Source organism: Phalangium opilio, unplaced genomic scaffold, assembly GCF_054372755.1.
Source record: "Phalangium opilio isolate 3A_F unplaced genomic scaffold, DU_Popi_V2 ptg000026l_1, whole genome shotgun sequence".
In the NCBI taxonomy this organism is placed as follows: domain Eukaryota; kingdom Metazoa; phylum Arthropoda; class Arachnida; order Opiliones; family Phalangiidae; genus Phalangium; species Phalangium opilio.
The window spans coordinates 3,107,904-3,179,992 of record NW_028324157.1 but is presented as its reverse complement, the minus strand read 5'-3'; the positions used below and the strand labels follow the sequence as shown (position 1 = coordinate 3,179,992).

At 36.7% G+C, this 72,089-nt stretch overlaps 2 protein-coding genes and 3 long non-coding RNA genes across 5 annotated transcripts; 2 read left to right on the top strand and 3 right to left on the bottom strand.

Moving 5' to 3' along the window:
- Nucleotides 1-3,063: 3,063 nt before the first annotated feature.
- Nucleotides 3,064-5,743, top strand: LOC149691219 (neurexin 1-like). Its single transcript, XM_089869470.1, has 2 exons — nucleotides 3,064-3,128; nucleotides 5,199-5,743. The coding sequence occupies exon 2, from the start codon at nucleotides 5,258-5,260 to the stop codon at nucleotides 5,516-5,518; it is 261 nt and encodes an 86-aa protein (XP_089725596.1). The 5' UTR covers nucleotides 3,064-3,128; nucleotides 5,199-5,257; the 3' UTR covers nucleotides 5,519-5,743.
- A 1,419-nt stretch (nucleotides 5,744-7,162) lies between these two features.
- Nucleotides 7,163-8,683, bottom strand: LOC149691218 (uncharacterized). Its single transcript, XM_089869501.1, has 4 exons — nucleotides 8,612-8,683; nucleotides 8,202-8,537; nucleotides 7,535-7,915; nucleotides 7,163-7,450 (listed from the first exon to the last, which is right to left on the bottom strand). The coding sequence occupies exons 1-4, from the start codon at nucleotides 8,681-8,683 to the stop codon at nucleotides 7,163-7,165; spliced, it is 1,077 nt and encodes a 358-aa protein (XP_089725627.1).
- A 44,186-nt stretch (nucleotides 8,684-52,869) lies between these two features.
- Nucleotides 52,870-54,543, top strand: LOC149691217 (uncharacterized). Its single transcript, XR_016383564.1, has 5 exons — nucleotides 52,870-53,329; nucleotides 53,402-53,446; nucleotides 53,538-53,682; nucleotides 53,765-53,814; nucleotides 53,879-54,543. It is a non-coding gene; the product is annotated as an uncharacterized LOC149691217 (long non-coding RNA).
- LOC149691216 (uncharacterized) lies at nucleotides 54,442-55,999 on the bottom strand. Its single transcript, XR_016383565.1, has 2 exons — nucleotides 55,382-55,999; nucleotides 54,442-55,307 (listed from the first exon to the last, which is right to left on the bottom strand). It is a non-coding gene; the product is annotated as an uncharacterized LOC149691216 (long non-coding RNA).
- A 5,443-nt stretch (nucleotides 56,000-61,442) lies between these two features.
- On the bottom strand, nucleotides 61,443-61,880 carry LOC149691215 (uncharacterized). Its single transcript, XR_016383590.1, has 2 exons — nucleotides 61,750-61,880; nucleotides 61,443-61,692 (listed from the first exon to the last, which is right to left on the bottom strand). It is a non-coding gene; the product is annotated as an uncharacterized LOC149691215 (long non-coding RNA).
- Between the last annotated feature and the right edge of the window lie 10,209 nt (nucleotides 61,881-72,089).

Genomic DNA, 72,089 nt, shown 5'->3' with positions numbered 1-72,089 from the left:
TGAAAAACACATATTTTACAGTCCACTGACTCTAGCCAGTGTCCAGCAGCTGCACAATTCTTAACTGCCTCTAATTTTAGCAGACCACGGGCGCCGTGCAAAGGCCAAAAGCCTAAGTTTTTTTATTCCAGTGCATTGGGGACGGGGTTGACAGCCGCCCACCACTGGTGACGGAATTCACTCGAAAATCGTATAATAGAAATTGGCTTCAGCTATCCCCAGGCAACCCAACCAGACAGCAACCTGCTGGAACGAACTAGGCTGAAATATAAGATGTGGAAATGACGCAGAGATTTCATCTGACCACAAAACTTAAGCGAAATCTTTAAGGAGCGACGACATAAGCTAATAGTCTTGGTGACCTGCCTACAAAAACGTAACTTAGCGTCGAATATAGTACCCAAATCTTTAGTTTGAGTTGCTGTGCGGATGGGTTTGGAGTCAATTAAGTAGAAGTTCAGCAACATTCAAACGAATTGGTTATTAGAAAACTATTATTCTTTCATTGATAAAACAAGACATTACCATGCAAAAACGGAAGTGCCGGTACTTTCATTTTAAGGCATCATTGCTCGGTCCACTGATAAATTTCCTAACGTTGGGATTATTTGGGAAATATACATTCACTTCTGTGTTTCTGAAACTCGAAAATGTGCAGTTACAACCCATATTTATTTAAGAAATAATAAATTTAAATCCGAAAGACAAACTACTCCCATAATTATACATTTAATATTGCAAAACTCATGAACTTAAACATATTTACTTTTATTGTTTAGTAATAAACAATTTGTATGTTGTGTTTAAATCATGGTGGGAAATACATTTTTTTATTTTAAAATCTATATTTTAACACAAATATTCACCTTTTTATTAAGATTTGGACTAACATTATTTATATTTACACCAATGTTGTAAAACGAGGCATTTTAAATTTCGCGCCAAAGTGTAGAATTTCCCGCCATCTACGTGTTGCTGTTGGAAGTAAAACATCCAGTGGTTACCGCGCATGTCAATGGGCGGGGCTTTACCTTTCCCCACTCGGTCTATATCCCACTCTACTATTGACGAAATTCGAATATCACATGCTGCGTAAAACCCAATGAGATAGAATATATGTATTAAACCTAGAGTCACAACGTGAGATCTCGAGATCGACGTTTCGCGATACACTTTTTGTCGAGCATGAATCTTTATCAAATACGGGTGGCGCCACCTATTAATCGCTTGAACTTTTTATTACCGCCTGCTGCTATAATCTGTGTAAAAAGCTGTCAAGATAGTTTTTTAAACGTGTTAAATAAAATACGCGAGTTACTAATAAAAACTCTAGTCCTTTTTAATCTAATAAATAGATAGACGTGCTTGATTAAAACAATGTGTTTCGCGGTAAGCCGATTTGAATTTTCACTCTAGATTTAATACATATATTCCTATCTCATTGGTAAAACATCAAATCTGGAAAAACAAATTAATGTCGAATCCATTAATTTTACAATGATTTGAATCGAACCCATTAATTTTACAATAATTCGAATTGAACCCATTACATTTACAATAATTCGAATTCAACCCATTACATTCCTGTATTTACAATAATTCGAATTGAACCCATTACATTTACAATAATTCGAATTGAACCCATTACATTTACAATAATTCGAATTGAACCCATTACATTTACAATAGTTCGAATGAACCCCATTGCTTTTACAATAATTCGAATGAAACCCATTACTGTTACAATAATTCGAATGAAACCCAATTACATAAGGTGGATTAGATATTTATCTCATTTTTGTAGCGTTGGTTCCTGGTGGGTTGCTTCTCCCTGAACGTGAGAGTAAGGCAGTGTAAACATTTCTACAGGGGCAATAGGGATTAACGTGAAACTCAAAAACCCTGAATGTTGGCTTTCCCCGAAATCATTTAATCCTTTAAATTTATTTTCTAATGTTTTATTTTCATTTCAAGACTTAACTTTAAAACCGAATGGAGAAATCGGCTGAAAATGGATTTTCAATGTTTCCATTTCAAGAACATTTCAACAAACTATTATGCCTACTTAAAAAGCTTTTAAGTATTGCGATAAACCTATTTTAAGTTATTTGAAAAATAGCCTCGTAAGGAGTGTATCAAAATATTGTGTGGCAAAATTGTAACCAATTAATTGTAATTTAATTCAGAGTAATGTCGGTCATTGAACAGGGTTGCCACGGGTCAAGGAACACCTGGAAAAGTCAGGGAATTTAAAAATGGACTGAAAACGTCAGGGAAAAGTCAGGGAATTTTAAAAATTACAGCATAGTCAGGGAAAAGTCGGGGAATTTGATTTTAGTGGGTAAAATTTCTGGGGATGAGTCTTTATTGGAGAGTAATGAAAGTTACTCCTCATCATCTCGTATCTTAAGACAGAGTGAACTCTGGAGCAATCCTACACTCTCAAAGGCAGGCCCAATTTTCGTAGCAGACGAAATTTTTCCCCCACTGAAATAGCTCTATAGGACAAAATGTTGATCATCGTGCACTCAACATGGTACTTTCGCATAAACTCTGGTTTCAAATGTCGGGTGTAGAGAGAGTCTGTGTTGTTGTTGAGTACCTTGTTGTCTTAAGAGGGAATAATGATAGGGTATGTGGTCAACAAAGACAGACGCAAAGGAAGATATGGCTTCGAGCAATAAGGACTTTTGGTAACTGTCGAAGCCCTATATCATACTGCGGCCCCTTATTTTGCGCAGTTTCATTTCGAATTTAAGCTTGAAGATTTCCAGTTTCCTCGTACTCGCAAATTAGCATCTTTGATCCCCACCAACGTCGGTTGGGTTCTCGGTTTTTGGTCACCAATCTCTCTTCCCTTATCGGGCCAGCGGTTGTTGGTGGGTGCGGGTTTTTTTAGGCGCGAGTTTAAAGTTATCCCGCCAAGAATACCACCATTTCAAATCCGCAAACAGAGCGCGGTGGGATTTAGCACCAGCACCACCGTTCAAACGTTTTTGGGGATCGTTAGACTACAGTCTTGATTCGTATACTAGATTTGTCCCCGCGTCCATTTCAAACTGAAAGCGATTAAGGATGAAACCGCCAAAACTCCGGAGAAGCCAAAACCAAAAGCGAGACGTTCTATTGTAAGTACCAGAGAGGATTCATCCGAATTTTCTTAATGTTTGAACTTAAGTTTAACAGTATGTTACTTAACCCCAAAATTGTTAAATAACATAATACGAGTCACAAATTTTCTATCTACGCTTATACCAGTTTTGATTTTTGCGGAACTTTCTCTTAAGAAACCATTGATTTGCATGTTAGTTTTGAAACGGTAGTTATTTAGCCTTGTTTTTTATAAGACTAACGCTGGTGTCGTTTTGATATATTCCCGTTTAATTAATCATTATGTATATTTATGTTTTCGACTCAATATGTTTTTGTCTCGCAAATTTGGTTTGTAAAATGATCGCAATGTTAACTATCAATCAGTAGCAAATTGTTTAAATTGTAGTATTTAAATTGCTTCCAATGTTACTAATTATTTTGACTGATTAAAAAAAGGTGCCAAGGTCGACTGATATATATATATATGATTATTAAATATGATCCCTATTTTTCGAGAAAAGTAATTAAATTCAAGTTTTTTAAAAATTTTATAGCAAAAACAAATTCAATTTTGATAGAGTAATTAACGTTTTAGGACTGATTACAATTTGTAAAATGAAAATGTTGCTTTAGTAGGAAACTGATGTGGTAGGTAAAAGATTCGTGTGTTTAAATATTATTACGTATAGGCCTAAATTTAATGTATATACTTGAACTTTGCGTTCAATTATTTTGATCTCTTAACTATTTAAGTATTTTTGTCATGGGTTTATAATTTTGAAATTTATAATTCAGTTCTTGCGTAATTATTTCAAAGTCGCATCTTCGAATTTTTTTTTCATTTTTTTTTGAAAAAGTTACAATTTGTAATAATTTTTAGGCAATATATCTACTATCAGTGATGGTTTTATAACGTTATATTTATCAGTGAAACCTCATGAGAAAGAAAACAAGAATTAATAAAAACCAATCTTTTGTGGAATTAAATTTATGTATAAACCAAAAAAAACCAAAAGGAAAAAGAAGAAAATAAACGTTTCTAACAAAGAAGTTTATTTTTGACATAAACATTGCACAAGATATTTAAAATTGTGTATTCATCCGCACTAGCCTCCTCAAGCGTTCTTTAAGTTGAATTTAAGTATGGATTCATAAAAAATCGAGATATTATAATTGATTTGTTTAATTTAAAATCTTCTTTAAGCGAATTAAAATAATTATTTTAATTTTATATTTCCTATAAAATGAATTAAATTATTTTTATTTAAGTTCTCTATTAAGTTAACAAAACTAATTATTTTAAATATTTATTACATACGAAATGGATTTAATTAATTCTCTTAACTGATGATGCAGTTAATTAAAATATGGAATAATTTGAAATTATTTAGTTGAAACTTTATCCTCCATCGCCATTCGATCTATTTTGCTAATTTACATAAATAATATAACCAGGGATAGATTTAATTTTAGTAGTAGGAATGGAGAACAGAGTAATGGAATGTGGGCGCGCGTCAAAGTCCCGGACCCCCCTTCCACGGGACGGAGAGGGGGGTATGAAGGAAGAGGCGGGTCATGGCGACAGAGGTAAAAAGGAGTAACGTATTTTTCGCCGTCCCCGTCAGCAACGTCATCAAAACGTAGTTTAAAACTGAGCCAATAAGATCATTTAAACTTTTCGTTACGTATTGGAGGGAGCCCCCCCCTTTTAACTCCAAGATTTATAGGACATTGTCCACTGGAGTGCGCAAAAATAGTGTCGCATCTTCATAGTCAAGTTATCAAAAATTCTGAAAAAATGTATTGGTCAACTGTCCAGTGACCCCCTTTGTTTTTAAAAATTATGGGACATTATAAAATTGTATTGGACAATGTCCAGTGTCTTGCGCTTATTTCCGACCCTAGTAACGATATTACAGCGATAAACCTCTTTTTCGTGAGTATAGTTGATTCATGAAGTTGTCCGGGCACCGACCACCTCTTTACGGTGTCTTTATTGTTGTTGTTGACGTCACAAAGGCCTGCCGTTTGTGTAGATTTTGTACAGGGGTAGTACAAAGTAGTACGTATTCAAAGTCTAATCATTCTGTTGATGTGTCTTACAGAGAAACCTTCGGCGGAAGCGACATTTCGTGGCTCGGAGTATTTATCATACGATCCTTTGATGAAAGCTCCGATCATCGGTTCGAGCGATCAGGTGTCGTTGTACTTCAAGAGGCGGCAACCGAGCGGCATGTTGTTCTACACGGGCGACAACGAAGATTACATGATGCTCAGTTTGAGAGACGGCGTCATCGTCCTGACCGTCAGGGTCAGCCTCGGTTCCGGCTCCGTCGAGAAGGCCGTCAGACCCGCCAAGGTCCGCTTCGACGACAATCAGTGGCACAAGGTTCTCGTTCAACGAAAAGTTAGAGAGGTAAGATAGTAACACCCCCTGCGGACAAACATTGTTTGTGGAAAAAATAAATACAATTGGGTTTCATAAACGTTAGCTCCGTAGGATTAACATGGTTCAAGAGATACGAGGAAATTATTTGAGTTGATTATAGCATGAGTTTATAAGATACGTTTCAGAAGTACGTCACTTCCTATACTTTGTAATTCTACTGAGAGACTTACAGCTCGAGCTAGTTCGAGAACGACGGAAGCGAGAATTATACAGGAAACTCTTCCCGGTTTTCAGTCAATAAAAAGATTGAAAAACACCCGAGCAAGTAGTATAATAATAATCATAATAATTTGAAATTGGATTGTGTTCCGCATTCCGGGGTTCTAAAGGAAAATGGTCATTTTCGAACGTTGCTGCAGATTTTTGTAAATTTATGTTCAAAAGTTGGATAAAAATCAAGAGTTCAATCATATAGATGGTTGTAACTTGCAAGGTCTCGGTCTAATATTTTAACAATTAAATATTGTCGTACCCGGACATGTATTTCATTGCACCCTATGTAAATCTAAATAGTGACGCAACATTGTCACGTAAGATAGTGTACATATGTCACAGAAAATTGCCCAACCAAAAGTTATCTTTAGAGATGGTTAAAAAATTATTTATTATTAACAAACCCAAAATGAATGCAATCCTCATTATAGCCGTTATTGAAACAATGGAAGTGAAGTTACAGGCATCTTTAGCCGCGCAAAAATTAGCATCAACTCCCAAGTCCTGAGAAAAGATTTCAAAAACCATCACATTATAAAACTAAATGCTCTAATTATTTGCCTTTTTTTAATCCATGCTGTAACTATGTGTAAACACCCCTAGGCCTAATTATACTTACATTAGCGTGGCTCACTTCATTTGCTGTACTTGAGATGAGCAAGGTCAACTGTAACATTTTGTTATTAAATAATTTCTTGTAAAATTTGTTTTTGACTAAGTAAAATAATTAATCTTAGAGTTTATTTTCTTTTTACCAATTTTATTTCATAATCAAATTCAGAGTTAAAATGGATCAGAAATTCATCTTTCTTTCTTTTAGTTTTCAGAAAATAATATGCTCCTGAAGGGATAAAAATCAACTTGACATCATTTTGGAATTTTCAATAGCCAAATTCCACCAATAGCCAGCGTGTAAATCAAATATTCCCATAATTTTCCTATATAAAAAACTTGCATTATTGCTGGGGACAATAGATTAATATAAAAATTTATTCTTGTATGATTAACTTACATATCTAAAAAGCGTGACATTTTCCAGCCACTAGTCTTACTTAGTTAATTTACAAATAGCCTCTTTGCCATAAACCGGTACTAGTCCTAAATTTAAATCCAAAAGGCTAATCAGCAATGAATTTCGTGAAAGTCCCAGTTCGAGATTAATTTACTTATTTTATTAATTCATTTGGCTTTACAAAGTATACATCCGACAAATTAAGCAATATTTTGATCCTGGCGGAATTTCATGTTGACCCTTAAACACATACATACTTAGCGAACTTAATTGACCTCTTGTCATACTTCTAAAATTGATTTTCCCATAAAATCCGAGATGAGGAGAAATAAAATTAATGAACATACTATTAAAGAAATATATTAAAATAAAATAAAATGTCACATAATTGGGAATCAATTCGAATCAACACGATCTGCGTTCTCTTTCGTATGCGTCAACACGTGACGCTTCAACGAAGATTTGATGGCGAATCTCTTCAGACACGTGGGACATTGATGAGGCTTTTCGCCGGAATGCGAAACCGAATGACGATAGAGATCTCCCCTTCGAGAAAAAGCTTTGCCACATTCCTGGCATTGAAATGGCTTTATCTTTTCATGCACTCCACGAATGTGCATTTGAAGACGGGCTTCGATGTTGAACACCTTTCCGCAATCTTCGCATTCGAATCCATTTTGACCCTGAAAGATTAATTATAGAAATCCCCGATCAAATATATCAAGGACTCATGGAGTAGCGAGTTCGTTTGCTGACAATTCACTCACGGTGTGGACAAACAAATGGGCTTTCAATCCACCCGCTTGAATGAATTCTTTTCCACAATATTCACATTTATGCGGTCGAACTCCAGTGTGAATTCTCACGTGACGGTTAAGGGTTTCTTTTAGGGAGAAGCTGGCGCCGCAATCGATACAGACGTATGGTTTTTCACCGGTATGTATTCTCCCATGCTTAGTGAGCGCCCCCGTGGAAGGGAAGGCCTTGGAACAAATGTCGCATTCGAATGGACGCTCGCCAGTATGAGTGCGTTCGTGAATTTTAAGCAGAGATAGTCCATGGAAATGTTTGGTACAAAAATTGCACTTGTACTTTTTGGGTCTCAGGACTTCCCCAGCATGAGTACGAAGATGTTCGTGAAGATTGTCCTAAAATGTCAACAGAAATTACAATATTTAATTTTATTTAAAAATGAAGAAAGCTAAAAAATATTGTACTTAAATAAAAACATAAACTATAGTGTACAACGTAAATATACTAAACCATAGTAAAAGCACGGAAAATTATCTAAACATTTTTGGTTTAACTAATTAAAACTGCAAGCTACCAAGTAAATTATAATGATAATTATAAGTCAAGTTTCGTTATTCACCATTCCATTTACCCAAAACATCCTTTATCATTTAAAGTAATGTATGCAGCAGAAAACAGTACAATGTTAATTAAGTTAGAGTTTCGCATATTATTTTTGTCAAATCTACTCGTTATCACAGCAGAATAACTGTAGATAATACTGTTACCTTTCGAGTATAAGCTTTGCACAAACTTGGCCACGTGAGACGGAGGTGGTTGTCCACACAAAGTCATCTTATGACGATCCAATCCGAAAATGTGGATTTTCTCCATGTCCTTCAATGTTTTCTTGCAAATTCCACACGTCAGGATTTTCTCCATGGGTCCTGTATGAGTAGCAACATGTTCAAGGAGTTCCGCTTCGCTGTTAAATTTGTCTCCGCATGTTGCGCATTCTTTGTTGCCTTCATTCAGTTTCTGAAGGAATAAAAAAAAAACACAAATTTGTTCAAACACACTATATAAAAAACGGTTTAAACTGTCCTCCATACTTCGGGGGAAGCGTAACCATCCTCGCTTTCAAGATTGTCTTCTTTGTTTTTGAGAATGACATCGCAGGTCATTTGATTTTGCCATTGAAAATAAACGAAAGGAGTAGCAGACCAGCAGCGCAGAGAGACCAACTTCAAGTTCGGGTTCGTTTAAGCTGTTAGCTGTTATTTTCGGTTGTGATCATTCTTACCGGCATTCATTTTTTTTATTTAATATTTAGGCTTTTCCATCGGTAGCTTTGAACGTCAGTTGTGCAATACGCCTTTGCTTATGCTTTGGTTGCGGTCGGCTTTATTAATAAGCCTCAACAGAGATAGATTTAATTTTAGAGGTAGGAATAGAGAACGGTTAGCGTCTAATTCAGTCCGACTCAGAGCCCAGTATAGAGCCCCTCCCTCCAACACGTAATAAAAAACTTCAGATTGGCTCACTTAAACTAGGTTTTTATGACGTTGTTGACTGGGACAGTGAAAAATACGTAATTCCTTTTTACCTCTGTCGCTATGACCCGCCTCTTCTTTCATATCCCACCGTCCCGAGGAAGGGGTCCGGGACTTCGACGCGCGCCCAGATTACTCTGTTCCCTATTTCTGCTTCTAAAATAAAAATCTTTCAATGGCCTGAGATTTGCGCTAAACGCGGGAGGCTAAAGGAGAACGTTCCTAGCATAGAAGCCATCTCCTCTGAAGTTATTTCTTAATCGAACTTGTCTCTTTGAAGGGATCTCGTGAAGCGCATATGCTATCATGAATGAGATTTTCACTAGGCTGCAATGAGTCGGGCTGAAGACCTAGACGTAATTAATATGAGTTCTAAATATTATGATATCATCGCCCAAATAAAAATATTTTCAAACCGCTTCTCCTCTTCAAAAGACGCGAGTTTACTCTTAAAGGGAGCGAGAAGTGGAAATTAAAGTGTTTTTTATCGATTCTTCTACTAATCATGAGACCAGTATGCATAATGAAAAATTCGACGTGGATATAACGTATCTTGTTAGTTGACGTAGGCGCTGCCAGTGTGTATAACCTGGATTGGAATTATATTGCGATAGAGCGATGACTGTGAACAAAATGTCCGGTCTTGTACGTTGCGCGATGATTAGCAAGCAGCCAATTAGCTGTCTATAAGGGATATCCTGCATTCTGTCTTTATCTTCACTAGTGATAGGGCAATCTTTCCTACTTAATACGATTCCATAACTGATCGGTAAGCTAACTGGCTCGTCCGCAACTATACCGTTACCAATGTTCTCTATATACCTCTGTTGAGCTAACTTGACTGAACCATCCTTTTTCAGCTCAAATTGTACCCCGAGTAAGCTGCTAATCGGACCCAACATTTTTTGATCATATTTTTTAGATGACAATTTGAATACCTTGTCTCACATATCATTGTTTACCGCGAGAACAATTAAATCATCTACATAAACTAATCCTACTGCTTTATAGGGTATGTAGTAAATACAATTTGCCCCAATGAATTTCATAAAAGCTAATTCTTTAAATGTATTGTCCAAAGTCATGTACCAATGTCTACCACTCTGTTGAAGTCCGTGCAGTGCCTTTATTAGCCGTAAGCAATGCGTTGTCGTACTGCCACGTTCATAGCCCGGAATTTGCTTATGAAGATATCTCGGTCCAATGTACCGTATAAATAAGCATTTTTTACATCCATGTGCGCGTGGACCCAGTTGAGCGTCATAACGAAAATAGCGAAGAATAGTCTTATTAATGAAAAGTTGACCACTGGAGAGAAGGTTTCATCGTAATCAATTCCATCTTGTTGACTAAAACCCTGTGCCACTACTTGGGCCCTGTACCGACTGATTTCGCCTTCGTGATTTCGTTTAATAGCGTACACCCATCTGCACCCTACTATGTTCTTATTCTTGGGTTTATCAGTTAATGCCATCACTTGTCTCTCGTCCAACACCGCCATCTCTTCATCCATAGCCTCTTTCCCTTTGCTTCGTTGCGGCGACGCCAATGCTTCCTGATAAGTCTTTGGGACTTGATACTCTGTAACGTTAGCCTCAAACACTTCTGCAATATCATCATCAGTGATGGTCGATACCAAGGTAGTAGGTGCCTTGTTAGTTGAGAAATCAAACGCTCTTATATCGTAGGGTAGGTCTTGTTCCTTTAGATATTTTTCCAACTCTTATATTGATCGAAACTGGTCTCCCTGTGGATTGTATATATATACGTCCTTGCGCGGTCCTTTCTGCCTTGGTCTTACTTTTCTTTCCCATCCATCTGGTAATTGTGGCTTAGCTTCTTGTAATAGTGGCTCCTCTGGTATCTCCGCTCCCCCTGTCTCGTCTTTCTCTTTCTCCGCTCCCCCTATGGCAACCTCCTTGTCCTCTTTGGTCGCCTCCAGCACTGGGACAATTGGTTTTGGTGGCGTTTGTGGAAGTGGTCTTTCCCCCTTTATCGGTGACGCCGCCGTTACTACTGGTGTTTTCCTTATGTTAATTTCATCTTTGTCATCACTACCGGGATCGGACTCTTCTGGCCAAGCAAATTGAGGTAAATCTTCGTAATCTTCGTTATTATTTGGTTGCTTAATATAGCTCATTCCCAATATATTTTCCTCAACCCTGACGTGTTTCGACTCCTGCACCCTTCTTTCTTTTGGATAGTAAATCCTGTAACCTCTGGTCGTACGGGCATATCCAATCAGAACCCCCAATTCGGCTCTATTATGTAATTTGCTTCTTCGCTTTGGTCCGGGAATATACGAAAACGAGAGGCTGCCTATCTTTCTAAGATGTCTGGCGCTGGGCTTGTGTTCGACCCAAAACTCCACTGGAACCTTGTCACCAAGAAGGACATGTCGAGATCTATTCTTGAGGTATACGGCTGTTAATACTATTTCTGACCATAGATTCATAGGCAATTTTGCTTCTTCTAAAAGTGTACGAGTCGTATTGAAAATAGTCCGATTAATACGTTCTGCGATCCCCTTCATTTTCGGGGAGTAAATGTTCGTGCGTTGATGCCTAATCCCAAATGTCTCGCAAAATTGGGTAAAATCCTTGTTACAATACTCTAGCCCATTGTCCGTTCTAATAGATTTTATTTTCTTCCCTGAACGAACTTCCGCTTCTTGCTTGAATAGCTTAAATTTTTGTAGGACTTTATCTTTATGCACCATGGGGTAAATCCAAATATGCCTACTAATATCATCAATAAAGGACACGTAATACTTGGCACCACCCAAAGACATAACAGGCGCAGGCCCCATACATCCGAATGGACTAATTCCAATAACTCTTGACTTTGGATGCCTTTAAAGTTCTTGTGCGCTGCTCGGGTGCATTTACTAAGATTGCATGGTATGCATGGTTCTAACGATCTAGTGACTGTTCCCATACCTTCCAACATGTTGTGATTAACCATGTATTTCAAATCATTCTCGTTTATATGTCCTAGTCTTTGATGCCATAAAGTAATCTTTGTAGGTGCCTTCCGTTCACTTGAATGAACCTCTCTCGTGTCCTGACACTTTCACGTCCTTAACAGTGTACAAATTAGCCGCTGATAATGGGGCTACAAAGTGATACCGTCCAAACTGATCGTAAACGACGTATCTTGACTTGTAAACTACCCCTTTATGGCCTGCCTGATCTATCAACCGTCCTGATATTAAGTTCCGCTTCATTCCCGGAGTAAAGAGGACATCCCTTAGAGTTACTAGTGCTCCGTTGTGTCCTCCAATTTGCATCTCTATATTTCCCCTTCCTTCAATTTTCGATTTACCTTCTCCACAGGTTGCTTCTTCTGACGCAGGTGCAAAGGTTGTGAAATATTCTCGACGATGACAAAAATGGTGGGTCGCGGCTGTATCAATGATCCAGTCGTCGGACAGTGTTGAACAAGACGCTGATACGTAGTAATTTGACTTCCACTTGTTTCTTGACTCATACTGAGGTTTTTCATCTCGGCACGATACGCGACATTCGCTGGCGCGATGTCCTGGTCGATTACAATTATAACACCGTAATGGTAGTCCTTGAGGGCGATGATTATGTATTGACTGTTGACTCGGTTGACTTACAACTCTTGATTGAGGTATCTTCTTCTTGGTTTGTGTCGCGAATAAGCTGCCTCTTAACCCCATATAGTCTTCCAATGAAAGTTTGCACTGTTTCATCAGGTTTACAGACCATTGTAAAGAACTCTTCTCTTAATGAACCTTTACGGGCCTTGGACTTTGGTTGAAAAATATCCTTGAGGGTCGCCCAGACTTCGTTTGGGGTTGCGCATTCTTCGATCAAATGCTGATTTTCCTCGGTTATGGATAAAGCAAGTAGCTCATGGGCCTTGGCAATCCTTAGTTCGTATAACTCCTTTTCCTCTGTAGTTGCAGTATTCGGTAACGTCTCCGTACCTTCTACGATTTTCCATAGTCCCTTGGCTTTTAAACGCATTTCAGCTTCGAATCTCCAAGTTTTATAATTTTCCGAATCGAGAATAGTTTTTGGTTTATACGGTTTATCACACGCGGCTTCCGCCATCTCAACACTAACCACGCTCTGCTACCACTTGTTAAATGAAAGAGCCTTAGACGCTCTTGGCGGACGAATCATAACAAGCGTGTTTGATAAACAACTCAATTTATTAGGGTTAAGTAAAAACATATTAATTTATAATAGATAACATGACTATAGAGTACCGCGGCTGCACAAGAACTGACTACAAAAATTTACGAGAAATCTATCAATCATTTGACCACCCAGGGTTCTTTTTCTTTACACCCTTATCACTGTTATGTGTTTTGTTTTTTTTTGTTTGTGTCAAAGCCTATTATTGGCCTACTATCGCGCCATAATTGTCACATCGCGCAAATTTTTTCAAGTCTCGCGATAAATTTATTCAATCGTTCAGTGTTATTTCCTGGATGTTTCACTATGCAGATTGGTTTTTATAGAATAATCAATATAAAATAACTTTATTTTCCACTTCTCCATCCCTTTAATGAACGTCTGATATGTTTCAAAGTATTGCGCCACAAGACAATCATATATATACGCATAAGGTGCCATAACATCTAGCAAGCATTATTACGACAAAGATTCGATACTCGATTATGAATTATCGCCACTCTAACCAAGTTTGCCAGATTTTGAATAAAGGCTAATTTCTCGTGGTATCTTCCCATTGCGCAGAATTCCATTAGACCGAATTCCCATTAGACCGAATCCCGCCAATGTTTTCAATGAATTTAGCCCAACGGCAGGTTTGGTATTTACAATAGACCTGTTCACATTTGGAGTGAGGGTGAAAAGGGGGTAAAATTCTCGAGAGGTGAGCATGCGCAGAAAGAGTGTTTGTTGCCAGTCGTATTTATGAAACCATTGCTTTTACCTTACTAGTTAGGCATTTGAGTTTATTTTTATAAAACAGTGTTGTATTAATGGTTGTAAAAGTATAAATTCAATTTCCTAGGTGAAATTTTATCGAATTCAATTAATAGACGTAAAATTGGGGTAGTTTATAATATTCTACAGACCAAATTGGGCGCCAAGGCTTACGAGCGTGTTATACGCGGGGTAACACAGCGCTTTCGGCACGACATCGGTCATATCCGCCGATGTAGCGATGATCCCATACGGTCGCCGAGGCTTAGTGAGTTTTAACCAATTATTATCATTACACCGTTTCCATTACAACTTTAAAACTGTTTGTTTCTTAACATGGTTTTAATTTTACTCTCTCGGTTTAAATACTAGGCATTTTATTTTAATATTAAAATACAAAACGTTCTAAAACACGTTAATCGTAGTTTATTTTACACGTTAACTCCAATGAAGCGTAAAACTCATGGCAACAAACTTGCAACTGCTCATGCGCGGCCATAAGTAAGAAAAGGTCTATTCAAACGACTCTATTTGTCGAAAACAGCGACCCCAAAAATGCTATATATAGTTTAATTTCTATTAATGTCGTTTTTTAATGAAAGCGTTTTAAATACATTTTTACTGACTTGCAAACGCCACTATTTGGTTAAGCTAGGTTAGTAATATTTTATAAATAATTTATCAATGTTAGGCCTTTTCCAAAATATTGATGTTTATCTTCATTGACTTCTCAAATAATATGCCTTTTCCAAGAAATTACTGTTGGGTTTGGTTTGGTTTGGTTAGGAGGACGTCCCTTCCTCTTTGGAGCGGTTATACACTTCAATTATATTAAAACGGCTTAAGGTATTTTCATGATGAATATAACATAAAACGCCACTATTTGGTTAATTTAGGTTAGTAATATTTTATAAATCACTTGACAATGTTACGCCTTTTCCAAAATATTGAGGCTTATCTTCATTTACTTCTCAAATAATATGTCTTTTCCAAAAAAATACTGTTAAGTTAGGTTTTATTATGTCATATTTTGCTGATTTATTATTTGTTTCTTACAATCCTTAGTTTTAAAATAATTATTTAGAAAATGTTTGGATCTAGGGTTCATTTTACGTAGGCCTTAAATTGATTGAAGTTCATTTAATTTTTGCCAGCAAAGATAAAATCTTAGCGTTCCTGGGATTTTATTTATTTAAATTCTATCGGGAAAAACCCGATGTGGGGGTTTTTCGGTGCAATGGGGTTGTCCCATTGGACCGAATCATAAATCCGCCAAAGTGCGGGTTTTTCGGTCGAATGGGAATGGGGTTGGTTGATTGGGATTCGGCGCAATGGAACTGAAGCATTTCTCGTGACCTATTCATCCCAATTGAATTTGGTGAACACTTTTAAATATGAATCGACCCCAAGGAATCCGAAAATCGCGTTTATATCCTCGAGAATCCGATATTTTCAAAGTTGATAATTTTGACATATAAGTATGCAAATGACAACTGTATAACGGGTAAAATATGAAAGAGGAACGCAAATCTTTTATAACGCACTTTATTCCAGAGCGCTAGCTTGAATAGTTTTTGAAATATAGTAAAATATGTGCGAAAAACGCAACGCGCAAAGACTTTTTTAACAGTCTGTACATCGGCGCTTCAAATGAAATTATTTATAAACATTGCTTAAGAGAAAACATAACACGATTTTTATTATTTTATCGGAATTTCACATTCTATGAATTTGACAACGTTACATTGATTGGCCCGCTGATTTCAATGTATTCGACACAGTATTCTAAGAGAGTGGTTATTTACAGAAACAGTCATTGCAGCTTTTCGCGAATAATCCGAGTTTCTATCCGTGAGTTTAATTAGAAATAAACATTTTAAACTTTACGGCGTCGAAACTCTGAGTTGTTTCCGGTATTGTTATCGGAAATATTCGTGCAAAACTAATTGGACTTTGTTATTAGTAAAGTAAATATCGAATTTTAATAAACTCAGTGTTTGCTTCTAGCATTTGCCATCATTACCAAAAGTCATTATTCCAACCTTACGTCGAGGGGCGATAATCAGTGCAAACGTCTGCTACTTTTGCTTGTTCATAAATGATTACGCGTAATCCGTAAAAATGGGACATGAAATGTGAAAGTGATGAGCTCCTCGCTTGGCGCTATTGATTTCGAGTCAGTTTTCCTGTTCAAATAGCAACGTTTTAACAAATAAGTGTCGAAACACAAATGTGGCTTCGTTTTACAATAATATGATAACGATGACCCGAAAAGGAGCGTGCCAAAGTAATGAGAATCTTCAGTCGATTCCGGCAGTAAAACTCGTTCTGACTTCTCATGGTAAGGACACACTGACCATTTCGTGACTCAGATAGGATCATAAATTCGCTGTTGGACAAGGCTTCATTTTGTTGAACATGGCTGAAGACGTCTATAACATAAGCGTATTATCTGATACTGGAAAGGTAAGTTATCAGTATCTTTAAACGTTTGAGTAGTGAATACTATACAGATGGTCCTAGTTGGAAGATTGGAAGGTGTCATTTGACGCGGTAAAAGCTCGTTCACATATGCGTCCGATTCTCGAGCCGAAGTGGAAAGTAGACTCCGAAGTGTACAAAGCGGCGTGGCGCGTTTGTAAGCGAACGAGAAAGGGTAATTTCGTTTGTGTACGAAGCCGAAACTTCATCGTCATGACCAAAAAAGGTTTGCGACGTCAAATACGCTTGGTAGTTTATGTTTATTATGACGCTGTGTCTCGCGAGAAACGAGAGACATAATTATGTAAAAACGTACAACTGTTTCAATCGAAGCAATCTCGCAATGTCTGAAACAGCAGCATTATCCACGTTATTTTATCTTTATCCATACTCGAACATTATATACAGAACCTACATGTTAAATCGTATTATATCCACAACTTTGTTTAACAATAATGGGTTATCCACCAGTTTGTGGATAATGGATAGAAAATGGCAAAAATGCCAAGCTCTAACCGGCTCTTGCATCTTTGTAAACGGTTACGCGTAAGCCGCCGCCGAGAGCAAAATGAAAGCTTCAACTGTCAGCTTCAGGTTATCGCTCGCTTATAAAACCACCTTTAATTTCATATTCTCGAGCTTGTGAAAACGAGGCTTTAAAGTTTGAGGGTGAAAAATTTGACATTGAGTTTCCAAATCTTCCGACTTATTCCAAACTTTAGTTGTGGACTTAGTGATACCATATTAAAATTAGTAGTCTTATTTGAATGATACTTAAATTTGCAGATGAATATTTAAATCTTTAACAAATTTTACTTTCCTAGCCGCTTCGGGATTATCCTAACTATTCTCTCTGCCGAATGATGTATTATATTTTCGAAAACACGAAACGTCTTCGGTAAAGTAACCTTTAACCACGAGCAAATGAAGGGGGAGCACAATTCTCAGCGGATAAGAATACTAAAATAACCAAAAAATTTGATTATTTCTTGTCTGTATTTTAAAGGGCAAGTCTTTGTATTTGATCCCCTTAATATGTATAATGTTAATACTGAAAGCTCTTTCTGCGTAAGAGAAGGTTCACGAAACTGACTGAGTTTTTACCTCGCATCTTGTTTATAATTTTAAGACAATTAGATATTCCAAGAGATTTTGAGAGAGACTGTGAGTTTTGTAGATTTTCAGATTTAGTGTTACACTTCCTTGGCTCAAAGGGTATTTCGAGATTCAGGAATTATGATTTTCAAGGTTGAGATTTCGGATTTCTAGAATTAAGGTGGGATTTTGGAATTTTGAGATTTTAAAGTGAGAATTCAGAATTTTTAGATTTTTAAATGACATTTCGGGATTTCAAGATTTGAACTTACATTGCAGAGTTTTTAGTTTTTAGTGTGAGATCAGGATTTTTAATTTGAGGTGAGTTTTGGAATCTCGAGATTTTAGAGAGAGATTATAATGATATTTTTTACAACACAAGAAAAAATGTGTTAAAGATTTGAACACATTTTAGTGTTCAAAAGTCAAATTTTGGTTAAGTGACGAAAAAGTGTAATTTATTGAACACTTTGTTTCATTTTGGTGTTCAACTTCTAATTTTCTATCTTGAAAAATTATAAGAGTTGAACACAAAATCTTAACATTTTCACAATGAACGCGCTGAATTTAGGAACTGCGAACGCGATCTTTTGTTTTCTTGTTCTGTGGCTATGCAGTTGATGGCGTACTTCGAGGAATGTTTTCAAATTTTAGGTATAGCTTAGTTGCATTTTACACGTAGACATGGTTTTTCCATTTATAATGAATTCGCGTGTGGAAATTTCTTTTCTTGCACTACTCAACTACGTTCCTCCGACGGGAATTTAATCGATATATACTCTGTTCCAGCTTTGGTTCTCAGGACGCTCTAAGCTAGATCTCTATGTAACATAGCTTTGTGCGTACTGACAACCGAAGCTGGAACAGAGTATACATCGAATTAGGTCCCGTTGGAGATAGGAAGCTGCTTATCCTATAGCGTGAAAACCTATTTCCTCACGCGCATTCTTTATATCCGTCCCTAGTAGCACTGCCGACGTAGGGCCTACATGGTCGGCTTTGTTTGTTACCGACGAATTGGTAAAAAGTCACTAATAAGTCGGGAGAGTAATAGTTTGAAAGCCGAAATGTCCGCCTGGAGGGACGACGGCCCGCCGGTTTTCCTACTGTTTTGAGGCTACTATAAAACGACTGTTGGCCGACTATATGTCGGCGTCATTATGCCTACCTAAAGCCGCGCTCAATCCGACGATTTCGCGGCTTTTTAGTATAGGAACGGTAAATCGTCGGTAAAGGGCTGGTAGAGTAAGGGTTTGAGAGTCGAAATGTCCGCCCGGCGGGCCGTTTTGAGGCTACTATAAAACGACTGTTGGCCGACTATGTGTCGGCGTCATTATGCCTACCTACTTTTATGCGATGAAATTAAAAGTTAGCAAGCCTATAACTAATCATTTTCGATCACAAAAATCTCGTTTAAACATTCTAACGACCCAGCCGCGTCAGAGATACGGGAAAGGCTAACTTGCTTTCGCACTAGCAGCGCCCTCTTCGATGATGACGTGCATGGCGTTACCTTAGTTACGCCAATAGAACAGAGGCGTGTCACCTGACCCGAGAAATTAGAGGATGGAAAATTCAAACTAGAAAATCATATGTGTTTTCTTGCTTTGCAGTTTTTTGTAACGTTATGTTTCTAGTGTTGACAAAAATATAGTATTATCAACTTCTGCTTGTGGGTCGAAATATAGTATAAGTTAAATATATAACAAAAACAATTTGGTGGCGATATGCGGAATAGTAAAAGTCAAAAAAACCGTCCCACGGAAAAAGAAGGCCCACCAACAACTTCGTTTTTCATTTTACTCTTTTTAAACGTGACAATACCGACTAGCGGGAAGGAGTTGGTAATCAATTGGCAAAAATGGGTTACATGTTTAGGACGGTAGGCAAGCCTACTTCAAACCACCACAGTTCCAACTGTCGGATAAATGTCGGTTACTAAACTGCCTAAGAATAACTTTGCTTTTAATTTTACTCTTCTTAAACGTCACAATTTCGACTAGCGCGATAGAGTTGGTAATCAATTGGCAAAAAATGTGTTGGAATTTTCTAGATGGTAGGCAAGCCTACTTTAAACCATCTCAGTTCCAACTGTCGGATAAATGTCGGTTACTAAACGGCCTAAGCATAACTTTGCTTTTAATTTTACTCTTCTTAAACGTCACAATACCGACTAGCGCGAGGCATTTGTAATCAATTGGCAAAAAATGTGTTGGAATTTTCTAGATGGTAGGCAAGCCTACTTTAAACCATCTCAGTTCCAACTGTCGGATAAATGTCGGTTACTAAACGGCCTAAGCATAACTTTGTTTTTAGTTTTACTCTTCTTAAACGTCAAAATACCGACTAGCGCGAGAGAGTCGGTAATCAATTGGCAAAAAAAAAGTTGGAATTTTCTAGACGGTAGGCTAGCCTACTTTAAACCATCTCAATTCCAACTGTCAGATAGATGTCGGCATTGCCAACTAAAAGAAGTAGTCGGCTTCATGAGTCTAAAAGTGTCAGAATAAGCATGGTACAGCCGACTGGACCGTAAACCGACTATTTGACCTTTAACCGACTGTTATGCGGAAGGCTTGTGCTACTGGGGGTGGTTTGTATTTGTCGCCAAATTTAATATTTAAGTATTACATAGTACGATTCAATAAATCAAGGCGTTGCTAGGCCTTTTTTTGGGGTCGGAGTAGGTATAGCCCCCAAATTTCAAACTTAGTCCCTTCAAAATAATCCGTAAACCCCATCAAAAATTGCTCGTAGCCCCCTAAAGCTCTGTAGCAATATATAAAAAATTATATTGATACATTCGTTGAACCAATTATGCAAAATTTTACTGCTGCTAAATTGCTAATAAGAAAACCGATCCCAAAAGTAACAGCTCAAAAATTTGGGCAGGATTTTTAAGCCTTGGCCCTTGAGAAGATTAAAGGTGTAATCCTTTTAGTGGGTAAGTTTTATGTAACTATTACGTGAAAACATTTAATATTTCAATACATAATAGCCCTTTTTTCTACCAATATCACTTGCAACTGAGTACAATAATTAGCTATTAATTATTAACGATCAGTAAGGAATTTCCTTACATATCCTACTTGGACTGTAGAATGAGAGTAGAGCTCGGCATTATCTATCCATTATTCACGTTATTTTATCTTTATCCATATTCGAACACTATCCGCGGAACTTACATGTTAAATCATATTATATCCACAACTTTATTTATCAATCATCGGTTATCCACCAATTTGTGGATAATGGATAGAAAATGCCGAGCTCTAAATGAGAGAGGTACTTAACATGTTCATATGCTGAACACTTAAAACACGTTCCAAACTGAAACAAAAAACGTCTTGAACACATTACAAAGTGAAAATATTTTTACTTGAACATATGCTCATTTTTGAACATTTATAGGAGAGCGTTGCCTGAAGGTATACAGGGTTTGTGTTCAGCTTCCGAACACATTTTCTGTATAATTAACATGTTCAGAGGCTGAAAACGTAAATAAAAACACGTTCTAAACCGGAACGTAAAAAGGGTGGAATACATTTCAAAAATAATATATTTTTACTTGAACATGATCTCATTTTTGAACATGTATAGGAGAGTGTTGCATGAAGGTGTTCAGAGATTGTGCTCAATTTCGTATAATTTTGTTCAGTGCATGTACGGGATTTTTTTAGAAACGTTCTAGCCCTTGACGGGTGTAATCAAGTATTGAAATTACAAAGCTTAGATTTCTAGGTCTAAATTCACAGTATAGCCTGCTTTACATAGAGTAAAGAGACATCCGGTATGTGGATCCAAAGATTTGGAATAGGATTTCAAATCTCCAGTTCACTGAAGTCATTAATGTTTGAAGACATACCTAACGACTTGGTCGTTCACATACGGGTGCTCTGACTTAAGATAACACAAAAGACAAGGTGTAACACCAGGCTCTATTTTACCCACAAATTGTCCTACCCCTGCAGCACCACGGCGTCGGGGCGACTAGTCGGGTGGGAGTATACCCGACTTTCCAACGACTGGTAAATATGGGTCATGTGGATGGTCGGTGCTGAGTAAAATGTCCTACGTGCCCCACAATCGATCAAATTTTTAAACTTGAATAAAAGCAGAATATTGTCCTTCTTTTAACTGTCATTTTAGGCGATGAGAATTGTATTAGTAAACCGATTCCATATATCCAACAAAAGAAGCTTCCTTGGCGGACTTAAGTTTTTTAGGGTTTTTCGACTGTTGGGCGTCCGAAGTTAAATATTGTGGCTGATGCTTAAGTGCCTTTATAAAATCAATTCAAACGACCTTGATTCCCAAGCTTGCCAACTGAAAAATCTTCGAAAATATTTTTTCCTGACTCATATAACATCTTGCGGCTTATATGATTATAATATCCTTACTTGTTTGTGTAGATGTGAAATATAAAATAAGAAATATATGGAGAAAATTTAATCATTATTATCATTCTGATAAATAGGACTTGAATTATATTTATTTCTAAGCTAGTAAACTCAATGTAGCACAGCGTTGGTTTTATTTGACATTTTTGTTCAAAATGTTTGGTTTATTAAAACAATTAGCAGTAACCAAATTATCTTTATTTTTAGCCACATCGTAGTATACGATAGGCTCTTAGTTCGACCCGAGCCGTAATAGTAGTAGTAGTAGTAGTAGTTGTGGCCGGAGTTTTCGCTTCGTTATCGTCAGATTTTAGCTTAAAAGGAACTCTAAAATTCCTTAAACCACCAATAGGGTAACTGAGCTCGGTTAGAGATTTAATTTTAATTCAATATTTTTCAGGTCGCAGCCGGGAATCGAACCCGGGTCGCTCACGCACTAGTAAGACATTCTACCACCGAGCCATAGAGACTTGATACAATCCCCTAGTTTTTTATCCTTTATTTTTATCTCTAAAATGTTGGGGTGACGTGGGGTGGGGTACCTCTTAATCTGTGGGGTCGGATACTTTTGAATTTGTATGTTTGGGGTTTATATATTTATCGTCTTTTTATTTTGGTGCTAATTAAATAGATAACGGTTTTCCCCGTTTCCTACCGCGCTCCTCATGTGTTTCGTTCTCTTTCGGTAGCTATCGTCATCTATATTATGTTTGACTGGAACGTTTTGGCGGTTAATTCATATGTGGGTTTAGATAGAGCTAACATAGTGTTAAATATGCGTTTGATCATTTTAGCATTGCTAAAGGTAATTCGAGGAGATAATCACTAAAATGGGTAACCACTATAACTAAACTTTCACTTTCAAAGGTTTCTGGGCATAAGTCTATGTTAGAAATTTATAAGATGCGATAAGAGTGCACCGGCATAAGTCTATGTTGTAAACTCATCGAGGGGATTATCACTAAAACTATCTGTTCTTCAATTCGCCGGAATATTAGACTTACAGCATAAGTAAATTTATACGGTTATAATTTTATCACTGTTTAGAGTAGGACATCGAGGGGCTATTAACTCTGATTTTATGCACGGTAAATCATTTAAGCATTGTAAAAGACAGCGCTATTCACTCATTAGGGTAAGGTATAGAAGGGTTATCCACTCATAAGGGTAAGGTATAGAGGGGTTATCCACTCATTAGGGTAGGGTATAGAGGCGCTATTCACTAGTACGATGTGGCTACTATTACGAGCCCTTGGGCCGTCTTGTTATACTATATTACTGTTGTGTGTCATTTATTTGATAATCCACCTTTTAACACACTGCAAATACTGAGGTTCATCTTTGAATGCTTAGGCGTAGACATAGCCCCAACTCTGTGATGGTACACGTATAAATTTGAATAAATTTTTTGCATTAATTTTTGAATAACTTTCGACGTTCAAATTTGAATAATTTATTTGCGTTCAAATTTGAAGGGAACACTATTGTTCAAAATTAAACGCTCAAACATTTATATTTGAATAGCGCGTAAGAGGCTAGTATATCGTGTAAATTTGAGCGCGAAACCATTAAATTTAATTGGAAAATTAAACTTTTTTCAATTGTATGTTTATTTATTCATTTTTGAGCTACATCGGAGAGTTTGATCAATCGTTCATATTGAATTACTTAGGTTCACAACTGAGCAGTTTACCATTTAACGACAAATGGTGGACAAGCGCTTGATGAAGCTTAGAATAGAATTTAATAGCTTTAGCGTTGAATTTTGAAGAGAGAAATTTGATTTGAAATTTCTTTACTGAATGCCTTACGATACGCCGTACTATATTAAATGTAGACACTGATAAGAAGGAAATCTAATGTGCTTAAAGCTTGTACATCCTTGAATTTGAAACACATAAATATTAATCGTTGTGTTAAATAATAAATAAATTATATGAAGAGAGACTGCACTTATGGAAAGTGTTCTTTTCAAGTTTTCTCCGATTATAACGGAGTATGAATTACATTATCAATGGATTTGAAGGCTTACGTAAATATAAGAGAAAGGTGATAATCCGTAACATTTCCTTTCATATAATTGTTAAATTATGTTCATACAGACAAATATATATTTAATTCAGGGTAAATAAGCAAGTTACGGTAAATTGTTGAGATGCTATTGGATTTTTAATCTTAGTTTTGTTTGTAGTACTAATTTACAGTAGCGGAATCAGAATAAATTTTCATATTATTATTGTTTCTAAAATTTTAATTCATCCTGCACACCTTTCGCGATTGAACACCTAATATTTCCAAACTGTTCATGAATGAACAATTGAGTTCTCGTTTGAATAGCCATTGAACTATTTTTTCGTGGAGTGTTGTTTTAAAGCCAAAAAAACTCGTTCGAACGCCAAAAGCACTTTCGTATGAACGCCAATAATTCTCTCGTTTGATTGTCAATTATTCTCGTTTTAAAGCCAAAATGTTCCTATTCAAACGCCTAAAACCGTATTGTATTAATACTAATACATTCCTATTAGAACGCCAAAACGACCATAGCTGAACGCTTCATTAGCGCAAGGTGGTTATTCAAAATTGGATGGGATAAAGATTCAATTTTGAATGGTAATATATAAACTGTTCAGAAATAAATCCTTGAGTTAACGTTTGAACGATATGATGGTATTTTGTTCAAAAATGAATGCTCATGGTTATCTTTGAATGCGTACAACACTTCTTGTTCAAAATTGGTTGTCTTTGGTTAAATCTGAATGCGTCAATAGAGGCTTCTTCCAAATTGAACGGCCTCTATCATTTTTGAATTCCAAAAGCACGCTCATTTTTAACAGTGCAGAACAGTGTTTCGGAAAACAACTTTTCCATCCGAAAACTTATGAATCAAGACTGAACCAAATTATTTTATGACGCCATTTAGGTGTTAGGAACAGGTTAGATTTCGGACCGCCGTCAGTCTAATAAAGTCGGCTAATGAGAAACCTTTTGCTTGGATAGATGCTATCGGTTAACTAGTGCAATTCTATTCGTGCAACAAGATACTTAAATGAAGGTCCATGGTATGTTTCTAATCAAGATAAAAGACGTCGGCCGACTGTTTGATGAGTAGGACATTACGAAGCGGCACCGGCTATCCAGATGACCCAATTTGTACCATTCGTTTCGAAGCTGGTAGAATGCCAACTGACTAGTCTAAACTACGAGTGATCAACTTTGGTAGATGCAAGAACCAGCGGCCAAGCAAACTTCTACACCCCGAATTGTGCTAAAATCAAGGATGATATTCTCACCTTATCAAAATTTCAACTACGGAAACCTGAGGGAGAACTGCCAGAAAGCTCATTGTGTTTTGAACACTGCAGCTGTTTACATTAGCGCAGTTCTTTCAACATTACCATATAAAATACACGAAGGTTATGTGAGAAAAAACATAGGCTCTATTTTGAAATAACTTTTATTTTAGAGAAAAAATTTGGTAAAAATTAATGAAGAACATTTTTCTAATAAATAAAAATTATAATTTTGAACAATTGTAATTAGGAAATAAATATAATTTAAAATAATTTATAATATTAAAAATATTATAGTTTAAAATAAAAATTTTCATTTAAAAAAATAACACTTGAAAAAAAAAAGAAATTATTTACAAAAAAATTTAATTCAATTTTTAATGCCAATCCTGTAAGGAAATGGTTTAAAATTGTTACTTAAATTATAATTATGAGAGAAAACAGGAAACCTGCTTTACAGGATTATTACAGGGTATACCAAAAAGGGTGGGAGAACAATATATATATAGTTGGCTCTATTGACGATTTAGAGTCGAAGATGTTTTATGATATTTTTGCCACCGTTTATGACAGAATTTAATAAACACTATTTTATTGTAACCTTCCGTAATAGTTTAGGGACCTCCAGAGTTTCTACTCCAGGGGTGTAGGATTTATATTCCTTTGACCTTTCCCTAACTATATAAGGGTAGACTGCTTATGATAATATGTCAGTCATTCTCCACTACTAAGATGTTGTAGTTCGCTCGAGCGTAGGGCTTCGACCCTGATATTGGACTTCATCTTCGCAAGTAATTATTAATTTCTTTAATTTGTACTAGGCCTAAATACAAGTCGATATTTAGTTTAGTCTTTAGTTATTTATTTATTCAGTTATTATAATAAAGTATGAATGAACCTAAGGTAGTAGAATTTTTATGGCCACATGGGGCCAGTTTAAAAATTTCATCTAAATTAATTTTTATTTAATATTCATTTTAAATTATAATTTGTAAAAGGTGACCTGGACAGCAAAATCTCGCAGAATAATTTCGACTCAAAATTGCCTCTGAAGCAAACCAACCCACTGTTATTTTGTCCTACCACTCTTTTTGGGACATAAAGCTTACGAATTTATCTTGGCCTCCAGTTCATCCAGGGACATGTCGTCCCCGGAGCCCTCCTCCTCCACCGGCTCCTCCTCAACCGGCTCCTCCGCAACCCTCTCAGGCTGGGCCGGCTCCTCCCCAGCGCCTTGAGGCTGGGGGGGGGGTCTGCTCCAGCGCCTTGAGGAGGGGTTGGCGCCTCCCCACGTGGAATCTCCGCCAACGGAGTTTGTTGGCCATCTTGGACCCCTTTCAACAGAATTGAATAATACTTTGTACATTTTGACAGTTAAGTATCAAACGAGTTTTATACCACGAGTGCGGCTCCAACAATCGCGTGCCAAGTGGCCATAGCGATCGCAATGATTGCAACGCCGACCCCTGGCGTTGCGACCGCTATGGCCAACATGGCCTATGCGGCCTCCACGGCCCCCGCGTCCTACGTGGCCTCCACGGCCCCCACGGCCCCCGCGTCCTACGTGGCCTCCGCGGCCTCCACGGCCCCCGCGTCCTACGTGGCCTCCACGGCCCCCGCGTCCTACGTGGCCTCCACGGCCTCCAGGACCTCCGCGGTCTCCACGACTTGGAGGCGGCCCCATTTCCCCCGTCGCAATACGGCCCCCTTCTCCTCCTTCCTCACTTCCACTACTGTTAAGGTGCACATGGTGCACCGTAACATGGCAGTTTTCCGAAAAATAGAATAATCTATCCATTTTCTTAACTACAATTTGAAATAAAGACATTTATTGTTATGGAATTAATCTTTCTTTAACTCACGGACTATTTTCACATTCATGGAAGCTGATTTTAATAGTAAAAAATATTAACGGGATTGAAAAACAGGCTGAAGAAAATGGGGGCACTGGAATAATCTTAAGACTTATTAATTTTAAGAGTCTTGAAACCTTGTTTATCTTAATTACGGGCCTATACCATAATTTTAATATTTCTCCTCGACAACCAAGCGGAAGGAGACTTGGAGCTGCCTTCTTTCTACTTCCCCTAAGCCTTAGCTGCAGCCATGAAAGAAAGCAGCGTTCATGAACCGAGGCTTAAGGGCTATATTTTGAAAAAGACGTTAAAAAATGTTTTAAATGGAAAATATAAGCTGTTGGTGCTTAAAACGTTACTAATAATGTAATTAATGGCAAAAAATAACCCTATTTGTTAATAAATTTTCCATTTAAAATCATATTCCATGAAAATAAGTATAAAGCCAAATTCGCTTACTTCTTCTCGTCTCAATGTTTTAAAATAGTAAGTGCGTTCAGCAATCACTACCAAGTTATCGGTTTAATGCCGAATTGTAATTTTTATCCGCAACCGTAACTCAATGTGCATTTATGGTACACTTAGCTGAACCTTGCTAATGAAACCGGGCAATACGGTAAACTTAGTTTCTACATTTATAGACCTTTCTCCGTGGTTTTAAAGGAAAAAAATAAGAAAATTCGAAGAACAACAGTTAAATTTGCAATATTTCTTTGCTTTTTTTCTCGGATAACGACATAAAATGCAGGAAACAATCACATAATAATTTTAAAAGTGGCGGTATGGCAAGTTTGTTCTGTTTCAAGCGAAATCTCTAGGAAAAAATATGTTCGGGCTCTCGCTTAGAAGGGGGTCAAGGGATGGCAAACAGTATTAATTTCGGCCTTAATGTTGTGTTTCTAACCTTATTGTTAATCCTAATATAAAGTTTAGTCGTTTTGAGTAATCTCTTTATTAAACTTCCTGTTGCAAGTAATAAAAAAGTGTTCAGAATCTATTTACAATGCCATACAATAAACGATGCGTCATACTTGGATGTTCAAGTTGTTGTGACAATATGGCCCAAGATGGTTCTTACAGTTTACATTTATTCCCGAAAGGTATTGTTAACCTTAACAAAAAGTGCCTTTTTGGGCGACTGGGGTATTTGGCTAAGTTTTTCCCAACATAAAGGTAATGATGATCTTACTGAAAAGTGAATTCTGGCTACAAATCGTGGTAAAAAGTGGAAACCGAACAAAGTTTCCGTTATTTGTTCAAAACATTTTAGTGGCGACGATGTTATTGTTACCAAAGGGAGAAAAAGGATGTTACTTAAACCACATTCAGTACCAATTCTTGGAACAATTTTACATAACGAGCTTGGAGAGAGCTCAAATTCAAAAATTTTACTAACTGCACATGAGGATATCAATCTAGTAAATGTTCTATCTACTGATGATAATGAAAGAAAAACAGCAATTAAATCAAAACCCACTGAAGGTAACCCTGCACTTATAGATAAAGTCATGCAACCCTGCATGGATAGAATTAGTATTGAAACAGCCAAAATTGGCACTGAATGTAAAGCTACGCAAACTGTCATTACAATGGCTACAAAAGGTACTCAGACACTAAACATAACCAATGTTTGGTTTCAATCGAAAGAAGTTTTTCGGGTATTGCTGCTAGAAGAGAAAACATTCCGAGATGATTGATTACAAACAGTATCAAAACTCTAACCACAATTGAAGAATATAGTATGAAGAATAGTGTGAAAGAAGAAGTGGAAAACACTTTTTAATATTTTAAACAGATGCCAGAGATATTTGTAAAGATTACCTTCCAAGCTTTGCATCAATCGCAAACAACACGTGACGGAAGCTGAATTTAGAAATTGTGAAAGGAACTAGATGCAAGAGTAATTTTTACTAAACATTTTTGTCATTAAAAATCCATGACTATAGAATTGCATCAAAATAAATGTTTGCCTAATTTTCACAAATTTAAATAACATTTCAATTGCAGTTTCAAAAATAGCCTACCTTATATTTTCTTTATTTAATCCATAAAAGTAATTTCATTCTGTATACGTTATTTGAAATAAACGTTAAAATTATTGAGATCACATTTTCCACAATTATGTTAATTATTTCGAGGGCAATTGGTAAAATTTTCAAATTTCTTATAACTAAGTAAATAATCAGGGGTGTGCGGGTATTAGGACCCGACAGATAATTAAAAATTATAAAAAAATTAAAAAAATAAAAACATAAAAACAATATAGTTACAATATTTCTTTTTTTTCTCAAATAATAACTTGACTACAGGAAATAATCACAACCACATAATTTTGTAGTAGTATATAGCAAGTTTGTGCTGTTTCAAGTGACGACTTTAGGAAATCGTGTAGTTGAAGAAAAATGTTTATCTATTTGAAGGAACAAACAGTAATTCTCATCTTCTGATTTAATCAAAGAAGGTAAAAAAACGAGTAGTAGAAGGCTTGACTTTGAAATATTCTCTATGAACTTCCTATGTGCTCCTAAAATGCTTTGCCAAAGCTCCTAGTTCTGCTCCCGTTCTTTTTCCTCTTTACCCTATAGTTTCAATTCCAATTGCAAAGTGATACTTGTCGGTTTCAGTATTTCTTCGATAAACTCCCTTTTGCATACAGTCATGCCACCCTGCAACCAAGGAAGTATTGAAATAGGAAACATGTCACCAAATGTAAAGCTCAACTCTACCTGAATTTAATTACTTCTTCAGATTGGACATTCCACGCGAGTTTTCTTCCGCACTATTTAGACGCACGTTTAATGTTTGAATCAAACTCAAATTTATATCCTTGTCATAGTTGTCAATTTGGCTGTTAATCATTTCAACAATATTTTTCAAACTCCAACTTTCTAGAAAAACTAATGGCGTTTTGCATTTTTGTTAACCACTTTTTAATCCATACCTTTAGACAGACGCGGATTGTTGATATGGATAGCAATGTGCAAGTTGTTGTTTTAAGTAATTTTAAATTAAAGCAACAGTCATATTATTTTGGCCTTGGATAAAGGCGTAGTTCTACGCAGTGGAACCATTATTATCTATAGCATTTACACTAGCTCCTTTACCAAAAGAGACTTGGATACCCTCACTAGATTATCACTGAAATCCAAATATAATTAATTAATTTGCCTAAGTTTACTAATTTCGAAACGTACCATTTAATTGTCGAACTTCTCACTATAATTAACGTTCAAGGATGTTACCAAAATGTGTATTGCGATACGGCAGCATAAAAATTGTATGACTTGCGTTCGCGTTATACGGAAATTTAGTCATAATTAAAAGAGAAGCTCTCACATAATACATAAAGTTTAAAATTAAAATTTAACTACGAAGTCATATAGAAAGTAAACAAGAAAAATCGACCAAGGCTTGACTGAAACCATGGAGTAAGTAAAAATAAAGTAAAATTTAATGGAGGGTTAATCCGCACCTCTAAGTGGGGCGCTGTTTGTAGGTCTTACCAGGCACGCATGGATGAAAAGGTTGGGCCTTGCGTTTATGGTAGAGTACTAGCAATCTCCCAATCTATCACCATGGAGTAATATTAAATGATTCAAGGAGAGAATTGATGTGTTTATAAAGGAACTTTCCTTCACAGGACGATAAATCTACTCCACTTCTCATGTAAACGACATGATGCAAGCCCAGAGTCTAAGCGGCCGTATTAAAAGGTTTACAAATTTCTTTAATGATAAACTGAACTGAATCATATTATCATAATAAGTTCACTAGAAATTATCTAACAGACTAACACGTTGACTCGTGTTCATTTTTGGCTCGAGGTCGAGGGCAGATAAATTCTCCTATTTTGGAATTTATTTGACGAATCCACGGTTATTTAAATTTAATAGGCCTACTTTTCTCCAAGTCTTTTAATTAGTTTTGCTGCTTAGAGTTTACGCTTTTTTAAAAGCGTTCTAAGCTTAACTTTTCGCTTTGAGGAATTTTTAAGGTAAACTTTTTTTGCATTTTTCTTTCTTAGTACTGTATTCTTTTTTGTTCTCTTCTTTGTTTGTGTTGTATCCTTTTTTCATTTTCTTTTTATGTGTCATTCTGACACTAACGGAAACCATTTGGTATCCAGACCAGGCCGTTACGGCGAAGACCTTTTTGTGGCTTACAAATAGACCTTTTGTGGCTTATAAATAGACGTTTTTGTGGCTTACAAATAGACCCTTTGTGGCTTATAAATAGACCTTTTTGTGGCTTACAAATAGACCTTTTGTGGCTTATAAATAGACCTTTTTGTGGCTTACAAATAGACCTTTTGTGGCTTATAAATAGACCTTTTAGTGGCTTACTAATAGACCTTTTGTGGCTTATAAATAGACCTTTTAGTGGCTTACAAATAGACCTTTTGTGGCTTATAAATAGACCTTTTAGTGGCTTACAAATAGACCTTTTAGTGGCTTCCAAATAGACCTTTTTGTGCCTTACAAATAGACTTTTTCTGGCTTAAAAATAGACCTTTCTGTGGCTTTCAAATAGACCTTTCTATGGCGCTCAAATAGACCTGGCTGGCTAAAAACCTGTGGCATTGCAAAAAATATAATTATATTAACTTGTAGAGAAACCTTTTTGTGGCAACAAAACACATATTTGTGTTAAACTTAAGAACTTGAAATGGTTTCTCGAGAAAAAGCCAGGAGGGACAAAAAACGTTTCAAAAACCAATGTCAAAAAATGTTACTAGCTAAAAGTAAGACTTCAGCGAACATAAACAAATCAAAGTGCAAAAGGTACTATATAAAAAAACTGCTCTTGCAGAGTAAAAAATCGAGTGATGCACTCAATCGCAAGTCTTTATTGACAACTTCAATAAAAACTAAAAATGTTTTGCGGGCACCTAAAGTAGGTGGCGCTTCAAAACAAATAAAAGGTTTTGCCAAACCTACCAAGAATTATCTTAAAAAAAAACTCCTTTAACAAAGGAATTTTTAAAACAAAAAATAAAAAGATGATTGCCGAAAGTTTCAAGCGGTTTTTGGTTACGCGACTGACGGAACGTTTGATGACGACAAAAACTTTTGCTAACCCACGTAAAAAGCGAAGTTCCAAATTTACATCCCACTAACTACTATGCCAGTTGCTATCTGGAAAAACATTCCATTTAAAAAGGCAAATATATTCTGCCTACCAGGCAAGGCGCTCGTTACTTATTGAAGATTTCAAAAGTTTCGCCAAGAAAGCGCAAGAAATTGGATTAGTAGATAGTGAGAATTTTGTCAAAGTCATAGGAGGAAAAAGGCTTCACAACAGTCTCGAAGAAGCTTTTTATCACGAAACAACATATTTTACTTTGGGGGATGATGGCAGAATTTTAAAAAACGAGGACCGTGAAACGCGCTATGAAAAAATTTTGCAGTTTGATGAAAATGGCCTTTTAATAAAAGTGTTACGAGAAAGCTCTCGTATCGACGAAAACGTTAATGAATTATGGGTTGACGAAAAAGGGAATTTTATTAACCAGAAAAGACTGAATGGAAGCATTGAACGCTGCTTGCAAGTTAATGATTTCGGGGTTGTCACGAATCTATTCAATGTAGTTGAAAACGTGTCAGAGGAAAAAAATCCCAAAGCGAATATCGTAATTAACGAGTCTGGGTTTATTGAAACTAAAGAAAAAGCTTCGTATTGGGAATGCAGCGACATTTGCAACGTAAGAGAGCGGGCTATTTTTAAAGTCATAGGTTTCATTAACCAGGCGACAAAGGCCAGTGATAGCGTCTTAAATGAACTTTTTGGTTCTGATTTTGACGTTTGCTCCTACAAAAATAAGTTTTGCCAGAAATCCATTGTCAAATTGCCATTGGACGATTCAGATTTTGAAGTTAAAGTTTTACCGTATCTTGGTCATTTCTACTATTGCTCTGAAAGCGAGGAATGTCAAAGTTACTTGAGGGCCTTCAGAGAACTGGCTCCGCATTACTCGGGTATTAGAACTATTTTGAGTAAAATCTACTCCGTTAGAGCGTTGTTTAACGCTTTATCAACATTGACCGATGAGATTGAGCATGGCGATTACGAATCTCTTCAAAATGTTTTATCCAAAATTAGTAAAGTTGTGGAGGCACGTGGATTAAAAATGGCAAATGGCGAAAACGAGGCGACGAAAGGCGGTGAGAACGATATAAGGCCTTGTCTCGATGAGAGTGAAATCTTGGCCTTCTACGCTAAACAATTTGCCAGAGCTGAGCGTGATACGAATGAATTTCACGACACATCTTGCGATTGTTGCGCTAGATTATTAAAATATTCAGATTTGAGGACCGTTGAAAAACTGGCGTCCACTTCAGTTTTTGACAACCACGCCATTCTCATTTTAAGAGGTGGTTTGATAATGAAAAATCCTGACTTCAGAGAAATGGACATGCTTTTATGCTCTTATTGTTCAAAAGACTTGCAAAAGGGAAAGGTTCCGATTAGATGTTTCCTTCATAGCTTGGGGGTTGACGTTCCTCCGACCGAAGTCACGAGTTTGAACATGTTTGAAAAGGCCTTAATTCAGCTTGTGAAGGCATTTCACACTGTAGTCCGGTTAGGTACTAAAACTAATTCCAACATGCAGTTTGGCGCGGTGAAAGCTTTGAAAGGTAGAATCATATATTTGCCAATTCCAGTCCAAAAAAATTTGGATATGATACCAGCAGCACTGCCTAAAGATCACGAATTGCACGTCTTGGTTAATGGTTTGCCCACTAGTGACAAAAAGGTTTGGCAAAAAATTGTTCGCCTTGATGCTTTGAAAAAGGCCGTCGCTAAACTGAAAACAATTAATCCTTTGTACAAAGACATTGATATTACTCTTATCAATGAGGATTACATTTATGGCACCGAGGAGATTAACGCAACTATTGAAGACGAAAATTCATTGACTACCGATGAATTATTGGTGACAACGGATCCTCTGGCGCTGTTAAACAAGCGCGACGAGGTCAATACAAACGGCTTCACTACAATTGCAAAAAATCCGCAAGCGGAATCGCACCAAATTGATATCGATGTTATCAATGATGGTGTGATTGAATCTAATCTTTCGCCAGACGACCGTTATAAAATTTTAACTCAACCTGAGGCACTGTTGCGAAAACTTTCAAAAGATGAAGTGACTGAGCTGTACGATCACTATACAATTCACCCAGTAAATGTTCAGCCGTCAAAAGATGTGTTGGGTTCTTACCAAATGAAGCGTGTCGAAGCCGAGCCTATCAGTAATTGGGACAAAAATCTAGAATACATGTCATTCGTGCACTTGTTCCCAATGGCTCGCTATGGCAAGCACGACGAAAGACCGTTTGGGAAAATGACGGAAACTGAATACCGACTTTCTCGTCTTTTGAACGCGAATCCAATGTTTAGACGAGATTATGCGTTCATGTTCCATTTATACCAAGAGGCCGAAATGAAATCCATTAACAGTAGTTTGAATTACGTTCTACGTGTGAAAAAACCCATGAACGTATCAGTCAATGATTTCGTGAACCAAGTTGAATCTCGAGATTCGGAGCTCGAGAGTAATTTAGCGACTTTCATGGGCCACATTCGAGGAACCAAGGATTATTGGTATAAGGTTCTCAAATGTGTTTTGGCCATGATTAGGGAGTATGGCCCCCCTACTTGGCTTTTAACCTTTAATCCGGCGGAATACGATGACATTGAACTTCACGACCACCTACGACGAGTGAATGCTGACGTGCCAGGGATCGAATCTATGTCGGTGGCTGAACTATTAAATTTAGATCCCCTTAGCGTCAGTTTACATTTTCACAACAAAGTGAAATCGCTCCTAAACAACTTTGTGCTTTGTAAAGAGAATCCGGTCCTAGGACCGATAGCGCATCATTTTGTGCGCGTCGAGTACCAATCTCGCGGCTTAGCCCATTACCATTGCTTGTTGTGGGCTGAAGAAGCTCCCGTGATTGGTTCCAGTTCGGCAATAGCTATTTTGGAGTATGTCCAAAAGTATGTCACTTGTTCAATACCAAAAGCTGCTGAAAGTCCAGAACTTTACCGGCTAGTAAAAAAATTTCAAACACATAAATGTTGCAGCAGTTGCTACCGAAAGGTTAAGAGAGGAAATAAGGAGCTCAAAGTGTGTCGTTACGGTTTTCCTCGAACCGTAACAAACGTTGCGACATTAAACTCTGTTGAATCAGTTACGCGTCATCGTAAAATGAAACGAAGCCAAAAACGCCTGTATGATTTGCCCAGAAATGAGAGCGAAGTTTTTATCAATGACTACAATCCGGCATTACTTTTGGCATTGAAAGCCAATTTGGATTTGCAGTTTGTCGCCGATTCCTCGGAACAAGTGGCGATATACGTCACGTCGTACGTGACAAAGGAAGATCGGGCTGAAATGGATCAGTGTTTCGCAGAGTTGGCACACGAAAGCTTGTCTAAAAGACTGTTTGCTTATGGACTGAAATCTTTCACAAATAAATCGGTCGGTATTTACGAAGCCTTGGACATGATGTTGGGTCAGAAATTGTTTCAAAAGTCTGACACCACCAAGTTTATTAACAATAACGTGAAATAAAACCGATCCAAAATTTTGAAATGTTACAAGGATCTTGCGCGCTTGAGGGAAATTGATCCTGAAAGCGAAGGCATTTGCCAAAAAGGGTTTGTGGACGATACGTATCCCAACAGACCCGATAGCTTGGAAGATTTAAGCTTGCGCGAGTTCGGCCGATTTTACGATTACGTCAAGTACTCGGAGGCAGCGAAAAAATCTGAAAATGTAATCGAGTTGAAAAATAATCTCGGTTTGATGAGAAAGAGGATTAAGCCCTACATAATAGAACATTACGTTCACGACCCAATAGAGGAACCAGAAAAGTACTGCCACGCTCTACTAATTCTGTTCAAACCATGGCGAAACGAAACTGAATTATTGGGCGAATTTGCAACCTTCGCTGAAGCTTTCAAAAACTCATTACCGACGCTAAAACCCATGAGAGAATACCATGAGAAATTTTCGGTTTCCAAAGAAGTTGAAAAGAAGCGCAAAGCCTCCGAAAAAGCTAAAGAGACTTCAGCTATTTCGGATACAGAAAGCTATGACGATGAAAATGCCCTTCAAGGGAAAGAAATCGTCGTTGAAACGGAAAATGCGATGCACGATGTCGAAGCCGCTATGGAAATTGATTTCGAGGGCATGGCACTAGACCAAGTAGCGTTACTCAACACTGATCAAAAAAGGGTGTACGACAAAGTCATGGATCACTTCACCCAAGAGGGAGGGCAAAATGAAAATTTCTGCCATTTTGTGTCTGGTCCGGGTGGCACTGGAAAATCCTTTCTTATTGCCACTATCGCCAACGCCGTTAGACGCCACTTTAAAAATGCCGGTAGCGTTGCGATCGCCGCTCCCACGGGCTTGGCTGCTTTAAATGTCAACGGCGTAACGTTGCATAGATTACTTATGTTGCCAGTAGAACATGGGCGTACCGCGGAATACCATTCCCTCAATTCTGAAAATATTTCCATTATGAAGCAAACTCTGGGAAATTTGAAACTCTTGATAGTTGATGAGATCTCTATGGTGTCTTCGGTCTTACTAACTTACGTTCATTTGAGGTTAAACGAATTTTGGGAAATGAACAAGCCTTTCGGCGGTGTCGTTTGCATTCTCGTTTTTGGAGATTTTTTCCAATTGCCGCCTGTACAGGGTAATCCCGCTTTTTTAAAAGTCACTTCCCAGGAAGCGAGACTAAGATTTAATAGCATTGGTGGCACTGATCTTTGGAATTATTTCCAATACGATGAACTAACGCAAAACGTACGACAGGCCGACGACAGAGTTTATGGCGACCTACTAAACCGAATTAGAATCGGAACACTTACGAAAGATGACGTTTCAACCTTAGAAAGTAGACTAGTTCCGGGAGGGAACAAAATTGAGGTGGCTATGAATCTTTACGTTAACCTAGTTAAAGAAGGATTTCATCCCATCTGTTTGATGCCGAAATTGGCCATGTGCGATAAATTCAACATAAAAATGCTCGAAGAAAGCCGACAGAAAGTTGAATGCGTTGAATGCGAAGACAAACTCGTTGATTACGACAAAAAAATTGCCAAAAACATTGTCAGAAGACTCAAAATGTTAGACAATGAGCCGTCAAAAACCGGAGGTCTTGAGAGCAAGCTGTATCTCTGCGTTGGATCTCGAGTAATGGTTAGGAGAAACATAAATTTCGAAGAAGGTGTTATTAACGGCACCATGGCCGTTATAACGGGATTCCAAAAGAACGAGCGTGGGAACATCATTGGTATCCGGATCAGAGTAGATCGGGAACCAAACGACGAGAACAATAAGCCCGACTTTGTAGTCGAGAAAATGAGCGTCAAGTTCTTGCTAATGACCAATTTATACGTGAAACGAACGCAGTTCCCCTTAATTTTGGCATACGCCATTACTATTCACAAAAGCCAGGGAATGAGTTTAAAATGCGCAAGTATGGATTTGGGATCAAGTTTATTTGGAACCGGCATGGCATACGTTGCTCTATCGCGAGTGACCTCCTTGGCCGGTCTCCATCTCTTGCAGTTAGACCCAAATAAAATTATGGCAGATGGACGAGCCATTGCGGAGTATAACAGGCTGCGTCAAAAACACAGACCTGATCTTCCACTTATAGAAATAGTGGGGTCGGAAGCAAAGAGAGGTACAAAAAGGCCAACGTCGAAGAGTATTTTAGAAGGTGAAGGAGAGCGATCTGATGAAACGGCAAAAGAAAGACCAAATAAAAAGCTTAGACTAGGTCTTCAGAGTGTAGACATTTTTCCCTTGAAAGGATTTGAAAATGGAGATGGAGTAACGTGCTACGCAAATAGCGTTTTGCAATTGCTCTTGCTGATTCCGGAATTAAGAAACATGGTTAAAGGGCATAAAGGATCATTGAGCGATAAGCCTATTTTAACTTGCCTTCGTAACACTATTGAGCATGTTGAAAATTCAAATTCGAGTTCCGGCGACGATGGTTTCAATTTGCGAACGGCTGTTGGTCTGCCTTTTACCCACAAACAACAACAAGATGCTAGTGAATTCTTATGGGTTCTCTTGCCAAAACTTTGCGAAGAAATGGAAACTTGTGACTCTAACGCTCTTCAAGAACTATTATGGACAAAGTCGCAAAACGTTACCAAATGCCCGAACTGTCACATTGAAAAAAGTTCTGGAAACATTATCCAAAGCTGCATCTTCACTCTTCCTTTGCCTAACCTCGCTAAAATTGATTGGAAACTGTTAATCGAAAGGATGAGACCAGCAATGATGGCATGCGGAACTTGTAAACACAGAGAAATTAATGAACGTGATGTATTGATTTCTGCCAGTAAGTACGTATTTCTGTGGTTTCCAAGAGATACTGTAGTAAATGGTCACCCTATTAAGATTTTAACCAAAATATCGGGATTCGAAAATCAGAAAGTGGTTTTAAACCAAAGCGTTTACAAAACTAGGGGCGTGATCATTCATAAAGGTTCATCTTTAAACCAAGGTCACTATCTGAATTTTATACGAAAAGATAACAGCTGGTACGAGGTTAGTGATACAACAATCACCAAGCGTGACAGATTCGTCAGTAACTTGACTGATGTCTCAATCATCCTTCTGGAGAAAGTCTCTCCTTTTTAAAGAGAACCCAGCCAAACTAGCAATGTTAAGGGTGATCACTAAAAATGGTAAATTAAGAAAACATAGGAAATTTGCCCTTGAAATATACGGGGATATTGGTGTAAAATGTAAGCGACAAACAAATTAAATTGCAGGGAAAAACTTGGAAGAAATTGTGGGTATAAAAAAATAGGAAGAAATTGTGGGTAAAAAAATAGGAAGAAATTGTAGGGGGGGGGAATAGGAGGAAATTGGAGGGGGAAAAATAGGAGAAAATTGTAGGGGGAAAAATAGGAGGAAATTGTTGGGGAAAAATACACGGAAATTGTATTGGAAAAAAACTAAGAGGAAATTGTAGGGAAAAAAAGTAGGAGAAAATTGCAAGGGGAAAAAACTAGGAGAAAATTGCAAGGGGAGAAAACTAAGAGAAAATTGCAAAGGGAAAAAACTAGGAGGAAATTGTAATGGGAAAAAACTAGGAAGAAATTGTAGTGGAAAAAAATTAGGAAGAAATTGTAGGGGAAAAAAACTAAAAAAAATTGATGAAAAAATTGTAGAGGAAAAAAACTAACAAAAAAATTGATGAAAAAATTGATGAAAAATAAGCGAAAAGTACAGAAATAAATTATCAATCAAAAGTGGAAACTATATTATAATTTCATGGCTTGAGAGTTCTACAAAACTATTCAAAATCAAATGATATAACTTTAAGATTAAGAGTTCAATTCCAGCGATTTTGAAGTTCTACCAAATTATAGGAAATAGTTATAGTTATTTAGAAATTATCCACAAACACCCAAGAAAGTAATTCGCTGGCGTCTATTGCTATATATTCCCCGCAAACGAAGAACTCTCTCATATTTAAATTTAACGATTTGGATTGTTCCAAAATGGAACTTTTCCATTTAAATTTCATTAGCATAGTTCGCAAAATCACCAGCGGAGATTAAATCAAACAACATTCCATTCTATAATGCTGCCAAACAAAACAAGAGGATGTAGCTCAAAATTTGGCCTCATCACTTGAGATCCCTCGTTATGCCTGATTCAATAAATTTTGTTCTTCTGAAATATCCTCCAGCATTCCGGTGAAAAAAGGGTGGGGGTCGGTGTATTTTTCCTTTGCCTGTGATTCAACGTGGATCACACGTGTTCTCGACCATACTTCCTCATACCCGTTAAAAATATAATCTTCGAAGCAAGCGCCTATACAACCCTCTTTCCCTTTGACCGCTTCTCCTTTTCCCCTCTCTTTTGGCACGGTTTAAAATATAGAGACATCAACTTCTAGCTCTTTTCAATGTTAAATGTATTGAGTGTATAAAACAAATAAACATTTATATTCTACGTTTCAAATACTGTCATTTTTTAACTTACTTCATAAATAAGTACAACATAATATGCTGATCGGAATCTATGTTATTAGATATAAATTAAATGTAATTAACGATATTCAAGTACTTCCTCAAAAATTCGCAATGATAAATGTATAGTGTATAAAACAAATAAACATTTATATTCTACGTTACAAATACTGTCATTTTTTAACTTACTTCATAAATAAGTACAACATAATATGCTTATCGGAATCTATGTTATTAGATATAAGTTAAATATAATTAACGATACTCAAGTACTTCCTTAAGCTATAGAAATGTATCAACCCCTAGTGTATGGCGGTACAAAAAACATAAAATTATTCAAATTTTAATTACATTAAGACTGAAGGGACAGATATTATAAAAAACGTCTTGGTTTGGACCAAGGCCGAAAAAAACAAACGATATGTGTGAGGTTTATCATTTGACTGAAGTTTCAGATATTGCAATTTTTTTTAAATATTTTTATTCCTTTAATCCTTAATCAATATTTAATTCAAGCAACTGATTTTACTGTTAATCGATCTATTCCCTCTAAATTAATTTAAAAAATTACATATCTACGCTTTTTCAAGAATAATTCCATTTTCCGAAAACATTTTATCATGAAATTCATTATTTTGAAGGGATATCGTGTCGATACTCCCTAACTTGTAAGCACCTTGACGGACATAGTTTTAATTAAGGCTGGCTTGACAAATTTTCAAGTTTGCACCAAAAAAAATTTAAATCTGTTGTAAATTGGTGACAAGACTGATGTTCCAGAAAATATGATAAAGAATTTATTTTGCTCAAACTAATTTATTGACTAATGTCGTCTACTTAAGACGAAGCAACAACCGTGGTACTCTGTGGTTTCTTTTAGTAGGTAGCTCTCCTTTTATGCAAAGGAAAAATATGATATCGGTATAAATATGACCAACGGTAAGGGTGAAGATTACATAAATATAAATACGTCTCAGTACCAATGGTTTGTTATATTCAATTCCTGTGGAAATAATGTGGTTCAGCACATCGTGCCTTACCAGTTGTGCGAAGTCACACTCAACTACGACCTCCCCTCTTCCTCTATTTTCCCAATACATGAAATATATGATACCAGTGTACGAGTCATCTGAGCCTTCGCAACACGCTCAGCCCATATTACCATATAGGTCGAAACCGTTTCACATTAGTGAACGGTACACGACTTTCCAGACCTAACTTTAATAACCTAATACTATAAAAAATACATGTACATAAATGATATAAAAAAACGTCTTGGTTTGGACCAAGTCCGAAAAAACAAACGATATGTGTGAGGTTTATCAATTGGCTGAAGTTTCAGATATTGCAATTTTTTTTAAATTATTTTTATTCCTTTAATCCTTAATCATTATTTAATTCAATCAACTGATTTTACTGTTAATCGATCTATTCCCTCTAAATTAATTTAAAAAATTACATATCTACGCTTTTTCAAGAATAATTCTATTTTCCGAAAACATTTTATCATGAAATTAATTATTTTGAAGGGAGTACGTGTTGGGAGAGCAATATTGAATATTCTACAGATTGTCTTAAAAGATCAAGCGAACTTTGACATAATTCGAAAGGAAAATGTGAATATTTAATAGTGGATGCCATACTAGGTTGTTGCGCGAATTTATACATTTAATTTCGTATATCAAAACGCTACATTTCTTTTGCCACCTCATGCCTCTATGAAGGAAAGATTGCACTGCAATTTCACTCTCCGTGCTTCTGAGATTCTTGGTCAATCTACATTTGAAACGTCATCACCCTTTACTACATTGTTGGCGCTACTTGTGCACTGGTTACGTATTACGCGTAATCATTTTATCAGGCGTAGAGACCATTTCGGAAAACACACAGGGGCTTGTCCACCATTAGGGTCATCGCCAGACGGTGTCAAAGTTCACTACAGGCGGGCCGCGGGAGGCCAGTCAACTCGCACTGCCTATAGCAGTGCTTCTAGGCGAGAAAGTGAAGACCCCGGTTTAGTTTCCCTGTATGTAATTTCCAAATGGTGTACACACTAACAAATGTACACCGATTACACTAAGTGATCGGTCCTTCGGCGCTAGCGAGTCTCAAGCCATGTACATAAACATTTATGTATGTACATGAATTTTTTATAGTGTTATTAAGGTTAGGTCTGGAAAGTCATGTACCGTTTACTAATGTGAAAAGGTTTCGACACTGGAACCTCTGGTGATTGCAAAATTTAATATATATTGGGAAAATTGAGGTAAGGTATAATGTGTTTAACCATATTATTTCCGCTGGAAATGAATATAACAAGTCATTGGTACTGAAAAGTATTTCTTTTTATGTAATCTTTACCCGTACCTTTGGTTATATCAGCCGATATCATAATTTTCCATTACTGCGGAGAGCCACCTATTAAAAGAAACGACACCGGATAAACATGTTGCTTTGTCTTAAGAAGACATCATAAGATTATAAATTAGTTTGAGCAAAAAAGTTATTTATCATATTTTCTTGAGCAACAGTCTTCTCAGGAACTTATAAATTACAAACCTGAAAGTTTGCCAAGCCAGCAACAATTAAACCTATCTCCGTCAAGGTGCTTACAAGTTAGTGAACATTGACACGAAATCCCTTCAAAATAATTAATTTCATGATAAAATGTTTTCGGAAAATAGAATTATTCTTGAAAAAGCGTAGATATGTAATTTTTTAAATTAATTTAGAGGGAATAGATCGATTAACAGTAAAATCAGTTGATTGAATTAAATAATGATTAAGGATTAAAGGAATAAAAATAATTTAAAAAAAATTGCAATATCTGAAACTTCAGCCAATTGATAAACCTCACACATATCGTTTGTTTTTTCGGACTTGGTCCAAACCAAGACGTTTTTTTATAATATCTGTCCCTTCAGTCTTAATTTAATTAAAATTATAATTGAATATCGGTAATTATATTTAAGTTATATTCAATAAAACAGATTTCGATAAGCATATAATGTTGTACTTTATTTACGTAGTAAGTTTAAAAATGACAGTATTTGAAACGAGGGTCTAGTCATCAGCCAAAAGTTTCACACCTGACTACTGATTTTTAAATTTTTATGTGAATTTTGATGATTACTGATAGAATTCCTTGATTTTTGTGATTACGATTATTGTCGGTGATTTCCATAATCTTTACACTGATTCCCGTAATTGCCGCTGATTACTCGCGATTTTTGTTTGAATTCCAATGAATCCCATTGATTTTTGGGTGAATGTCGTGAATACCGCTGGGTTCTTCGTGAATTTCGATGAATGCAGTGATTATTTCTATTTCAACTGATTATGATTTTTCTTTTGGATTTTCGAATTCCTCGATTGATTATCTGTGATTATTTCACGAAAGGTGTGATTACCGAGGTGGTTGCAAAAGATTACTAGTAAATCATGTGATTGTTTCTGATTTTCTCAAGGTTTCACGAGATTTCCAGTGATTATAGGAGATTTCTCATTACCTTTGATTAACACAAAAATTATTGTGATTACTAATGTTTTTCTAAGAATTCTAGTAATCAAGTAATCGATTTCTTTAGTTCTGTACACCTGATTATTCAAGTGACCCCTCGATTTGAAATGTAGGATAAAAAAGTTTATTTCTTTTGAAACTCTATACATATATCAATGAGAATTATTGAGGAAATTCTTCATGAGTAGCAAAGCTTGAAGAAGATGTCTATATATTTTTGACCACGTGTTAAATGAGCTTCAAGAGAAAGGAAAAGGAGATAGAAGCGGCCATAAGAGAGTTTTGTATAGGACCCTGCTTCGAAGATTATAGCCATTGTATTTTTTTAACTGATATGAGATATGGCCTTAAACAACGTGTTATCCACGTTGTCTCAAAGGCAAAGGAAATAACCGCCCGCCACCCCTCTCAATCATCGGCCAACTAGAGGATATTTCAGCAGAAGGAAACAGGTTGAATCAGGGATAGCGAGAAATCGCAAGCGATGTTACTTAATTACGGGGTCGATTCTCTTGTTTGGCAGCATTACGATATTGAATGTTGCTAGATTTAATTGGCGCTTGTGATTTTGCGAACTATTTTATTGATATATTGAAATTTAAATGGAAAACTTACATTTTGAAATATTTCTAAACGTTCTTCGTTTGTGAGGAATACTTAGCAATAGCAATAGACACCGGGGAATTAGTTTCTTGTGGGTTTCTCGATAATTTCTAAATAACTATAGCTATACTTTCTATAGCTTGGCGGAAATTTCAAAATTTCTGGAATTTAACTCGCAATCGTAAAGTAATATAATTAGATTTTGAATAGTTTTGTAAAACTCTCAAACCATGAAATTATAATGAAGTTTCTACTTTTCATTTGAAAGTAGATTTTGATTGATAATTTATTTATGTACTTTTCGTTTATTTTGCAACAATTTCTTGCTAGTTTTTTCCCCACAATTTCTTCCTAGTTTTTTTCCCCACAATTTCTTCCTAGTTTTTTTCCCTACAATTTCTTCCTAGTTTTTCCCCCACAAATTCTTCCTAGTTTTTCCCCACAATTTCATTATTTTCTCGCTTACATTTTACACCAACATCTCTGTATATTTCAAGGGCAAATTTCCTATGTTTCCTTAATTTACCATTTTTTAGTGATCACCCTTAACAACGCTAGTTAGGCTAGGTTCTCTTTAAAAAGGAGAGACTTTCTCCAGAAGGATAATTGAGACATCAGTCAAGTTACTGACGAATCTGTCACGCTTGGTGATTGTTGTATCACTAACCTCGTACCAGCTGTTATCTTTTCGAATAAAATTCAGATAGTGACCTTGGTTTAAAGATGAACCTTTATGAATGATCACGCCCCTAGTTTTGTAAACGCTTTGGTTTAAAACCACTTTCTGATTTTCGAATCCCGATATTTTGGTTAAAATCTTAATAGGGTGACCATTTACTACAGTATCTCTTGGAAACCACAGAAATACGTACTTACTGGCAGAAATCAATACATCACGTTCATTAATTTCTCTGTGTTTACAAGTTCCGCATGCCATCATTGCTGGTCTCATCCTTTCGATTAATAGTTTCCAATCAATTTTAGCGAGGTTTGGCAAAGGAAGAGTGAAGATGCAGCTTTGGATAATGTTTCCAGAACTTTTTTCAAGGTGACAGTTCGGGCATTTGGTAACGTTTTGCGACTTTGTCCATAATAGTTCTTGAAGAGCGTCAGAGTCACAAGTTTCCATTTCTTCGCAAAGTTTTGGCAAGAGAACCCATAAGAATTCACTAGCATCTTGTTGTTGTTTGTGGGTAAAAGGCAGACCAACAGCCGTTCGCAAATTGAAACCATCGTCGCCAGAACTCAAATTTGAATTTTCAACATGCTCAATAGTGTTACGAAGGCAAGTCAAAATAGGCTTATCGCTCAATGATCCTTTATGCCCTTTAACCATGTTTCTTAATTCCGGAATCAGTAAGAGCAATTGCAAAACGCTATTTGCGTAGCACGTTACTCCATCTCCATTTTCAAATCCTTTCAAGGGAAAAATGTCTACACTTTGAAGACCTAGTCTAATCTTTTTATTTGGTCTTTCTTTTGCCGTTTCATCAGATCGCTCTCCTTCACCTTCTAAAATACTCTTCGACGTTGGCCTTTTTGTACCTCTCTTTGCTTCCGACCCCACTATTTCTAAAAGTGGAAGATCAGGTCTGTGTTTTTGACGCAGCCTGTTATACTCCGCAATGGCTCGTCCATCTGCCATAATTTTATTCGGGTCTAACTGCAAGAGATGGAGACCGGCCAAGGAAGTCACTCGCGATAGAGCAACGTATGCCATGCCGGTTCCAAATAAACTTGATCCCAAATCCATAATTGCGCATTTTAAACTCATTCCCTGGCTTTTGTGTATAGTAATGGCGTATGCCAAGATTATGGGGAATTGCGTTCGTTTCACGTATACATTGGTCATTAGCAAGAACTTGACGCTCATTTTCTCGACTACAAAGTCGGGCTTATTGTTCTCGTTGTTTGGTTCCCGATCTACTCTGATCCGGATACCAATGATGTTTCCACGGTCGTTCTTTTGGAATCCCGTTATAACGGCCATGGTGCCGTTAATAACACCTTCTTCGAAATTGATGTTTCTCCTAACCATTACTCGAGATCCAACGCATAGATACAGCTTGCTCTCAAGACCTCCGGTTTTAGACGGCTCATTGTCTAACATTTTGAGTCTCCTGACAATGTTTTTGGTAATTTTTTTGTCGTAATTAACGAGTTTGTCTTCGCATTCAACGCATTCAACTTTCTGTCGGCTTTCTTCGAGCATTTTTATGTTGAATTTATCGCACATGGCCAATTTCGGCATCAAACAGATGGGATGAAATCCTTCTTTAACCAGCTCAACGTAAAGATTCATAGCCACCTCAATTTTGTTCCCTCCCGGAACTAGTCTACTTTCTAAGGTTGAAACGTCATCTTTCGTAACAGTTCCAATTCTAATTCGGTTAAGTAGGTCGCCATAAACTCTGTCGCCGGCCTGTCGTACGTTTTGCGTTAGTTCATCGTATTGGAAATACTTCCAAAGATCAGTGCCACCAATGCTATTAAATCTTAGTCTCGCTTCCTGGGAAGTGACTTTTAAAAACGCGGGATTACCCTGTACAGGCGGCAATTGGAAGAAATCTCCAAAAACGAGAATGCAAACGACACCGCCGAAAGGCTTGTTCATTTCCCAAAATTCATTTAGCCTCAAATGAACGTAAGTTAGTAAGACCGAAGACACCATAGAGATCTCATCGACTATCAAGAGTTTCAAATTTCCCAGAGTTTGTTTCATAATGGAAATATTTTCGGAATTGAGGGAATGGTATTCCGCGGTACGCCCATGTTCTACTGGCAACATAAGTAACCTATGCAACGTTACGCCGTTGACATTTAGAGCAGCCAAGCCCGTGGGAGCGGCGATCGCGACGCTACCGGCATTTTTAAAGTGGCGTCTAACGGCGTTGGCGATAGTGGCAATAAGAAAGGACTTTCCAGTGCCACCCGGACCAGACACAAAATGGCAAAAATTTTCCTTTTGCCCTCCCTCTTGAGTGAAGTGATCCATGACTTTGTCGTACACCCTTTTTTGATCAGTGTTGAGTAGCGCAACTTGGTCTAGTGTCATGCCCTCGAAATCAATTTCCATAGCGGCTTCGACATCGTGCATCGCATTTTCCGTTTCAACGACGATTTCTTTCCCTTGAAGGGCATTTTCATCGTCATAGCTTTCTGTATCCGAAAGAGCTGAAGTCTCTTTAGCTTTTTCGGAGGCTTTGCGCTTCTTTTCAACTTCTTTGGAAACCGAAAATTTCTCATGGTATTCTCTCATGGGTTTTAGCGTCGTTAATGCGCTTTTGAAAGCTTCAGCGTAGGTTGCAAATTCGCCCAATAACTCAGTTTCGTTTCGCCATGGTTTGAACAGAATAAGTAGAGAGTGGCAGTACTTTTCTGGTTCCTCTATTGGGTCGTGAACGTAATGTTCTATTATGTAGGGCTTAATCCTCTTTCTCATCAAACCGAGATTATTTTTCAACTCGATTACATTTTCAGATTTTTTCGCTGCCTCCGAGTACTTGACGTAGTCGTAAAATCGGCCGAACTCGCGCAAGCTTAAATCTTCCAAGCTATCGGGTCTGTTGGGATACTTATCGTCCACAAACCCTGGTTGGCAAATGTCTTCGCTTTCAGGATCAATTTCCCTCAAGCGCGCAAGATCCTTGTAACATTTCAAAACTTTGGATCGGTTTTCCTTCACGTTAGTGTTAATAAATTTGGTGCTGTCAGACTTTTGAAACAATTTCTGACCCAACATCATGTCCAAGGCTTCGTAAATACCGACCGATTTATTTGTGAAAGATTTCAGTCCATAAGCGAACAGTCTTTTAGACAAGCTTTCGTGTGCCAACTCTGCGAAACACTGATCCATTTCAGCCCGATCTCCCTTTGTCACGTACGACGTGACGTATATCGCCACTTGTTCCGAGGAATCGGCGACAAACTGCAAATCCATATTGGCTTTCAATGCCAAAAGTAATGCCGGATTGTAGTCATTGATAAAAACTTCGCTCTCATTTCTGGGCAAATCATACAGGCGTTTCTGGCTTCGTTTCATTTTACGATGACGCGTAACTGATTCAGCAGAGTTCAATGTCGCAACGTTTGTAACGTTTCGAGGAAAACCGTAACGACACACTTTGAGCTCCTTATTTCCTCTCTTAACCTTTCGGTAGCAACTGCTGCAACATTTATGTGTTTGAAATTTTTTTACTAGCCGGTAAAGTTCTGGACTTTCAGCAGCTTTTGGGATTGAACACGTGACATACTTCTGCACGTATTCTAAAATAGCTATTCCCGAAGAGGAACCAATCACGGGAGCTTCCTCGGCCCACAACAAGCAATGGTAATGGGCTAAGCCGCGAGATTGGTACTCGACGCGCACAAAATGATGCGCTATCGGTCCAAGAACCGGATTCTCTTTACAAAGCACAAAGTTGCTTAGGAGAGACCTCACTTTGTTGTGAAAATGTAAACTAACGCTAAGAGGATCTAAATTTAATAGTTCAGCCACCGACATAGATTCGATCCCTGGCACGTCAGCATTCACTCGTCGTAGGTGGTCGTGAAGTTCAATGTCATCGTATTCGGCCGGATTAAAAGTTAAAAGCCAAGTAGGGGGGCCATACTCCCTAATCATGGCCAAAACACATTTGAGAACTTTATACCAATAATCCTTGGTTCCTCGAATGTGGGCCATGAAAGTCGCTAAATTACTCTCGAGCTCCGAATCTCGAGAATCAACTTGATTCACGAAATCATTGACCGATACGTTCATGGGTTTTTTCACGCGTAGAACGTAATTCAAACTACTGTTAATGGATTTCATTTCGGCCTCTTGGTATAAATGGAACATGAACGCATAATCACGTCTAAACATTGGATTCGCGTTCAAAAGACGAGAAATTCGGTATTCAGTTTCCGTCATTTTCCCAAACGGTCTTTCGTCGTGCTTGCCATAGCGAGCCATTGGGAACAAGTGCACGAATGACATGTATTCTAGATTTTTGTCCCAATTACTGATGGGCTCGGCTTCGACACGCTTCATTTGGTAAGAAGCCAACAAATCTTTTGACGGCTGAACATTCACCGGGTGAATTGTATAGTGATCGTACAGCTCATTCACTTCATCTTTTGAGAGTTTTCGCAACAGTGCCTCAGGTTGAGTTAAAATTTTATAACGGTCGTCTGGCGAAAGATTTGATTCGATCACACCATCATTGATAACATCGATATCGATTTGGTGCGATTCCGCTTGCGGATTTTTTGCAACTGTACTGAAGCCGTTTGTATTGACCTCGTCGCGGTTGTTTAACAGCGCCAGAGGATCCGTTTTTGCCAATAATTCATCGGGAGTTAATGAATTTTCGTCTTCAATAGTTCCGTTAATCTCTTCGGTGCCATAAATGTAATCCTCATTGATAAGAGTAATATCAATGTCTTTGTACAATGGATTAATTTTTTTCAGTTTAGCGACGGCCTTTTTCAAAGCATCAAGGCGAACAATTTTTTGCCAAATCTTTTTGTCACTAGTGGGCAAACCATTAACCAAGACGTGCAATTCGTGATCTTTAGGCAGTGCTGCTGGTATCATATCCAAATTTTTTTGGACTGGAATTGGCAAATATATGATTCTACCTTTCAAAGCTTTCACCGCGCCAAACTGCATGTTTGAATTAGTTTTAGTACCTAACCGGACAACAGTGTGAAATGCCTTCACAAGCTGAATTAAGGCCTTTTCAAACATGTTCAAACTCGTGACCTCGGTCGGAGGAACGTCAACCCCCAAGCCGTTGAGGAAACATCTAATTGGAACCTTTCCCTTTTGCAACTCTTTAGAACAATAAGGGCATAAAAGCATGTCCATTTCTCTGAACTCTGGATTTTTCAACAGTAAACCAGCTCTTAAAATGAGAAAGGCGTGGTTGTCAAAAACTGAAGTGCATGCTAGTTTTTCCACGGTCCTCAAATCAGAATTTTTCAATAATCTAGCGCAACAATCGCAAGATGTGTCGTGAAATTCATTCGTATCACGCTCAGCTCTAGCAAATTGTTTAGCGTAGAAAGCCAAGATTTCACCCTCATCGAGACAAGGCCTTATATCGTTCTCACCGCCTTTCGTCGCCTCGTTTTCGGCATTTGACATTTTTAATCCACGTGCCTCCACAACTTTACTAATTTTGGGTATAACATTTTTAAGAGATTCGTAATCACCATGTTCAATCTCATCGGTCAATGTTGAAAAAGCGTTAAGCAACGCTCTAACGGAGTAGATTTTACTCAAAATAGTTCTAATCCCAGAGTAATGCGGAGCCAGTTCTCTGAAGGCCCTCAAGTAACTTTGGCATTCCTCGCTTTCAGAGCAATATAAGAAATGACCAAGATACGGCAAAACTTTAACTTCAAAATCTGAATCGTCCAATGGCAATTTGACAATGGATTTCTGGCAAAACTTGTTTTTGTAGGAGCAAACGTCAAAATCAGAGCCAAAAAGTTCATTTAGGTCGCTATCACTGGCCTTTGCCGCCTGGTTAATGAAAGCTACGACTTTAAAAATAGCCCGCTCTCTAACGTTGCAAATGTCGCTGCATTCCCAATACGAAGCTTTTTCTTTGGTTTCAATAAACCCAGATTCGTTAATTACGATATTCGCTTTGGGATTTTTTTCCTCTGACACGTTTTCTACTGCATTGAATAGATTCGTGACAACCCCTAAATCATTAACTTGCAAGCAGCGTTCAATGCCTTTGTTCAGTCTTTTCTGGTCAATAAAATTACCACTTTCATCAACCCATAATTCATTAACCTTTTCGCCGATACGAGAGCTTTCTCTTAACACTTTTATTAATAGACCATTTTCGTCGAACTGCAAAATTTTTTCAAAACGCGTTTCGTGGTCCTCGTTTTTCAAAATTCTGCCATCATTCCCCAAAGTAAAATATGTTGTCTGGTGATAAAAAGCTTCTTCCAGACTACTGTGAAGCCTTTTTCCTCCAATGACTTTGATAAAATTGTCACTATCCACCAATCCAATTTCTTGCACTTTCTTCGCGAAACTTTTGAAATCTTCAATAAGTAACGAGCGCCTTGCATGGTAGGCCGAATATATTCGCCTTTTTAAATAGAATGTTTTTCCAGATAGCAACTGGCATAGGAGTTTGTGGGATGCAAATTTGGAACTTTGCTTTTTACGTGAATTAGCAAAAGTTCTTTTCGTCATTAAACGGTCCGTAAGTCGCGTGACCAAAAACCGCTTGAAACTTTCGGCAATCATTTTTTTATTTTTTGTTTTAAAAATTCCTTTGTTAAAGGAGACTTTTTTAACATAATTCTTAGTCGGGTTCGCACCAACTTTTATTTGTCGAGAAGCGCCACCTATTTTAGGGGCCTGCAAAACCTTTTGAGTTTTTATTGAACTTGTCAATAAAGACTTGCGATTGAGTCCATCACTCGATTTCTTCTGAAAGAGCTGTTTTTTTTTTATATAGTACCTTTTGCACTTTGATTTGTTTTTGTTCGCTAAAGTCTTAGTTTTAGCTATCAACGCTCTTTGACTTTGTTTTTTCAAACGATTCTTGTCCCTTCTAACTTTTTCTCGAGAAACCATTTTGAGTTCTTAAATTTAGCACACAAAGATGTGTTTCGTTGCCAAGTCACTGAAGGTTTTCTCAGTGCGCCACAATAGGTCTATTACCAAGTCACTGAAGGTTTTCTCAGTGCGCCACAATAGGTCTACTACGAAGTCACTGAAGGTTTTCTCAGTGCGCCACAATAGGTCTAATACCAAGTCACTGAAGGTTTTCTCAGTGCGCCACAATAGGTCTATTACCAAGTCACTGAAGGTTTTCTCAGTGCGCCACAATAGGTCTACTACGAAGTCACTGAAGGTTTTCTCAGTGCGCCACAATAGGTCTATTACCAAGTCACTGAAGGTTTTCTCAGTGCGCCACAATAGGTCTATTACCAAGTCACTGAAGGTTTTCTCAGTGAGCCACAAGAGGTCTATTTTATTCAGTGTAACAGGAGTCGTAGACAAGAAAAATAGGATACAACACAAACAAAGGAGACAGAAAAGAATACAGCACAAACAAAGAAAATATAAAAGAATACAGCACAAACAAAGAAAAAAAATCAAAATAAATCTTACCTTAATAAATCCTCAAAGCAGCAAAGTTAAGCTTAGAACGCTTTTAAAAAAGCGTAAGCCATAAGCAGCCCTTGAATCAAAACTAATTAAGAGTTTGGAGAAAAGTAGGCCTATCAAATAAGCCTGAATTCGTCAATTAAATTCAAAAATGAACCAAACACGAGCACGAGTCAACGTGCACTGTACTGTTAGTCATTTAACGCGTATACGTCACTGTTGTTAGATTTCCAGCTAGCATTGATTCAGTTCAGTTTAGTTTGAAATGTTATTGAAGAAATTTGTAAACCTTTTAATACGACCGCTTATACACGAGGCTGACTGGCTGAGCTTGAATATTGTTTTGCGTGGGCTATTTTGCGTGGGGTAGATTTATTGTCGTGTAAACGAAAGTTCCTTTAAAAATACCCCAATTCTCTCTTAGAATCATTTAATACCACTCCATGGTAACAGATTGCTAGTACTCTACGGAAAACGGTAAGACCAGGGCAGGGCCGGAAATAAGCACAGGACACTGGACATTGTCCAATAAAATTTTAAAATGTCCCATAATTTTTTTAAAAACTAAGGGGGTCACTGGACATTTTGACCAATAAATTTTCCGTAGTTTTTATGGCTTGACCATGAAGATGCGACACTATTTATGCACACGCCAGTGGACAATGTCCAATAAATTTTCCAGTCAAATAGGGGGTCACTGGACACATGTCCTATAAGAAATTTTCCTTATTTCCGGCCCTGAGACCAGGGAGGTAAGACCTACAAACAGCGCCCAATCAGAGATGCGGAGAATAACCCTCCATTGTTGTATATGTTGTTTACTTCCTCGATTTTAGCCGAGCCTTGGTTGATGTTTCTTGTTTCTAATTTCAAGGCTGAATTTTAATTAAAGTGTATATTGTAAGAGCTTTTTTATTATTATAATTATGATTTGGTTTTCGAATCCCGCGAACGTAAGTTATGAAAGTTTAATGTTGCCGTTTCGCAATAGATAATTTGGTAACATCCTTGAACGTTGATTGTAGTGTAAACTTCAACATCGACAACGAAATGCACTGATTTAAAATTAGGTAACTTATGCGAAAAGCTCAGAAGAGCTTCACATCATTAATCAGTAATAATAAAGGCCAATATAATGTAACTGTTGCTTTGATTGAAAAGGGGCGCACATTAAATCCATCATACGACTTTCAAACCATACCAACGAAACGATCCATGTTTGTCCAAAGGTGTGGATTATAGTAAAAAGTGGTTGGCAAAAATGCCAATACACCATTGGATTTGGGTAGAAAGATGGAGTTTTAAGGTATTGTTAAAATGGTTAAGACCCAAATTGACTAGGATAGAAATTTGAGTTTGATTGAAACATAAAACGTACGTTTAAATAGTTTGGAAGAAAACTCGTGTGGAGTGTGCAATCTGAAGAAGTTGGAAAATTGTAAGTGGAATTGAGCTTTACGTTTACTGACATATTTCTCGTTTCAATACTGCCTTCCTTGCAGAGAGGCATGACTGTATGCAAAAGGGAGTTTAGTGATGAAAATACTGAAACAGACAAACCCTTATAAATACGTAGCAAATGGAATTCAAACTTTATTAAATCAAAGAGGGTAATAAGAACGGCAGTTGAACTAGCAGCTTTGGCAAAACATTTCAGGAGCACACTGGAAGTTCAGAGTGAATATTTCAAAGCCGCCCAGAACACTTCAGTCAAGCCTTCTACTCCTTTTTTTAGCCTCTTTGATTAAATCAGAAGGTGAAAATTACTATCACTTGAAACAGCACGAACTCGCTATATTCTGCAACTTTTAAAATTATTATGTGGTTGTGATTATTTTATGTAATCAATTTTTTATTTGAGAAAAAAATATTTGTTCTTATATTTTTCCGTTAAAAGCACGGAAGTTTGTTTCTTATATTTTTCCGTTAAAAGCATGGAAGTCTATTAATGAAGAAATAATGAGTTTGCTTTTTTTAAATCTGTTATGATAATAATATTTCATTTAAAGAAATTTGAAAATTTTAGCAATAGACCAGGAAATAATTAACATGATTGCGGAAAATATCATCTCAATAATTTTGATGTTTATTTTAAATAATGTACACAGAACGAAATCACAAAAAAGGATTAAATAAAGAAAAAATAAGTGAGGCTAACTTTTCAAAAGCGGTAATGATGTTACTTAAATTTGTAAAAATTAGGTAAACATTTATTTTGATGCAATTCTATAGTCATTCATTTTTTATGACATTATGTTTAGTAAAAATTACTCTTGCATTTAGTTGCTTTCTACATTTCTAGCCTGATAATCTTCAACTTCTATTGCATGTTGTTTGCGATTGACGCAAAGCTTGGAAGAAATTTAAATTTCATTCTTCACCTTTTTCTGGACTTGAAACATTAGATAACACAACAAATGTCTCTGGCGTCTTACGTTTCTAGCAGCAATACTCCAAAAATGTCTTTCGATTGAAACCAAACATTATTTAAGTTTAGTGTCTGAGTACCTTTCGTAGCCATTGTAATAACAGTTTGCGTAGCTTTACATTTAGTGCCAAATTTTCTTGTTGCAATACTTATTCCTTCTTTACATGGTGGCAGAACTGTGCCTACAAGCGCAACGTTACCTCCAGTTGGTTTTGATTGGATTGCTGTTTCATTATCATCAAAAGCTTGAGCATGTAGTAAATTTATATCTTCATGTACTGTTAGTAAAAGTTTAGAATTTGAGCTTTCTAGAAGGTCTTTATCTAAACTTGTTCCATGAATTGGTATTGAATGTGGTTTTAATAACATCCTTTTTTTCCCTTTAGTAACGAGAACATCATCTTGACAAAAATGTTTTGAACAAATAACGGACACTTTGTTCGGTGTCCACTCTTTACCACGATTTGTAGCCAAAATCCACATTTTAATTAGATTATCATTACCTTTACATTGGAAAAAAACTTAGCCAAATACTCCAGTTGCGCAAAAGGGCACTTTTTGTTAAGGTCTACAGTACCTTTCGGGAATAAATGTAAACTGTAGGAATCGTCTTGAATCGTCTTGGGCTAGATTGTCACTACAACTTGAACATCCAAGAACCACGCATCGTTTATTATATCGCATTGTAAATAGATATTGAAGAGATGCTTATTACTCGCTAGTCAACAGGTAGTTTAGTTTTGAAAATACTCTAACCGACTAAACTTTATATTAAGCTCAAGATTAACGTTACAAATAGAGTTTTAGAAATCATAAAGTGAAAATCATTTTTAAAATAACAATCATGCCGAAATTATACATACTCTCAGAAGTATTATAAGAAACCTCCCTACTTATAATAATATATATGTATAATACTTCTGATACTCTTTATTCCTTCTAAGAGATCAGATAAACATTTTTTAACACCTTTTCCTCGAGATGTCGCTTTAAACAGAACAAACTTCCTATACCGCCACTTTTAAAATTATGTAGTTGTGATTGTTTCCTGCCATATAAATAAAGAAATATTGTAAACCTGTCTGTAACTGTTGTTCTTTCAATTATCTTATATTTTTGTTTTAAAACTACTGGAAAAGCTATATTAATGAAGAAAGTAAATTTACCGTATTCCCTGGTTTTATTCGCTGCGTTTAGCTACGTCCACCATAAAAGCGCTTTAGGTTATTGGTTACGTAGAAAGATAGGGCGAGCAGCGCGTGATCGAGTGGGCTGACTAAACCGAGATCTTGGTAGTGGTTGCTGAATGCACTTACAATTTTCAAACAACGAGACGTTACGAAGTAAGCGGATTTATTTTTAAACTTACTACCATAGAATATGATTATAAATGGAAAATTTATTAAAAATTAGGCTTATTTTGTGATTAATTACTTATTTAGCAGTCTTTAGAACACTTATGGATTATAATTTCACTTTGAAATTTTTAAAAAGCGTTTTTTCAAAATATATAGGTTAAGCCTCGGTTAATGAGCGTTGCCTTCTTTCATGGCAGCAGCTAAGGCTTAGGGGTAGTAGAAAGCAGGCAGCGCTTGCCGGTTGGCTAATGGTGAAAAAAGTTAAAAGTACAGTACAGGCCCGTAATTAAGATAAACGTGTCTTCAAGAAACTTAGTTCGATTAATTCAAGAAATAATAATTCCACTTCACCCTATTTCTCCGGCCTGATTTTCAATCCCTTTAATATTTTTCACTCTTAAAATCAGCTAGGCCTACAATTAATATGAAAAAGTCCGTAAGTGAAGGAAAGATTAGTACCATAATGAGGGTCTTTATTTCAAATTCTAGTTAAAAAATGGAGCGACTTTTCAATATTGGCGAAAACAGCAATGTTACCGTAAATATTATTGCTGGAGGACTGGGAGATGGCATATTAAACGCCATAGGTGGGGCTCTTGCCCCCAGAGGACAAGGGGCTGTTGCCCCAAGAGGGCGCGGGGGTTTCGCCCCGAGAGGGCGCGGGAGTTTTGCCCCGAGAGGGCGCGGGGGTTTTGCCCCAAGAGGGCGCGGAGCTTTGGCCCTAAGAGGGCGCGGAGCTTTTGCCCCAAGAGGGGGCCGTGGACGCGGCGGAAACGGCCGGGTTAATGGTGGTGGAGGCCGTAGCGGTCGCAACGCCAGGGGCCGGCGTTGTAATAATTGTGGCCGCTACGGCCACTTAATGCGCGACTGTTGGAGCCGTGTTCGTGGTATAAAATTCATTTAATACTTAAAAGTGAAAATGTACAAAGTATTGTTCAATTTTGGTAAAAGGAGACCAAGGAGGCCAACAAAATTCCATGGCGGGGGTTGGGCCTGTCCCTCCCCAAGGGGCCGGAGTGGTGCCGACCCCGCCTCAAGGCAGTGGAGTGTTGCGGATGCGCGACTGTTGGAGCCGCGTTCGTGGTATAAAACTCATTTATTACTTAAAAGTGAAAATTTACAAAGTATTATTAAATTTTAGTAGAAGGGGACCAACAAAATTCGTTGGTGGAGGTTGGGACTGTCCCTCCTCAAGGCGCTGGGGAGGAGACGGCCCAACCTCAAGGCGCTGATGGTGAGCGTACTTCACCAAAACGCGTTGAAGAGGAGGAGGAGGAGGACGACGACATGTCGATGGAGGAAATACAAACTGAAATTAATTTGTAAGTTGTATGTTCCAAAAAGGGTGGTTGGACTGAACAGAAGTTGGTTGGTTTGCTTTAAATGCAATTTTGAGTCGAAATATTCTATGAGATTTTGCTGTCAAGGTCACCTTTTAAAAATGATAATTTAAGATTTTCACAGACGACCCCTTAATTAAAAATAAATTAGCATTTATTTAATTCGGTCATAAATGGTGTCAAAAATATCATAAAGCATCTTCGACTTTAAATCGCCAATAGAGCCAACTGTAGTCTGGATGTACCACCCTTTTTGGTACACCCTGTATAGCCGGTTTCCTGCTTACTCTTCTGCGCGGTTTGCAGTTCTTCAAAAATATTTTGCATGTCATAACAATTGACTAAAGGGCTAGCGTCTATCTCACACAATAAAACTTGCAGCTATTTATATCTGTCATAAAATTGCCTGCTGACTAGCGACATTGACATAAACTCTTTAAGGAATAATTTTCAATTGTTGTAACGAGCTAAAATATTTAAAGAATTGGACCCAGGTCCCTTCATCATTATAATTTAAAATCATAATTTTAAACCATTTCCTTACAGGATTGAAAAACAAAAACAAGATTAAGCATTTTTTTTTAAATATTACATTTAATTTTTTATTTCAAGTGTGTTTTTTTTTAATGAATGATTTTTTTTTATTATTTATTTTATTAATATTATAAATTTCTTTTCCTAAATTGTAAATACATTTTTTTTTTCCAAAATACATTTTTTTTCCTAATTACAATATTTTTCTAATTATAAATTTTTTAAATACCAAATTCTTTCTCAAATTATATTTAATTTTTTTTAAAATAAAATAGTTATATCAAAAATGAGCCGTTTTTTTTCCTTGCTTAATCCCTTCGTATCTTAAATGGTAACGTTGAAAGAACTGCGCTAATGTAAACAGCACTGCCATGTTCAAAACTTAATGAACTTTGTTGCCGTTTTTCCGTAGATTTCTGTTGTTGAATTCTTGATTCAGTGAGAACTTTCTTGCAGTTTTTCCGTAGATTTCTGTTGTTGAATTTTTGATTCAGTGAGAACTTTATTGCAGTTTTTCCGTAGATATCTGTTGTTGAATTTTTGATACGGTGAAACACCATCGTTGCGTTGATTTAGCTTATAAAATATTTAAACCATGTATACCTCATATGGGAATGTTGATTTTTCCTTGCTTAACCCCTTAGTATCTTAAATGGTAACGTTGAAAGAACTGCGCTAATGTAAACAGCACTGCCATGTTCAAAACTTAATGAACTTTGTTGCCGTTTTTCCGTAGATTTCTGTTGTTGAATTCTTGATTCAGTGAGAACTTTCTTGCAGTTTTTCCGTAGATTTCTGTTGTTGAATTTTTGATACGGTGAAACACCATCGTTGCGTTGATTTAGCTTATAAAATATTTAAACCATGTATACCTCATATGGGAATGTTGAACCAACTGCGCTAACGCAAAGTAGCAAACACCACTCTTTTACTGCCGCAGGGTAAACACACATTTTGTCACCTTTCCAGTAGTATTTCGAAGTTCTCGAAAGTTTCACAGGGTGAAAAGAACTATCTTTACTTCAACACGTTAATAATTTGAATAGGTATGCCATTTTTTACATCAAATTGGAAGCGCACACGGTAAATACAGCATAATAAACAACCTAGGGTAAACCCGGTTAGGCAGCTAAGGCTATGTTTCTAGCATAAAATTGAGCAGACTATACGTATACAGGATTCCAAAACAAATGAGAGCCGGAAATCAGCCTTTTTAATAATCTTCAAAGAAAGAGGAAAGACACTATATGAGACTATAATTACATAGAGTAACTAAAATAGGGTAATGGCAGCCCTCTGCCTTCGACTGTATTAAGCTCTATGGGGAAATAACTTGGGGTGTCATTAGTCTATACAACTTAAGCCTTGGCCGTAAACAACGTCGAAAAGCTTACTTTAAATGATATAAAAACCTCTATTAACTGTAATTATTTACCTGAATTACTTTTCTAGAAGAAAATTCGACCTGATAACGACGTATTTCTTATTAAGGGTGCTACAGTTAATTAGAAAATACATATAAAGGTGCTCAAGCTCGGATGAAATACCAAAGTAATTTGTTAGCGTCTACTGCTAAGAAATTAGTAAAAATCAGCAAGAAAGCCAACATTTGCAATTTGTCAACGTAACTTGTTACCACCCACAAATCTAGGCCCTTCTAGTTGTCAACGAGAACAAAATGAAGCATTAGGTTTAAGCATGGTTTAAGCGCGCTATAAGGTTAGGCTGACTTCTGGCCCAAAAGTAATTTTTTGACGTACTATCTTAATTAGTTAAATTACAAAAATTAGAATTCATTAATTAAAAATCGAAACACGTAAGTTTCCCATTTAATAAATGCTTGTTAATTTAGAAGTATTCCGAAAACTAACTTCGCTATACTTTTCCCGTATGACCTATGACCATTTCGTTAAAAAACCGAAAATTTTTTAATGCTTTTTCTATGGGACGCTAACCCTAAAAGGTGTGACTTTTTCTTTAACATTACGGAAGGGTGTCATGTCATATCTACAAGGGCCTACCGGCCCTGTAGAATTATTATAGCTTGACACTCGTTTGCGTCGAAGGACCGATCAGTTAGGCGGTGTAGATTTGTTAGCGTTTAAACCATTTTGGAAATTACATACAGAGGAACTAAAACACGGGGCGATGCTGCCATTGGGGTCGCGACAAATAAATGTAGCACTTCGATATTCGAAGTTTAATGTATAACTTGCGTCAAACTGTATATGCGTCTACTATTACATATTTACATTTTACTTTCGAGTTACATCAAATTACGTTTGCTCTTTTTAGACACTTAGTATAATATTTCAAATATTCAATATTGATTCCTAAACACGTACTCCCTTCAAAATAATGAATTTCATGATAAAATGTTTTCGGAAAATGGAATTATTCTTGAAAAAGCGTAGATATGTAATTTTTTAAATTAATTTAGAGGGAATAGATCGATTAACAGTAAAATCAGTTGATTGAATTAAATATTGATTAAGGATTAAAGGAATAAAAATATTTAAAAAAAATTGCAATATCTGAAACTTCAGTCAAATGATAAACCTCACACATATCGTTTGTTTTTTTCGGCCTTGGTCCAAACCAAGACGTTTTTTTATAATAAACAAATATGTTCCTATCACAACTGATACCAAAGAAATTATTAGAAAACTTCAAATTTTATATTTTGTTGCTGGCTCTACTGTCAATTCAGTTTGTAAAAATAGGGTAGTTTTAGCTTATAATATTAGAGAAACCTTAGCTATAAAGGGATCCGGAGAAGAAATACGGACATACGTAACCCAAGAGTTACCAAACTTGGAAATAACAGATTGGGTTTCTAGGAATAATCGAAATGATTGATAGCATGGTAGACACCTACTATAATGGCACCACTCTAATTGAGTATAACCCAAGGAGGAGAGAGAATGCGAGAGATAAGGTCATTAAAAATGATCTAGTGAAAGAGAGCTGGCATAATTTGCTACAGCTTTCTAAAGTGCCAAATGAAAAGGAAGGTACCATTTTAAAAATTTTAGTCGAAAGCTATCTCAAATTAAGGGGAAATGGGTTACAGCTCTATTTACGTGCAAAATATTTTGGGAAAAAAAATGAGAATCAAAGATCGCAAGCAAGCTTGCGAAAAGGGTTGCAACAAATCAAAGGGAAAAATAATGCAGCTGCTAAAGCCAAAAATGAAAATTTTAGCATAGTTAAGAAAGACTAAAGTGAAGGGAATAGTCCACGATGGTCGTGATATATACTTGGTTTAAAAAAAATCTCCTTAATGTCTGTGATAGTAGGTTTAGAAAAATAATCTCAACAAAAAAGGATTCAATACTGGTTTTTATTCCTAAAGTTATTGTGATATTTTTTTAATCGTAGTGATTATTAAAGATATTTGTCCTAAGATTTTTTCATTAAAATTTATTCATTAACTATAGTATTTCCAGTTTGCGGGGCTATTATAATTCCCTCCAGATCTTTGAAACGATCAACATTTTGAGCAAAATGTAGAACATCGGGGTTGTTGTTACCGCCACACGAACCGCGCTGTTTACCAAATTCCTGCTCCAAACAATCTTGATTTAGACGATTAGTGAGTACAAACTTCGCCTTTTTTCCAAGTAAAAACCGGACTATTGCAGGAACTGATTTGGCTGTAATAGGATAGATTAAAATAAACAACGATAAATGCTCCAGATTAAATGTTCTACCTGTCATTTGAAATCCCTCAACTGTCTCACGACTTAGTGTAATTTTTTTCCTTTCGGCTGCTGTAACTGACTTTGGCAAGTTGTCTACTTCAGTTTGCCATTCCTGGAAATACTTCAAGAAAGGTCCTTCAAGCCACTAAAAAACATAATTAATATTCATAGTAATGAGCGAAATTTATTATTACTTTATTAGTACCTCTTATCTCTCGTCATTTGCTTTACTAAAGGGGAGCAAGTTGGGATTTCGCTTGAATATTCCTTCTTTTAAATTTCTTGTGTTCATGCAATCGAAAAATTTGTTCAATATTCTAATTAGTTTCGTTGTTTCGCGGCATGACTCTCCAAATTCTAATTCTAATGCATTCGCCACTGCTTCACTAAAAACTTGAGCAGCAAGGCCTACTCTCATCCTAGAGTGAGAGTCTAAATAAATGTGGTCTCTGGTGAGTTTTGGGACCAATTTTACAGTGCGCTTATAGTCCAAGTCGTACAAATTTACTATGTGAGTCCACTTTATTTGTTGTCCGTTTTTGATGAGGTTTTTAGTTTTAGTGTGGAAGTTGCTGTTGCTGACCCCATTTCTTGCCGTCTTCAAAATGTGGGGAGGATCACATATGAAATAAATGTCTCTTTCTTCATCGCAAGCGTACAGATTTTTCCAAGAAAACCCATCTTGAACAAAATTGCGAAACATTTTCCTATTGGTGCTGGCACCATCAGCAATAACACTTAAAACTTTAATCCCATAAAATTCTAGTTTTGATATGGCTTCAGAAATTATTCTATGAAGACTGTCTGTGTTCATGTCTTTACAAGGGAAATATGCTAGTGGGAACTTGAAATTACCGGTTATACTACGTATCATTATTTGTAGCACGTGTGTTGCTACTTCCGGTAAATCGTTGTTTGTATTCCTTATTTTCAAGATTTCGTTTCCTGTATCATCCAAATTACTAAACCCAACCAGCTCACCCGTACTTGCTCGATAAATAATATCCTCTTTAATCTTCATTTCGTCTAAAATGACGGAAACATATCGTTGATGCTCTTCTTGGCAAGCTTTGTTAAGCATTTCAGTTGCTTGAATTAAACTTTCTTCCGTAAATCCAGAGAAAGTCCAACATGAGAGCTGTGATTGTACAAGGTTCTCTTAGAAGGCAACTCGAACATTCCACTTGCAGCCAAAGCATTGTATGCTGATGCTGATTTCTTATAAAGATGAATAGCAAACTTAATTATTTTGGGATGCCACCGCCGTTGCCTATTATTTTTTGAATTCATGATTGCCAATTGTTATTCAACAAAAATTCTCTTGATGGAATTTTTTGGCAAGAGTTGTTTTTCTCCTTCTAATTGTTGTACAATAAATCTTTCATCTTTGTCATGGAAAAACTGGCCACACTCCTTGGTATCTTTCTTGATTTTTTTCTTGATTTTCAAAAATTTCTTCCTTAGGTCTATTCCTCTTTGGGTTTGAGTTTTTAATTTCCTGACTAACTCTCTTCGTGGCAAATAAGAGATTCTTTTTTCACCTTGTTTTGATGATGTGCGCTTACTCTGCCGAATTATACTGTTGATCAAAAGTCTGCGATACCTAGTGCAGGAATTACACAAGTTTTTCGTTTCAATATTAAGTACATTCTGTTTTTTTGTTTCGCAAGATATTGAATGAAGAGCATCGTCAAATACATTAATGTACCCAGGAGTTTTCTCCTTAGTTTCAAAGTGTTTTTTAAGTTCCTTTTTACTTATCCCGGTGCAGAGAGGAAAGGCATGTATTGTTTGAAGAACTTCAAATAGAGCTTCTACATTTGTGATATCTGAAAATGACTTTACTAAGAGATGATTTTCAGGGATGATTTTCAGGGATAACTTTTCCATTAATCCTTAGTGTGTCACGCACTTCATGATCGTTTAAACTGAATGATTTGGTAATTAGCCCTTTACAAACATTTTGAACTGTTAATACAATGCCATTATCCGTAGAAAGTAAAAGCCAGTTTTTAAGGATGCATTTTCCAAAGAGAGTTTGAAGGTTGCTTTGTTTACTAAACGCGGTCTGAAATGGTGTGGGGATTGAAATTATTTAATTGGGCATTCCAAAAATTTGAAAAGAAATTATAATTAATACAAACATTCGTATTGTCAACACGCTCGAGTGAAGATATCTGCTTGAACGAAGATTCAAGCAGAAGCGCGCGTATGCAAGCTTGAAGCTTGAGCTCAAGCGGGATTGAAAACTTCATAAGTTTTTGCTTTTGCGTTTTGCTTTGATTTTTCAAGCTCAAGCTCGCTTTTTTTTGTTCAAAAAAGCTTGATTGAAAACGAGGCTTTACTCTATCAAGAAGGTATGGATCCACAGAGTTGACATATGCAAATGGGCATAATTTCACTATTTGATTGGTTGATTCCGAATGTTTTAAAAAAATTATTCTCCTAATGTCTTCAGGCCACAACTTTCTAGGTCCAACAACAGCTTCCATTTCCAAAATGGGATTTTTAAAGATGGGTGACGCCATTTAACCACTTTAGGTAATTAAATTTTTAAATGATAGTCAATGGCCTTCAAAATAGGTGTAAAAAAATTATTTCTTACTGAAATATTACTAAAAAAAACTATAGAGCCAACGATTTTCTAAGTTTTAATCGCCATACTAGATTCTAATTAAGTTGAGAAGAACTCGGTTTCTAATTTCAAACCGAAACCTGAAATGACTGTGTTTCCATAGAATATGTGTTTCCAACATAGAAACTTTTAAGTTCCAACTTCCAAGCTCAAAGGGTAAAGAAAACACTATACCGGTTCCCCGATTCCCCGTCAAAACACAGCACCGTTCGTTCACATGAGCAGGCGAGCAGCCAATGGAATTATGGAATCCGCATCCGCAATTTGTTTTCTTAGCGGGCGACCCGAAACTCCTGACAGGCTGACAGCGCCCTGACTCTTCTTTGCATTGCTTCTTTGTTGTTTGATTTTTAACGTCTTTAGTCACGTGACTCTTTGCGCGGTTTTTGGCATTCGGGAGAAATAGGCTGGAGCGTTGCCTACGAATGCGTCGCAGGGAATCAAGGACTAACGCTGACAATGTCGAAGTTAAATTTTCTGTTTCTAATCGTAACGTTTAAATGGTTAAATTGAGATGAATATTTAAGATTACGACAAGGTAGTAGTTACAACTCACAAGAAAAAGGAAAATAATTTCAGTAGCCAAGGCTTAAGAACATTAGTATTTTAAAGATGGATTTATCGAAGTGAGTTATATCTTTATTTCTGTGATACAAAGTTTCCAAATAGTCTGTTAGTGTAAGGGCCCTCGCTAAGTTCGCTAACTGTTAGTCCCTTGTACGATAAAACGAAACAATCAAATTTATTTGTCTGAAAATTTTATTTGCTTACGAAAACGTTTATTGAAACATTTTTAACATAAACCACTTAAATCTTCCTTCTACGGTAAACAGGGAGGCATGGATTAAAAGAATGAGCACGCATGAGTATTTGGTTTGGGGTTTGTTAAGTTTGGTAGCGTTACCTGTTATGTGAGAGTGAAGTTGGGCTTAAGTGCTTTAAAAATTTAATATATCTGGGTTTTTTTGGTTTTTTTTTGAGGTAAAACATTTTTGACTAAATTAAATGTTAAACTTTGAGTAATGTTGCTTCTAGGGGAACCAGTGCAGAGTTGTATATAAACAAGTGTCGCAATGTTGCTGTCATCAATCTGCAATCAAATTACACTATTATCTCATTAAATTTCTGGAAAAATATGGTTTATGCAAAACGGCTTTATCCTACTCCTGATTGTAATGAAGATATTTTGGGGGAAACCACCATTTACATAAGCGTATATCCAAATTCCAAGGAAATAAGAGAAGAAGTTTTAGTTTCTTCAAATTTAGAAAATCCTATCATACTTGGATTTAAAACCCTTGAACGCTTGAATGTCACACTTTCTTTTGTTAATGGAAAAATCTAGTTGAATTTGCTCTCTGAAAAATATTGCTCATCCTGCTCAATTAAAGGCGATATGAACCGTCGTGTAGGTGGACCATATCGTAATCCTAACATCCCATTCCTTGAAAAAATCAAGGGTACACACTTCAGGATGAGTCACATCGTAATAGAAACATTCCATTCCATTCTGGAAATCAAAGGTCTTAACACAAAGATGAATCAAATCATAATAGAAACAGGCCATTCCATGAAAAAAATTAAAGGTCATCATCGTCTTTAGTTGAAAAAACTCGAAGCTTATCTCAGTTATGCGAACTTCAACTAAAAGAAAAACTACTTATTTGTCAGAGACTAGCAACACAAACAGGCATAGTTGTTCTGAAAGGCAAAAACCCATGGGCTCATCATCAAAAAGTATGAAAAAAGGAGTCATGTTCCTGAAAGTCTAAGCCAAAATACTTTATCTGCGCGCACAGACAACACCAGCCTTTCATCTTCTGAGGTTAGCTGTAAAAGCAGGGTCAGTTCTTCTGAAAAAAAAACAACTGCTGACTCGTCATCAAGTAAAAGAAAAGGTTCTTATCTCGCAGACACTCGAGGCAAAAAACGTTGTTCATCAGGATGCAGAGAGGTCACGTACATTTCATCATCCAAGAAAAGAAGACACGATACACATAATTCAGCTGGAAAAACCAGAGCTTTGAGCAATAAAAAAAGCCTAACTTCAGCCGATACTGACACTTATCACCGTGTAGAAAGTCATATCTATAGCAACACAAATCACCACTTGGAATCCCTACCTTGTCAAGGTCAGAGGACAATTCCTTCTAGTGGAGAATCTCAAAATGCAGTACCGAAAACATTTGCTTAAACGCTATCATCTTTAGCTGAACGCATTTATTCATCTTCATCCTCTTTGGCTCAAAACGTTTTCCAAATGGAAAATCTTCAAAAATGTTTATCGCCAAATCACGAAATTGCTTCAGTGTGGAATCAACGAAGATCCACGTCAAAATTAAAGGAGAACGCTATTTCATCATATATTGACCCTGCTGAATGTCTGGTAGACCATTATTAAGATGGTATCATACCTCCACCATTCTCTTTCCCATCAAGCAAACCAAACTAATCAGGAAACATAGATATGACATATACCTATGTCAGGAAATTAAATTTGATAAAACCATCAGCCTAGCTGATTAAATTTTGTGTAAATCATTTAAAGGAAGTATAATGGTAATAAATGTTGAACAAGCGTTCAGTGTTTTATCTTCATAAGCGACAATTATTTTTAAGTAAGCCGAAAAATGATCATATTACTAATCAAAAATGATAATTGATGACATTTTATTTCAGATTCAAGAACAAAGACGTTAAAAGTTAGGAACGATTTTTACGTAGGAAAACATTTAAAATTTTTAATTAAAAATGGTAATTGATGACATTTAAATCTATTCCCAATTCATTTTCAAGAACAAAGGTGTTTGATAGTTCTTAATTTTTTCTTTAGAAAAATGATAAAGAATGCATCGAACGTGGCCTTGAAAGAGGGTACCAATTAGTAATTTTAGTGAGAAAAAAAAATTTCAATAGTTATAAAGCATTCTTACTTAATTTTTAATTTAGATGGTTTTATTTTTTCCTAGTTCAACCTTTAGTAAAAAAACTTTCTCTTTTAAAAGTGTTTTTGACTTTGGTGAAAAAAAATGTACCTGATAAATCTTTTTAAAATATTCAGTTCAGTTAGTTTATAAAACACTATGTGAGTTTGGTTTTTCCTTGTTTATTCTAAAGTGATTAAAAAGTGACTAAATATTCTGTGAGGTAAAAAAGATAATTTACCTGATAAAATCTGTTCAAACTATATTCATTTCTTAAATAACGTATCTGATAAATAATATTTCTTAACTTCTGTTCAAATCTGTTTAAAATATTCAGTTCTTAAATATCTTACCTGATAAATAATCTAATTGAAATATTCAGTTTGTAAAACACTTGTGGAAAAAATTAATGTAGGTTTTTGTTTTTCTTAAATTAACCTGATAAATCTGTTAAAACTGTATTGACAATATATTTCATAACTTCTGTTCAAATAAAGAATTTATCATTGAGAAACATCCCGCCCCTACTTTCATTTCCCAGAAAAACGTGTTAATTTTAAGTAGGCCTAAACCATTTTTGTTCCTTATTAATGTGCGAATTAAATTGGAAGTAGGAAACACCTGAGCTTCCTACAATGGGCTGACTAAGGGTTATAATTGATACGTTTACACAGACGAATCGTTAAAATACAGCCGTTTACATTAATTTTTCAAACCATCGCTCTTGCCATTTTTATTTAAATTAACGTAAGAATTAAGTTAAACTGATGTAAACGATCACCCGTTAAAATCCTACGCTGTAAACAAAAGTGGCCTGCCAGTATATCTGTCGTTATACCACAAAGATGGTGATGCAGATTCCCAGAATTTCAAACTTACCGCGCTTTAACAATTGTAAATTGATAAAGCACTCAAAGGAGTTCATCTCATCTGTTGTAGTTGTAGTATTATATCTCCATAGTATAAAGTGACCTATCCCAGGAGTTTCACCCCTTCACTGTCTAGCTTTTGCTTTTAAGGAGAACCAATGAAAGCAGAGATGAAAGTCACTCACTCCTCTCGAGTCTCGACTCGTTCGCAAATGACGGTTATCGTTGCGTTGATACGTTTGCTGAATTAAAAACATTTTCTTCGAAAATAGAAATAATATTTACTTATTGCAGCTAAGTATTAGTTTGTGATCCAAGCAAGATCACTTTTAAATATTTTAATCTTGCTTCAGTGGTGTAAAGAAATCCAGAACTTGAAGCGCTTCACATTCATTTCTCAGTTCTCACATCGTTAAGCCTTTGTATAGTTGTACTGTACAAGTTGTACAATACATTTTTGGTTGTTATTTTCTATATTAATATTTGCGGTAGTTTGATTTATTAGGTTGTACATTTTTTAAAAACTATACTGTGTTACCATATTCAGGCGTATTAATAATAATACTATTGAAATAAGTTACTTCATATAGATTTAAGAGCATTTTGTGGATTTGTAATATCTAGAGGATATTTTAATCATTTTATAATTAAACCCAAGTCAGAGTTTAAAATGGCATCTAATGCCAAGGAAACGTCGAAAGAAAGAATGAAAAGATTACGTCAAGATCCAGAGTACAGAGAAAACGAAAATGCCCGTCGACGACAAAAATATGCTGATAAAAAGAAAAAATGTAACACTTCGACTTTTGACATTTCTTCACTTTTCGAAGACCCTTCAACGAGTGGCAGACACACAATTATTGATGATTGTTCTACAAGTAGAGACCCTTCAACAAGCGTAGGCCCTACAATCTTCGATGGCCCATCAACAAGTGGAATCCTTTCAATCTTCGATAGCCCTTCAACCAGTGGAAGCCCTACAATCTTCGATGGCCCTTCAACGAGTGGGAGCCCTACAATTTTCGATGGCCCTTCAACGAGTGGGAGCCCTACAATTTTCGATGGCCCTTCAACAAGCGTAGGCCCTTCAACAAGTCAAGACCCAATTAATGATGGATCTTCTTCTTCAGTTAATAATTTGACAAGTGTTAGTAAACTTAAGAATCCCAACAGTGCTCAATCTAAGTTGAAAATAGATAGAAAGTCTAAAAAATTAAGAAGAGAAAATGAAGAATATGCTCAAGCTGAACTCCAGAGAGATAATTTGTCAAGACTTCAAAGACGTGAGAACTCCAACTATAGAGAAATCGAAATGCAGAGATACAACGTTTCAAGGCAGATTAGAAGACTTGATGAAAATTATGCTGAATTGGAGCGTGTAACAGATAATGCTAGTAGAACCATTAGGAAACAACACCCACAATATTTTGAAAACACCTATATCCAAAATATATCGAATGGTCCAGATCATAAATGCGAATGCTGTTCTGGACTATTTTTACCTCTCCGAGTGACGATGACGTCACGGAGAGGTATTACACTGGCCGTGTCTGTCTGTCTGTCTGTGTGTATGTCTGTCTGTCAGTCCCCACGTGACCGAGTTCGCAGTTTACAAATCGGAGCAAACAAATACCCGATTTCCGGAACGCGTTCGCGGTTCACGGAAATTTGGCCATTCATCTACCAACACCAGTCTTTACTAACTGGCTTCTAAGGACCACAATCTGCTAGTCTTTGTCCATCCCACATGGACACTAGTCTGAACTTGCTAGCTTCCAAGCACAACCATCTTCTGTTCTTCGTCAATTTCACCTTGACACCAGCTTCTATGCACCACAATCTTCTGTTCTTCGTCAATTCCACATTGACACCAGCTTCTATGCACCACCATCTTCTGTTCTTCGTCAATTTCACCTTGACACCAGCTTCTATGCACCACAATCTTCTGTTCTTCGTCAATTCCACATTGACACCAGCTTCTATGCACCACAATCTTCTGTTCTTCGTCAATTTCACCTTGACACCAGCTTCAATGCACCACCATCTTTAGGTGTTTGTCCATTCCACATGGACGCCAGTCAATCCATTCTGGCTTCTTTTCCTTCGTCATCGTTTGGTTTCAAGATATACGCGGCGATCGGCTAGGGTTACGAGAAACGTCTAGCCTCCCAATGGCAGGGCTTCCACCATCGGTTTACGGGAATGCGTTTTTATCTATTATTGGTTTCAAGATATACGCGGCGATCGGCTAGGGTTACGAGAAACGTCTAGCCTCCCAATGGCAGGGCTTCCACCATCGGTTCACGCGAATGCGTTTTTATCTATTATTATAATGGAAACGAATCGTATATATACCCCAAAATTTGAAGAAAGCGGGCAAGAGGGGTACCCTTCACTTTAAACGTCAATATTAGCAAAGTTTCGAAAGATAATAGGAACAATTTATTTATAACGATTTAACTATTTTTAAAGTTATTTACTGGCGATTAAAATAATTAATATCATTAGTATTTAGTTAATTATTTAAGATAAACTTATTTCTATGTAATGACACAAGTGAGAGTTTATATAGAACGAGTAATGAAGATTGCATCCGAATCGAAACACTACACGCACATCAAAGTTAATATAAAGCGAGTAGGATGATAAGATCTTTTACAAAACGATAACATTTCCTTTTTGCAGAATAGTAAATGGAAATATTTTAAATATTTTTCGGCATTACGATTCTTTAAGTAGTTGTGTAGCTATAAAGCTCTTTTTCATCTTTATATTCCAAGAACATCTTTTGATATTAACATTTCAAATTTGGTGTTTACTTTTTAATTCAGCTTTACTACATTTATATATAGTGTAAACGCATTTTTTATATTCAATAGATAATATGGATGTTAATTCTTCATCTATCCACAAGTGTTGAAACGATTGGGTCTGTGAAATAAGATACCCTAGATTTGTACTAGAAATGACCTTGTTTCACCTCATCTTATAGGAGGTGTTAACGGTTCAGAGTGAGCCGAAAGTTAAATACACCCTTCACTGATACATTTTAGGTCCTCATTAGAATTATTGAGGATACAAAGGAAATTGTTAAACGCTTAAGCCTTTGCTAAAGACCTTGGCAATATTTCGCCAATTTGAACTATGTACTTCCGGTTTATCTTATTGGCTGGTGGATCTGTGTTTAGAAAGTAAATTCGTCTCGGCTCGGAGAGGTTCATTTTGGTTTCCCAACTTGTTTCATACTTCTATTAGAAAAACGGAGTCAGTTAAATATTTATCAATTGAAGGAATAAACCAGAGATTGCTTCCGTCTCATATCATGTTGTGTTGTTCTTGCCACACCTATGTTTCTCGAAAGAAATTACCACCACTTTCTTAGGAAAATGGCTATTATTTTCCTGATTTACCACTGGAGTTGAAAGAGCTTACAGAGCTGGAGTGTAGAATGATTTCTCCGCGATTACCGTTTATGCAGATAAGAAAACTTGGAGTTGATCAGCAAAGAGGCATTCGCGGTAATGTCGTAAATGTACCTGTTTCAATCGATTCTTCAGTTTCAATTCTACCCAGGAGTCCCACTGACACTCAGGTTGTTCAAATTAAACTCATGAGGAAGAAGGAATATCAACACCACTATATGTTTGAAACAGTTCGTCCAAGAAAAATTTTGGACGCTTTAAAGTATCTCTTAACAACTCCACTATATTTAAAACATGAAGTTACAGTTCCAGATGACATAGCCCTGGAATTCAGCCAATCAAATTCAAATAGCATAGATTTCATATCGAGTGAAGAAGATACGCCAACTGAAGTTAACGACATGCCCTCTATTGGTACAGATCCACTAAACAATGCTGTTGCAGAACCTCAACAAGTACTCGACAGCGACGAGGAATGGGACGAAATTGATGAAGAAAC

Coding starts and splice junctions, on each gene's coding strand:
- LOC149691219 (XM_089869470.1), top strand. CDS start 5,258: ATGAAAGCTCCGATCATCGGTTCGAGCGATCAGGTGTCGTTGTACTTC.
- LOC149691218 (XM_089869501.1), bottom strand. CDS start 8,683: ATGACCTGCGATGTCATTCTCAAAAACAAAGAAGACAATCTTGAAAGC. Junction 8,538..8,611: donor ATGGTTACGCTTCCCCCGAA/GTATGGAGGACA, acceptor TTATTCCTTCAG/AAACTGAATGAAGGCAACAA. Junction 7,916..8,201: donor ACTCTAACTTAATTAACATT/GTACTGTTTTCT, acceptor TTGACATTTTAG/GACAATCTTCACGAACATCT.